The following is a 72,089-nucleotide window of genomic DNA, read 5'->3' as shown; positions in this document are numbered from 1 at the left end:
AATTGAGCAGCTGCTCAGCGGAGGCACTGTGTGCAGTGCTCTGGGAACTTCAGAGGGGAGAACGGCCTGAGGCCTGCTCTGGGAGGGCCTCACAGCATGCTTGGGGATACCCCATGCATTAGACTGTGAGGGGAATTCTGGCTGAAGGCTGCCTCCACAATTACGCCACCTCAAGATTCACAGTTGGAGTATCAAGAGTCTGGTATGGAAGTGCTTTTACAAAATAGCTCTCCCAGGCATCCTGTGGACATTGACAGGCATATGATAGAACAAAGCTGTGGGCCGGCTGGAACCCCACAGCGGCTCAGGCCCCAGCCCATGTTCAATGGCCATGGGTGGGCCTCCCAGGATTCTGGGACCATGTCATAGGCCTCAGGACGAGGGACTCTGGGGCTGAACCCCCTTCAGGTGTGCCTTCTGGAGTTTCCCTGACTCTTGCTGCGGGCAGACAGGCCTCCAGCTCTTTGCCATCTGGAGCTCCTGGCCTGCCACCCTCGGAAGCTCAGGCAGAGGGAGCAGAGAGTGACTGCCCCTCGGTGGGTCTGCTGTTCCCAGAGCACCAGCAAGCCAGAGGCTCCCTCTTCATGGAGCTGAAGCAGGCAAGGCTGGCTGGGTGCAGGGCCCTGGATTCCGACCCAGGCTCTGACGGCCTACTGACAGTCCGGGGCATGTCACTTAACGCCCCAGGCCTCTGTCTGCGCATCCGTACAAGGAGGGGCTGAGAAGTATTTTACAAAGCATGTTTACATTCACTAAAATGGCAGCTTTTGTTCGGTCTGTTTACTGATGAGGGACAGAAGCTCAGGGGGCCTCAGTGACTGACCCTGGGCCACAGCGCTGGGCACTACCTAAGGGCACATAAGGGCTGGTAGCTAAGTGGTTTCTCAAGAGTCCAGTGTTGGGTCCTGCCCCGTGGCCAAGTGGTTAAGTTCGCGCGCTCTGCTTCGGCGGCTTAGGGTTTCACTGGTATGGATCCAGGGACATGGGACATAGCACCGCTTGTTAGGCCATGCTGAGACGGTGTCCCACATGCCACAGCTAGAAGGACCTACAACTAGAATATACAGCTATGTACTGGGGGGCTTTGGGGAGAAGAATTAAAAAAGATTGGCAACAAGTGTTAGCTCAGGTGCCAGTCTTTAAAAAAAAAGAGTCCAGTGTTCAACCTCAGGGCAACCCCAGCCCCACCCTGGCCTCTGGGACCAAGGAAGGGAGCGGCCTTGAATAATGTCTAAGGGACCAATTCTGAGGCCTGAGGACATCTTGTTTGACTCAGGTTGGCCTCTCTTGCTTCTAGAAGGCTCAAGGGTTCTTTGGGTGGGAGGATGAGGAGCCAGGCTCACTGTGTCATAATTTCATCACGCCCTTTTTGATAGTTAATCAGCTAATTATTGTGGGAGAGGCAGAACCAGAGGAGAAATGCCAGCTCTAGGCTGGAACCAGCACGTAAACCATGAGTAACTCTCATTAACTCTGATAACAGGCCTACTCTGCTGGGAGCAGCGGGTAGTGAGCTGGGCTCCCAGGAGGCCCTCAATTCCCAGGGTAACTGAGCACTGGCCATTTTCCAGAGTGAGGAGGCAGGAGAACAGACCTGAGTGTCCTCCACAGTGGCAGCCCCCACCTCACAAGAGCTGTGGTGGTGCCTACAAGGTTAGGTGGTTTTAGATGCCCATCCTTTCCCAGCCTGGGCTGAAGGAAGACCCTGCCTGCTTCCTGCTTCTCTCTGGAAGAAAGTGCTGCCCTGTACTCCTGGCTTCTCCTGGCTCTGGGGTACTTCCTCATGGACTCTTTAGAGGCAAAACACTCCATCTTCTAGCTTCTTTGGGTGACTAGCAGAGCTGCTGGTGGTCACCAAGATTCCGTAAGACTGAGTCAAGAACTCAGTTGCTTCTTTAGTATTTAAGAAATACTTATCTTAAAGGTGGAAATGATCACATCAATGTTTTGAGACATATTAGTCTGTGCCCACACTCCCCCACATCATAGAGAGGAGCCGAAGTTCCCCTCTCCCCACACCCTCTCAGCCACGGCCTTGCTCTGCTGCTGCCTTCCCTCTGCCTGAAGGATAGGTGACCGTATCGTTTATCATCCAACCCACGCAGCTTTGAAGAGTGAAAGGAAATAGTGCTATTCATCACTCTCCTGAGGCAACAGGCACACACCATGGCTGTCCCTGGCAGACTGGGTCACCTTTGCTAAGGAGGACGTCCAAAGTGCTAGTAATACAAACCCATTCTCACTGAGGGGGAGCATTTTCATTCCACAGGTAGGTGACAGAACCCCATTTAACCTAAGCTAAAATGTTAACATTCTGATTACAGGTTTCAAACGTCAGCAGCCAGTTTGGAAATCACCCCCATGGAAGTGGTGGCAAATTCCACTTAAAATTGACCCTGGTCTGGTTAAAGGTCTTGGCTGAAAAATCACCCCAGTCTTTTTGAGACAGATGCGCTTGAGTGTGCTTGCCATTGTATGAACTCTCTAGTCCTTGGGAATCCTAATGGAACTAGCATCACTCTTGGAACATTTTATTTTTTTAAATACTAACCTTTTGTCTCAAGCATAGCAACTACATTTTGGTGCTGTTTCTAGTTTGCAAACTCTTTGCACGTATTTTAACTTACCTGCATCACAACAACCCAGCAAGGAAGCAAGGTGAACCCCTTCATAGATAAAGAGCCCCAGACCCAGGAAGGTTACTGCGCCTGCTCCAGGCCTTACCACCAGCACACAGCTGAATCTGGAAGCCCATCTGGGTGCACCGAGTCCAGACCCAGAGCTCTCTCCACCACACGTCAGCACAGATGGTGGAACCAGAGGCCAGCATTCCTCCTGGCAGCAAAGGGTTGGCTGGGGATATTGGGTAAGGCTTGTAGATAAAATATTGCTAAATGCTCACCATGTTTTATTTTCCCTACTCGATTATAACTCCTTAAGGATAGGGAACTTATTCTTTCCATATTTTCATAATCCTGCGATAGTTTCACATGCTGCTAGAATGTAAGCCCGAAGAGGGCAAGCACTTGCCTCATGTTCACAGCCACGTTCTCTGTGCATCATAGCAAGTGCATCCTAAATATTTATTGAGGGAAATTCTTTTTACTTTGTAGGGGGGACTCCTACAGAGCTTTGGGCAGAGCAAGTGCTCAGTAAATGCTTAAGAATCATACAAAAGTAAACACTGGCTCCTTGTCCAGGAGGGTGACTCTGCAAGGCAGGAGTCCCAGGAAGAAGGCTGCCTCCTGAGACAGATTAGGGAGTCTAGCTATTTGGGAGACAGCTGTGCCCCCATCTGTACGTTCCTTCTACGGAGAGAAAAATTATTTATAACAGCAAATGGCAGGAAAGCAAAGGAGGCAGAGAGCAGCGCTCAGGCTTGGAAACATTTAAGATGCCGTCCTGCAGAGGAGAACAACTGATTTCACACCAGTTCCCAGCTCATAGCCTCCTCTGCTGTGAAATCTACTAGGGAAAGGATGGCAGGTCTTTTTGTATTTGCAGCTGGGTGTGAGAGGGCAAACCCAGGCTGCGAATCAGTCATGATAAAAGGCTGTGCACTGACTTGAGAGTCTGAAGATGTGAGTGTCTGATCTGGGCCAGGCCTGCTGTTAGCTAAATTACCTGAGATATGTCACTTCCCCTCTGGACCTCTCCGTATCCCGTGGCTGTGTCGTCTTGTTTCATCTTGGAGAAAGCGCTAAGCTGGTGGCATTAAGGTGGCCCCACTTGTTTCCTACCCATGGCTGATTTGGGAAAGGAGGGAAGAAAGAAGAACCGGAGCCCCAACCATTCACACCTGAAATGCTTTTCTCCAGAGATGGTGCCCACAGTGCCCCTTCCTGGGGTGCTGCTCTTGAGTAATAAACCCTGGCCCGAGGATAAAGGCTGAGTGTGGCTCTGGTGGCAGCCAGCAAGCCTCCCTCCCATGTCCTGTGATCATCTGTTGACAAGCAAGGAAGTCTTGGACCCCATGTCAGGGAAGCAGCCAGCTCACTCAAGCGGATCTGAGCCTGGGCCAGGCGTGAGGAATCCTAGATATCCTCTGCTTCCACAGGTGACTTCTGGCCTGGTCTGTCGTTTGGACCCCAGGTGTAGGTGAATGAGACCCTAAAAACCATTCAGGGTCAGGAGTTGGTGGATCATGACCCAGGATGGAACCAGGGGCCTGAGCACACCTAGTGAAGCATACCTGATAGAAAGAAGTGGCATTGTTAGGGAAGTGAGATAGGCTTTCCAGGGGTGATGCCTAGGAGAGGAAAGAAGAAGGCTTATCAGAAAGTTCAGGTCAATGACCCCACTCACTCCTTCCTCTCCATCCTGACGCCATGTTGGAAAGTTGGGCTCCATTCATAAAATACCTAAAGTCAAAGGGACCTCAAAGAACATCTAATCCTACCCTTTCTTCTACAAAAGGTGAGAAATGTGGCCTCCTAACACCAAGTGACTTGTTCAAGGACTTGCTGCCAGTCAGGGGCAGAGCTACGAGGAGAACTGGCTCCCCAGACTGGTGCCAGGGTCTCTTCCTTTACCTGACTCAGACCTGACAGGATGTTGTGTAGCCAGTGCTGAACGGAGCTGGAGGACGGCCAAGTCTAGAAGGACAAGAAAAAGCATGTCAGAGGGTATCGGATGAAGTCACAGACACAAACATCAGCATCTTGGAGGATGACAAATGATTGTGGAAAAAAACTGGGATTGGCAAGGAAGGGCAAACTCCAAGAGCTGTTCATACATCAAGGGCACATGAATAACTTGCTCAGGCCCCTCTTGTAGTGCTCATCATGACATAGGATGAATATTTGCTTATGCCAGTGTTTCTCTCGTTAGCCTGTGAGTTCTTTGGGGGCAGGATCTACGTATTGTTTACCTTTGATCCCTGGTACAACCCCTGACTCAGAAAATGTCTGATAAAAGAATGAATGAATGCATGCATGCCTGAGTGAATGTGAGCAGGGCTCAAGGGGCAGGACCTTTGGAGTTCCATCCTCAGCTCTGCCACTTACCAGCTATAAACCCAGGACAAGGAACTGAAAAATGGGAGTAATGACAGAACTCACTTCATAGGGCGATGTGAGGATTCAATAAGATCAGGCAACTGAAGCACTTAATAAATATCAACTATTTTTACGATGACTATTTTCAGGAAGCATAACCAAGGGAGGGGGAGCTGAGCTAGATGATCCTGGAGAATGGCGGAGGGCTCAGCGAGGAGTTTAGGCTTAGGCTCATTGTGTGTCTAGATTTCCCTCATCATCCCCACTTTCCTCTCCCCTCACCACCATAGTTTCTGGAATCCACCTGATCTGTATTTGAGAAGATGTTTATTTGAATCTTCCAGATCTTTATTTAGGAATCTTTAATTGAAGATCGGGGCAACCTCGCCAGTCTCCAGCCTATGCTGTCATATGAATCCTCAATTTAGAGGACGATTTAAGCAACAAGCTCTGCTGCTTTTATGATTCTGCCAAGGTGGCATTTCAGACTCCATGGCACCTGGGAGGAGGAGGTCGTTTGGGGCCTTGGCCTTCTTGAATCAGATCACACAGTGATGATGGGCAGCCACGCCATGTACCTGCTCCCAAGGCCGTCTGGAACAGGGTAACAGGATAGGCCAGTCTCCCATTTCTGCCCACCTCTCCTAAGCTCTGCAGAACCCTAACTAACACACAGGGAAAGCATATACCCTCTTTTGGCCAGGCATAGGGATATGAAAGCAAATCACCAGGCAGAAAATAAGAAAGATAAGTTAGAACTGAATCCTAGAGGGCCTTACACCCCAGGCTATAGGTTTTTAGGTTTTCCCCAGCATCTGATGGGAGAGTTGTTGAGAACCTGATCAAAACTCAGTTTTTGAGAGCTGATTTGGCAGATATGTTCAGGAGAGAATTGGTATGAAGGCATAGGGCTGGGAGGGAATTAAGTAACAGCAAGAAGAGCCACTAGTGGTAGAAGGCAAGTGAGAAGAGGGAGGAAAATCATTCCAGAAGCCTCCCAGAAGACCTCCCCTGATATCTTATTGGCCAGAACCAGGCCACATGGCCATGCCTGGCTGCAAAGGAGGCTGGGAAAGTAAGCATCTGGATGTTCTGTCTGTATCATGGTAGGTGGGATCAACTATAGGGAGGGAGGGATTGGGGAACGGCTGTGGGCTAGGCAGCCAGCAGTGTCTGGTCACAAATAGATGAAGTGACAAGCCTCAGGAGATGAGGGCCAGGGCCATGGAGGTGAGGAGGAAAAGGAGGAAATGAATTCAAGAGACTCTGCAGAGGTAGAATTGGAACAACTTGGTAACTGATGAGATATAAGGGATGAGCGAAAGGGAGGAGTCACAGATCACCCTGGGATTTTGAGCCTGAGTAACTAGGAGAGTGGTGATGTGTGAAAAGAAATAGGGAAGTCAAAGGGAGAAGAAACGCAGGGACAAAGAGGGGATGAACTTTCCGGGGTCACTTTGAGTTTCAGGTGCCTGTGGACCATTCAGATGGAGACATCCAGGTTGGAAACACGGGCCCTGGAGGGGCTCAGGAGAAAGTCCCAATGTCACAATCCATTTGATTAAATGCCAAAAGGTTACAAAGGGAGACTGAGTGAGGGCACACGAGAGGGCTTCCTGGAAGGGGTGAGTTGGAAATGGAGCTTTGAAAAAGGAAATATTGTGGATGCACAGGAGAAAAACAAGGGGGGGGAGGGTCACATGCAATGGGAAGTAGTTTGTGCAAAGCCAGGAGAGGGACAGAAGGCAGACTCTTGGCTGCTGGGGAAAACTAGCATTGCAGAGATGAAGACAAACTGTGCCTGAAGAGGCTTGGCCGAGGTGGGAGGAGACAGGTCACTGCTGCTGGGCTTTAGACACAGAATGAGGAGCATGGATCTCATGAACAACTAAGAGCCAGTGACGACTCTTGAACTAGAGACAGTGACAAAGTGATGTCTGAGAAAAGTCAGTCTTGTGGGTACTCCCAGGGCCTGTTGCCTAATATGAGAAGTTCCCCACTTTGGAGAAATAGAATCTTCTTACATTACTTTGATCTTCAGTGTCTAAAAAGAAAAATTTCCCATATCTGCTCCTATTACTCTTTTGAGGAGGATTAGGGAGATTAATCTACATTGCAGACAAGGAAATTGACTTTCAAAGAAGTTTAAAATAACTTCCTTGATACATGAATGGCCAAATGAGCAAAGGAAAAGATGTTCAACATCATTAGTCATCATGGAAATGCAAATTATAACCACAGTGAGACACCACCACACTCCCTATAACGGCTAAAATTGAAAAGACTGATCATACCAAGGACTGATGAGGATGCTGGGCAACTGGAGCGCTCCTATACTAATGATGGAAGGTGAAATGGTACAATCGCTTTAGAGAAGTTTGGCAGGACTTTTTGGTTTTATTTTTTTAAATAAAATTAAATATACTCTTACCGCGTGACTCTGGAATTCTACTCCTAGGTATTTACCTGAGAGAAATGAAAACATCCATCCACACAAAGACATATAAACATATATTCGTCATACTTTATTCAGAATAGCCCCAAAGTAGGAAAAAACCCAAATGTCTATCAACAGGTGAACAGAGAAAAATTCTGGGGCATATTCACACAAGGAGATACCACTCAGCAATAAAAAGGAGCAAACTACTGAGACGTGCAGCAACATGGATGAATCTTAAAGATATGCTGAGAGAAAGAGCCAGACACTAAAGAGAACATCCTGCATGACTCCTTCTAGACCAAATTCTACAACTGGTAAAACTCATTTACGGTGAGAGAAAGCTGATCAGCGGTTTCCTGGGGTGGTGAGGGAAGGAACTATTTGGGGTTACAGAAATGCTGTTTCTTGATGTAGTGGTATTTGCATGGGTGTGTACACACTTGTCAAAACTCATTGAACTGAACACTTGAAATGAGTGCATTGTTTGTATGTAAGTTCTATCACAATAAAATTGGTTTAAAAAGAGAAAAAATGTAACTTGCTTGCAGTCACCCAGCTCGTCAGTGGAAGAGTTAGAACGCTCCGGGCTGGCAGGGTGGGCTTGGAAGAGGGGCCTGTGGGGTGCAGAAGGCTGTGTGCATCAGCTAAGGATGGATGGGCCCTAAGCAAGGACATCAGAAGCCAAATCAGCTACTGGAGAGCAGAAACAGAAACCAGCCAGAGAGTAACAGCTCAGAGCAGCACGTGGGCTGTGGAGCAAGTAGGGGAAGAGAGGGAGGTGGGAGGGGGCAGGGCTGTGGGCGGTGAGTGAAGGCCTCTGCCAAAGAGCGCCACAGAGGGCATTAGACTTCAAGGGGCACCCCAAATGGGGCAGTTGCTTCTCTTTTTGGAGACTGGATCCAAACTGCTGCCCAGTTTCCTGCAAGAGGAAAGACCAAGGTCCCTGTGACCTGGATTTTTATAACAAGCTCAATGGGCTGAGGGAGAAGTATCACATTCACCCAGGGAGGTGGGGTGAGCCAGCGATGCCCCCTCTCTGGCCCAGCCCACACAGGCTTGCTTGACTTCACTGGGTTCTGGGAGGGCAGCTGGCACTGGGGTGTCTTCATTTTCTCCCCATAAAAGGGACCTACCCTAGAGGACCTCATCCTAAAAGCTAAGCTAGTTAGTTCAGTGTTTTAAGAAAGTAAAACAACAGCTTTATACTCCTTTGTGTTTCTAAGTGTCATAATTTTTACAGAGGGGTCAGTGTGCCCTCCCTTAAGATATACAGTTAATATACAGACAGATCTTTTTCCATTGAAATGGACTTTAATAATCCCAACCTTATTAACTTTGCTGCCAGGGCTCTGCCCTCCAGGGGAAGGTGGAACAGGGTGCCAGCAGTCTGTGACACGTGTATTTGGATGATTTCTTTTTAATGTATATTTACTAGCAAGTTGCTTGATCTCTCTGGGTCTCTGTTTCTGTGAACTGACGGCATTGGGCTGAATCGAATCCTAGATGTTCTCTAAAGGTCCTCTGACACTGACTCTCATCTCAACTCCCCTCATTTGCTTTCAGTGCTATGATGCGATAGCAAAGTGCCGGTGATCTGGTGATCTTATTGGCTGGTAACCATGCACTCATTAGCCACCAGTAGTGTGCAATTCAACATATTAGGGATGTCCTGGGGAGAAAAATCAATAGCATGGTTCCTTCCCTTGAGGGCCTTATTCTCTACTTAAGACACAACATTCTTGGGCAAATACTTAAGAATAATTACAAAGGAGAAAAATATGGATTAACAAATATACATCCAAGATCTTTGAAAACAAAGATCTTTGCCACTGCACACGAATGTGAGAGGTGCTGTTCTTATTGAGAGAAGAGGACTATGCATGTTTGGGATTTCAGCACGTAAGTGGTTGGGCTACTTCACATATAATGTAGGAACACTGGCCCCAGACAGGGCCTTGATATAGAAAGGCATTATTTTTTAACTTCATTATCCTTCAAAGAAATTTTAGATAGATTCATTATTAATTCAGTTGACTGTGATAACATTGAAGGCAAGGTTTAGAGAAATGAACACCTGGATACGACCACCACCTTAATCACCAGCACAGAGTTGTCATGAAGGTTGGCGCCTCCCCTGTAAATCATCCCACCTGCTGCTCTGAGAGGCGCAGGCTCAGGGCTTTGTGAGCTCTGCCAGGGGTCAGAGCCTCACGGCCCAGGACTGTGAGTCTATATCCTGGAAGGTCATGCATATCACTCTCAGTCATTGGGGGGAAACCTGGGGTTAACTTTTCCAAGTTACCTGTTCTCAGCAGCTGCTTCCGTGGACAGGGCTGAAGCTAAGGAGTGGGAAAAGGTACCTGAAAGCACAGTACACTTTTCCTTACCCTTTATTCTTCTATTTTCTTCTTTGACCTCAATCCAAGCAACCACTACTTTTACAACCACATCTGGTACAAAACGTGCAGTTACAAAAATCTCAGCTTCCACCAGAAACATCTATCACACGAGTTGGTACAGAAATAAAAAAACCTATTTAAAGATCAGGACATGGCAAGGACATATATGGGCTCCTACTGAAAACTTTATGTTCAATTGATTTGTTACTCAGTTTGAATTTCTTTTCCATATTTTTCTCCTTACAAAAATGCCATGAAAACATAGTTACCTTATTTAAAGAAATAAAATAAAAGTGGTATTTATTTAAAATTGTGATTTAACTAACTTTTCTTTTAATTTCTTACTTCATTTGTCATTACACACAGCACTGAAAATGTAAGCTTTCTGCTTATATACAAGTTTTTCCTTTATAGTAAATTTTTAAAAATTTTAAACAGAAGGGCTAACTTTTTTGCAGGAACTGAGACAGAAGGGTTAATTCTTTTTTTCAAGATGAAAATTGCTTCATTTTCTTTTAAGATTTCAAAAAGAAGTGTGTGCTCACTGTAAGAAAAGTACACACAAACACACATGCACACATACACATACATGTTCTCGACGCTGGCGCATAGCTCCTTACCTGGGAGCTTTAACAAAATCCTGAAGCCTTGGCCTCATCCCCAGAGATTCTGATTTAATTGGTCTGGGCTGTGGCCTGGGCAGTAATATTGACCTCAAACTCCCCCCGTGATTTAAATGTACAGCCAGGGCTGAGAACCACTGTGCTGCAGAAAGGCTCAGAGACGAGAGTGCGCATTCCCACTACTCCCACCGCCCAGGGATGACTACTTCTGATTTTCAGTGACATCAGCAGAGGAGTTGTTTGTGTGGGCTGCAGGGACCAGGTCAAGGAGTGAGAACACTGGGAGTCTCTCCCTGTCAAGGAGCATCAACTGGGTGCGCCCAGTGCTATCAGAAGAGACCATCACTCCGTAGTCTTGCCTCAGGAATGAGGTGTTTAAGATGCATGTGATGTTGCTTGTCCCTACCACCCAGGAGCCCAAAGAGGCTGGAAGAGCAAACATTGAGGCACCATGTAAAGTCTGTAAGACACAACTCCAGGAGAACCAAAACGGAGGATGTGATAGTGGTGGTAGATGAGAGAGATGGGAAATTCCACAACGACTCCAGGGCACGGGGGCATCTTCCTCAGCTCACCCAACCCCCAGCAAAGAAGGCTGGGCTTAACCCAGAATTTCTCCTGAACAAAGAACTCTTGACTTGACTTGACTAAAAACTTGACTCAAAACAGGAATAGGGGGTTGGAAAAACAGTAATCTAGCAACTTGGAGAGAAGGACAACCATGAGAGGAAGAAGTGGGGCAAAATTTGAGGTGGATTCTAGGAGAGGAAGAATGCAAGAAATTCCTTGTGCCTCTGTATTTCTCACACTGCCTGGAGATAGTCAACTGTTCAAGAAGATTGGTCCCCTCAATTTTTTCGATGAGTACGGCGGTATGCGTTCTCTGGAGTAGAGTGCTAATGACCTAGAGACACAGACTTCATCTTGTTGGAGCCACACAGAGAGAAAAAAAAATACTTTGAATCATTTAACACAGTCATTCAGCACACAACCAAACTTCCTGAGAATCTCCTTTAAATGGTTCTGTTCTTTCCCCCACAGTCCCTTGCCTATTCTCACCATCATCCCCAGAAATTCAGCCCTGGCCTTCAGTTTACAAAGCCAGCTCAATCATGGAATTAGCCAGCCCTACCCATCTTTGAAAGCAGATCTGTGATTATATATTATAATCAGTGTGCCCTTGAAATTTCACACCCACACACATACCCAGCAGGTATTCACCTCACAAAGCATGTTTCTTTCTAGACAGGATGTGGCAAACATTGTCGGTGCCTATCTGGCCATCTTTCCCCAGACTTCCTGGCCAAAAGAAATGTCCCCAGGCCCTGGCAATCAATTGTGATTGGTCCAAGTCAGTGGCTCTCAAAGTGTTTTTTAAGACTTTATTTTTTTAGAGCAGTCTTCGGTTCAAAGCAAAAGTGAGGGGAAGGTACAGAGATTTCCCATATACCCAGTGCCCCACACATGCATATGCTTCTATTGTCAACATCCTCCACCAGAATGGTACACTTGTTAACAAGGATGAACCTACATCAACACATCATAATCACCCAAAATCCATAGTTTACTTTAGGGCTCGCTCTTGGTGTTGTACATTCTGTGGGTTTGGACAAATGTATGATGACATGTATCCATAATTATAGTATCATACAGAGTATTTTCACTGCCCTAAAAATCCTCTGTGCTCCGTCTGTTCATCCCTTCCTCCTCCCTAGGCCCTGGAAACCACTAATCCGTTCTCTGTCTCTATAGTTTTGCTTTTTCTAGAATGTCATATAGTTGGAATCACAGCGTATGTAGGCTTTCCAGTTTAGCTTCTTTCACTTAGTAATATGCATTAAGTTTCCTCTATGTCTTTTCATGTCTTGGTATTGCATTTCTTTTCAGCACTGAATAATATTCCATTGTCTGGCTCTACCACAGTTTATTTATCTATTCACCTACTGAAGGTCATCTTGGTTGTTCCCAAGTTTGGGCAATTATGAATAAAGCTGCTGTAAACACTACGTGCAGGTTTTTGTGTGGATCAACTTTTTCAAAAAAATGACAATTTTTATCCCCCTAAGGATCCATTTTAGACATTTTTTTCCTAATTGCCTCCTCCCATGAAATTTTAATACCACAGCTATACTGTATACATGTTTATATACTGTATGTATATCTGTGCTTTACACATAAAAAGAGTAAGATTTTTTGCTCCCTAGAACTAATGTTCATCCCCTTGAGTGTGATACCAGCCCCATTGAGAATGTATGATCTGTATCAACAAAGCAATTGCTTTTGCCAACAACTGGTCTGGGATGGGCATCTGATCCAGTCCTGGCCAATGAAACAGGACAGAATTCTGTTTGGGAAAGACTTTCCTCCCTGATCAAGGAGAGATGTGAAGAGAAATGACCTTTAGCCCCTGCGTGCTTCCAATTCTGGTCTCTCATGTGAGCATTTGCCACTTGGAACTTCGGCCACCATGTTGTAACTATGAGAGTGGTAGAGAGAAAGGACAGAAAAAGCCCAGGCCCTGCTGAAATCGTTGAGTTGCTGAATGATCATAACACTGCCTGCTTCCAGGCTTCTTGTTAAAGGTGATAGTAAAGGTCTACAAGGCTTTAAGCCACTATCAGCAGGATATTCTAGGACTTGCAGCCTAAAAACTCCTAACTGATAAGTGGGATTTCCGTTGCTAAGAAAGAAGCTTACTCTCCTGATAGTACATTTTATGGAGGCAGGCTTGAGCAAGAAAGGCAGACAGGAGGTTAGTTTGGGGGGTGATGAGGATCAAGGCTGCCCCAGGGAGAGAAGCCCAAGGCGTCCTGCCCTGCATACTCTGGGAAGCATAGGACGTCCTGTCCTGAGTTGACCTGATTCGTATCCAAAGTTGTAGGACCACCTGATAACCAGACCCCACCTGCACTGATACCATTTTAACAACTTTTTTTACGTAATCTTTCCTTTGTCTTGTAAAGAAATAACTCACATGCCTATGCCTGATAAATTTAGCCCTGCCCTCAAGCCACTGCAGCTCTTCCCTGTCCATGGGTCCTGTCCCCATGCCTGCAGCTCTTCACTGCCTGTGAATCCTGACCCTGTGCCTGCAGCACTTCACTGCCCATGGGTCCTGTCCCCATGCTATTCTCTGAATAAAGGAGCACTACTACCAGACCTTGAGAGTCCAAGAAATTTTTCTTTCGACTCCTTGACTCACAGAGCCTGCGTCATTTCTTCTGGTGGCCTGTACGGGGATCTTGCTTCATTGACTTGTGAGCTGAAGTTCTGGTAAGTGCCCTTTTCTTTCTTGTGCCTTCCTCTTTTTCAAGGATGGATCTAAATTCATTTCTCCATCAGGAACCTTCTCAGACAGTTGTATGAATCCACATTTGCTGCCCATGGCTACTCTATGGGGCAAATCATGGCATTCAGCCCGAAGAGAATCAGTATCTTAAGCCTGAGGGTGATGAATGAATTAATCCATTCCTTCCTAATCCTATCTCTAATATATAAATTTTACATGGGCACGGATCGACCACTTAAGTCATTAGGATGGTCGCCACTCTCCAAGATTCCTGTGGCAGGTTTCTTTCCCTAAGCTGGATTAGAATCCTTCCCTATTGCTCCTGACCACACTCCAAACCACAGGAAAGTCCCAATCGGGACTCCAATTCCAGGAAAGTACCAAATTTTAATCTTTGGTTGAGTATGGGATCCCCTTCTTGGGAGAACGGCTCCAGGATGCCATTGGGTAGAATGTCCCCCAGACTGGTGGAAAATTCTTCACTGTTTTTCTCTATTCTTTCATCTCTGGGACCATTCACCAGGCACCTATTACTGTCAGCCATAATAGGGAAGATATACAAGGGATGCAGTGCCTGGACACACCCCCATCATCCCATGCTATAGGAACCCCACAGGAGGAACAACAGGTAGGATGATGCCCTAGGTTCAGGGGGGATTTTCAAGGTAATGGACCTTTTTCTTTCATCTCTCTTAAAGTTACAGTGGTCATTTTGGTCTCCTTTTGAGCTTTGCAACCAAGAAAAAAAGAAATCTTTAAAGAGTCAAAGGCCCTACCCCGGGAGCCCTCACTCTGGTTTCTGGGTCTGATCACCCCAGTGACCCCAAGTAGGGTGCCCTCTTTTGGCAGTTGACTCGTTGAGTATTTTAGGCACCTACTGAGTCAGTTATAAGGATGGGAGACCTGTGATTTATTCTGTGAACTGTTCTGCTGGTTTTGTGTGCCTTGGCACAGGAACTGTTGTGTGACCCTTATCTTGATAACCCTCTAGAAGAGGCCATGAGGGCGAGGCCTGATCTCTTCTTTTCCTTTGTCTATTTTGTTCATCACCTCCTCTGTTGTCACCAAGTCAAGGTTAAGTTCAGGCTGGACCTGAGCAAAACCTGGACCTTCTGTAAAATCGAAAACTTAAAACTTTTGCAAGGGACTTAACTCTCAATCCTGGCACTGGGAGCCCCAGCCAGCTCCAGGCCTTTGCCTCCTTCTTCCCTGGCTCAACTTGTGCTGGCTCAGGGACTAAGTGCCTGGGCTGAGTGGGACTTGACTAAATCTTATAACTATGTTGATGCCCGCAGTCAACTCTGCACCCTTCTTTGGGCCCATTGATAGTTGGACATGAGTTTTACTGCCATGGGGAATGCCCCAAGCATCCCTGGAGACTCACTCCTTGGATGCATTTTAACTAATGGGAAACACTTTCAATTGGATGGAGACTCCATCTTGGAGAAAACTTGAGGGGTTTCTCTGTGCCTTTGTGATGTAGTTGGACAAGTAGATCAACCAATAATGTCATTTGAGTTACAACCCAGTTTCTGGGAAATCAAAAGCAATTGTCCTTGGAAAATCCTTGTAAGGCTGGAAAAGCAGTTCTAGAGGCAGTTCAGCTTCCACCCATTTCCCTTATCTCAAAGAGATTTCAAATCCTCTGAGGACTATCTAGCCCATCACTAATTCCTAAGACTGAGTGGAAAAAAAGGTAAAAGGAAAAAACGGCCATAAGAGCACCCTCACCAAAAATCTAGCATCTTGAGTGTCTTCTCCACAAATATTAGTAAAAAGGCTCAGAACAAAATTTGGATTCATAACTGGTAACTTTTGTATTACTGTACCTGATTCATGACAGTAATTTTTAAAACAGTAGGTGTGGAGACTCTGTGTATGTGTGTCTATATGTATGTTATATACGTGTGATATTTTACTTCTGGATGGTATGCCCAAAATCGAGAGCTCTGTTTAATTGGCTTAAAGTAAACACTTACATAAATTCTAAATGTAGTAGAAATTAAACCAATGTCTTTCAAGTTAATGTGACATGAATTAACCTTTGGTAAATGAAAGCTTGTTTAAGATTGTTGGTTTGATTGAAATAGGCATTGCCTTAGGGCTATCGATATTTGGATATGATGCAGGCATGTAGCCTGGGTTTACTAGTCAAAAAAGTTCGTGTTGTCTGTTAGAAATTTGTCAGAAAAATAATAGCTTTAAATGATAGCTAATTTTGTCTAATGTCTCATGAAGTTTTTGTGGGTAGTCTGAACATAATTGTTGGAAACAAATGATTTAAACCAATAAAAATGGGTAAGAGTTTGTGGGTATAATAATTATGTTTTATGGTCTGTATACTTGGGGAAAAAACAGCTTCCAAATTCTTTTTGGTAACTTAAAACTTTAGAGTTTTGCCAAGTTAAGTTAAATGATAAAAATCTGTTGCATATCTGGGTCATTTTTGGATAGGATGGAACACTGAAACATTAATGTTAAATGTATCTTAAGTTGTCTCCTTTGGGCTTCTTACTGCAGAGAGGCTAAAGGATGTTTGGGTCTGTTAGTAAACATACCTGTGTTTTATTACTGTGAAGCAGCATGTTTCCTATGAAAAGTGTTGAGAATGTTGATATAAAAGACAGTTCACAGTTGATTAGTTTTTTAGTTTTCACTAGGGTCTGTAAGTGTTTAAAAACTGTAGTTAATATATGTAATTAAAGCTACTGGAAATTAATAAGGAAAATGGCTCTGTATTCAAGGAAAGTAGTGTATGTTTACAGTGAAGAGGGTATAAAGAATGTAAGTATTTCTGTTTGTTGGATTAAGAAAGATAAATTTGTTCTAAAGTACTAGAAGGGAAGAATGAGAGCATGGGACAAATTCCGAATGTAAAAAGAAAATTTTAGAAGGTTTGTGAAAGAGAAGGTCTCAGAGAGTTTTATGCCTGGTCAAGTTGGCTAAGATTAAAGTAAATCCAGTTAAGTAAATGAGTTTTAATGTTAAAAATAAGCTGGTGCAAAAGTTCAAATTTGGTTTTCTCTCAAAAGATAATTTCGTTGAACTTTTGGCCTGCTCTAAGTCTACCTAAAAGACAGAAAATCTATGTTTTGCTAAAATGATTTCCTATGTTCAGAAAGAAAGAGATCTCGCTTAAGATTTTTTGACTGTTTTAACTGCTCTTGACTGTTTCTCTTGTCATTTTGAATATATACCTGAGGGTTGTTTCCTAGTGAGACTTGTTTCCTATTTGAACAAGGGTTTTAAAACCTATTGATATTTTTGACAAGCTTCTCCCTCAAAAGAATATTCAAGTCCTGAATAAAGCCTTTCTTTTGACCTGGAAGAAGAAAGAGTGTTTCTCTGAGGATTTTCAGAGGACCCCTGAGACTTCTCAAAGAAATTCATGCTCTCTTCCTAAGGGAGGAAAATACTAAACTAATTAGGCTTATTTTGTCTATTAAACTACATGCTAAGCATTGTCAAATAAGTGATGATAAACTTTCTTAGGTGGTATTATGTGGGTGAATGATATTGCTATAAATGTTTTAAAATTATATAACATTCCTAAAATTCTGATCTGTCCTGGTTATCAACCATAATTCTAGTTATTATCTTGATGTCACAGCCAAGCTTCTTTGTCAATTTCCTTTTTGAATATTCTGTCATTTGCAGATAGTTGCTGTTTTACTCTGATGCTTCATGGTTTTGCAAATATATTTTGTCTTCAGAGAAATTCGTGGAAAGGATTCTGACACAGGATTCTAGAATACAGCTTTCTGATAAACTTTCACATGGTAGAACCGAATTGGGTAAGAAATTATGGAATTCTAACAGAGAAACTTGGCCTCATAAACCTGCCTAACAGAAGACTAAGATCAAGAATTGATTATACAGGACTGTATGAACTGGTGAGGATGATTATAATTTTTTATAACTTTTATTTGAAATATTGTTGAATTTTTGATGTTTTGTTTTGTGTTCTCAGATTTAAGGAAATCTTTTCTCTTTTCTCTTATGCTAACTATGACTTACAGCAATTTCGTGAAATTATACCTTTGTGAGCAGAACTGAAACATTTATCTTTTTCTCCCTACCTGATCCCTCCAGAATTTGGAAACTCTTTGAGTGAGTATGGTTATTTCATGGCAATATAGTTATTTGCGTAAGTTCAATAAGAATCTGCTCTCCTTATATATATATATATATATATATATATATATATTTTTTTTTTTTTTTGAGGAAAATCAGCCCTAAGCTAACCACCACCAATCCTCCTCTTTTGGCTGAGGAAGACCAGCCCTGAGCTAACATCCATGCTCATCTTCCTCCACTTTATACATGGGATGCCTACCACAGCATGGCCTTTTGCCAAGTGGTGCCATGTCTGCACCCAGGATCTGAACTGGAGAACCCCGGGCCGCCGAGAAGCAGAATGTTCAAACTTAACCACTGCGCCACCGGGCCATCCCTGAATCTGCTCTCCTTATAGCAGGGCACATTGGGAAACGTTGGTTTTATTGCTGAGGCTTTGGCTGGAATGTCATATTTGAGAGAAACATACAGTCTCAGATATGACAATACTGCCTTTGAGGAATAAGGTTGACTTTCTGGAACAAAGCCACTTGGAAATGTTGGCCTGGTACCTTGTTTACAGAGATTCCAGCAATCTTACCTGGTAAGTAAGGACGCTCACTTCTCCTGGCAGGTGCAAGAAACCTTGAAATATTTGGGGGGACCTCGAAAAGAGCGGAATCCACCCAAATCTGTAGGTATTGCAGGCAAGATTTGATGGCAAGTCTTTGGCTTGGCTTTCCTGGCCTCGAGAGGCTTTATAGTCCAATTTGAGGTTCCTCATAAAAAATTCCAGCAAAGCAGATTTAAAAGAGCCTATATAAGCAATTGCTATTCTTGCTGCACTTATGTAAATAGTTGGACCAAGTTTTATTGAAGCTACACTTATTTTGCAAACCAGTTGATCTTAACTTGGCTATCTTTTGTAAAAATGAGGGAGATTTTAGAGAGAAAAATTATGTTTCAGTAGAAGCTATATTACACATTCATGGATATTAGATTCTAGCTCTTCTCCTCTAAAAGATTTATCTATTACTAATGATAATGTCTCCTTGTGGCCATTCGTCTCTGATACCTGGGAGCTCCCTGGCTACAATCAAACTTTTTCCTTCAATTCTACTGCCCAAATACTAACTAAGTTTGCCTTGTCACAGGTGCATCATAAACAACAAGTTCCAAAGGTAAAGTCCCCAGCTTATTGATACACACAGGATGGACTATATCAAATTTGGGACAAATATATTTGGCTCACTCCTACCAGTGGTCAACTCAGTCAAAAGGCCACTCTATGTTGGGAACAAACCAATCACACTTGTGATACGTGGCCTAATAGCACCCAACCTATGGGACAAATTCCCCATTCCATGTGTTCTGATAGCATAGCCTTAAAAAATATTGATTGGTTTGGGACTGACTGGGATAAATGGCCCAGCATACATCGGTTAGCTCCTAACAGCACTCAATGTTTATGCGGCTCCAGCTTTATGGCCTTGGCTGCTGCCTGGATGGATTGGATGGTGCACCCTAGGCTTCCTCTGGATGCAAGGTAGAACTACATTTACTTTATCTCCTCCTGCTAACCTACCCAACCTACAACAACGCTGGATCCATTCTGTCTTCCACTGGTATGATCACCTTGCCTCAATTTTTCTTCCCCAGTTAGGACTCAGAAGTGTCATCTGGCACATGGAAGCCCTAAACAAATTTACCGTGAAGGCATTAAACAATACACAACACAGCCTTTTGCTGCTCAATTTAGAAGTATCCCAAATGTGTAGAGATGGCCTTCCAAAACTGAATGGCACTGGATGTCTTGATGGCAGCGCACGGGGGCACTTGTGCCATTATAAAAACCAAATGTTGTGTCTATATTCCTGACTACCATCAAAATATCTCTGGCTTCCTCTTTGATATGAGCCACCAAATTAAATCCATTTCTGACCCTACCCTATCCCTAAATGATTGGTTGGACTCCTGGTCAGGTCCAGGTCTCTGGATTACTATCAAAGCTTTTTTCTTTGAGTTAATCATATTGTTTGTATTTCTTATTATAATTTGTTGTCTATTTCATTGTTTGTCTTCCACATGTCAAACGAAGTTTCGTCTCCTGGACCACTTCTCGTCAAATGATTCTCTCGTCTCCAGAGGATCTGTATACCTTGTCAGCCTTGGACTCTGCAGGCACAACCTTCGGTCCACTGAACTTCCTTCCTGTACCCCTATGGCCCCATTTAGGGACAGCTCTACGATCTTGTACAGCTGGAGGTAGTTACAGAAGACTGACCGTAGTCCATACCCCCAAAAGATTTCGAGGCCAAATGGGTTCAAGGGGGATTTTACGATGAGGATCAAGGCTGCCCCAGGGAGAAAAGCCTAAGGCGTCCTGCCCTGCATACTGATCTAGCTCATCCTCCCGGAAGCACAGGACGTCCTGACCTGAGTCGACCTGATTCGTATCCAAAGTTATAGGACCACCTGCTAACCAGACCCCACGTGAGCTGATACCATTTTAATGACTTTTTTTACGTAATCTTTCCTTTGTCTTGTAAAGAAATAACTCACATGCCTATGCCTTGTAAATTTAGCCCTGCCCTCAAGCCACTGCAGCTCTTCACCGCCCATGAGTCCTATCCCCGTGCTAATCCATGCTATTCTCTGAATCAAGGAGCACCACTACAAGAACTTGAGAGTCCAAGAAATCTTTCTTTTGACGATGACTCGCTGAGCCTGCATTGGGGGGGTCACAAGCATTTGGACATTAATAAGGGATGTGGTTCAGGCATCTCAGAAGATGGCGCCAGGGGAAGCTGTGCTGAAAAGTCAGTCACTGCAGCAACATGCAAGTACTCCTTCAGGCCAATGGCCCACAGGAAAGTTCTAGAATTTGTTTGAACGCTTGTTTCATATAAAATAAATGAGGGACAATGATAGCTGTTTTCAAGCGCACAGTGTTTTTCTGAGAATGCTTTCCCAAAAGTGCTTTTCTTCTCTCTTTCTGCATTTCTCAGGCAGTGAATCAGGCCTGGAGGCTGTGCACTTTGGCAGCAGAACCCTCCTCGCCATGGAACTCTCCTGACCCTGCTTCTCTCTGGCCCGTCAGTTGTCCAGTGTGGAGAGGGGCCTGCAACCCCAGATGTGAGAGGATGAGGTGCACTGGCAGGTCCTTCTGTGTGTCTGCCACCAGTCTTGTAGCTGGGTCTTCCACCAGAAGCCCAGTCCCAGTCCTGAACTTGTGGAGCAGGCATTCTGAGACCCACAGAGCAGGAGAGCTGCAGCAGCCCTGGAGAGCAGGCAGCAATTCCCACCATATTTGCAGGATGAGCAGATTGGAGGCCCACAGAGGTGAACACAAGGAGTTAGGGGTCCAGGCCAAGCGCTCACTTCCCGAGGGGTTAAGGATTACTCAGGTGACAGAGCAAGATGTTGGTAGTCCTGGAGCAGGGCCCTCGTTTCCTGACCCCCGGCCCAGTGGCCTTTCTCAGCACGCTGGGGCTGGCACTTATTTGTCCTCACCCTTATTTGTGCTGTGCTAGGATGTCTTGAACTGTCATTTAACTATTCACCTATGTATAGCTTATCTTCTCAACTAAATTACAAGCTTCTCAAACACTGGGATCTTGGCATGCCTGTCTTGGGATCCTTCGTGGTACATGTAGCACACGTTGCACGCTACAGTACACACCCCAGGCACCTAACAATCAGTCCACATGATTTCATGGTGCACATAGCACATGTAGCAACTACATTATGCAACCTGGACAACTAATAATCAGTCCACGTGGTTTCTGAGCAGCTGATGTAGTGAAGAGACCAGACGTAATGTCATGGGCTAGTGAGATGTTTGGGGAACTTTTGCACCTTGTTCTGTATTTCATGTGATGGTCAGTCAGGTGTGGCCACAAGAGGACACAAAGGAGAGGCTCAGGAAAAAACAAACTTTATTGTGCTCACAGGTCCTAGAGACAGAAGGCATGGCACAGGATCACATGGGAAAGACACCGGGGTGATCAGGAGACAGAAGACAGGAGTGAAGAGAAGGTTTAGGCCAAGGTCTTTATTGGGGTTTCCGCAGGAAAGGCAAGGCAGGGCAGGGTGAATGGCTCAGGACTGACTAGTTTGAACAATTTCAGTGGGCTTTGGGTTATAGGGTGGTCTCTGGTTGCTCAGAACCTGGCTCTGGGATGATTGAGGCAGAGGAATCTCGCCCTCTGGAGTGGACAGGCAGATAGAGGAGGGGCGGCTCCGGATTGGTTAGCCTGCACAACAGATGCATGTGCCTGGCTGAGTCCTTTGCTGTCTCTAAGAACTGGCTAGTCCCGGGAGGAGAATTCTCTCCCCTGCCAGAAAGGTTTTTTAAGACGTCAAAACATAATAATGTATAGAAAAAGTATACAAAGTATTTATTTCTATGTAGACACATATATTTATGTTTGTATGTATATATATACACAATACTCATCTCCTTCTGGAAGGGCTGCTCCTAGATCAACCCAGATCAATAAGTGGGAATGTACACAATATCCCCAGAACCTCCGTCCCCTACCTCTTATCCGTGGGTTGGAAGTGATGCTGTGCATTTATATAAATATCAGAATCATACGGTTCCAGGGCTAGAAAGTGCTCTCTATATTCTGGCTTATATTCAAATCTCCTCTTGTAAATACTTCTTTTGAAGCAATCTCTCATTTAGCCAGAGGAGAAGTTGAGGAAGAGGGAGCGTCTCAAGATGCTGCCTCCAGTCTGAGTGGAGAGCTGCCACTCTGGAACTGCCCCAGGGCATCCCCACCATCAGTCCCTCTTCTAAGCTGCTCCTCCTCAGGCTTCTGTCTGCCTGGCTGCTGTGATGGGCGCTGTGCAAAACAAGAGACCTGTATGGTTTCTGCTTTCTGGACACAAGCAACGCAAGACAGGCCACGATGATGAGATGGAGTGAAGGGACACATTTGGAAACAATGAAAATATGAAATACTTGGTGCCAGCATTCAGTGCGCTGGGAAGAGAGGAGGAGGAGCGGCCCAAGCAATGGTAGTCTGGAAAGGGACTTGGACCCACGTCCTGGCTCTGCCGCTGATGAACCGAGCAGCTTTAGGAAAGTCTCTTCTGTTCCATTTTCTCATCTTCAAATTATGTTATTGGAAAAGGAGATCTTGAGGTCCATTTTCTAGTTTTCCCTTGAGACTATCTGAATTTGGAGAAAGGAATGGAGAGCATGAGGCACTAGCAATACTAGTAATGGTAACAATAATAATGGGCAACATGCATTGAACATCTGCTACAAACCCGGGCACTGTTCTATGTGCTGTACGTGTTCATTTAATCTCACAGCGACACTACTATGTAGGTAATGTTATCTATCCCATTTTACAGATGCGGAAGCTGAGACGCAGAAAAATAAAACCCTCAAAGTTATACACCTAATTGGTGATGCGGCCAGGATCTGAGCCCAGACAGTCTGACTGTGCCATCGGGAATGCTGGCTCTGCTGTCCCAGGCTCTATGGAGAAGCTGGGGTGCTGTTCCATCCAGTATCTCCCTGGGGAGTGGAGGCCCTGCTCCTGGGTACCCAAGGCTAGGGAACAGCTCAATGCCAGCAACAGCAGAAAGAGGTGGGGAAGGGAAAGAGGAGGAGGCTGGCCGCTCTTCTGTTTAGGGCACACACATACCTTGCCGATTAGCAACGATGGGAAAGGAAACACACACTGAGGGCCCTTGACAGCTTAATGGGGTTTTAGAAAAATACACATCTATATTTTTAAACTTTTTTTTCCATTCGAACATTTTTAGCTTCAAGTTCCGAACTGAAATAGCAACTGTCTTAGATAACTCTTCATCCTTAGGCTCCCACGTTTGGAAAAGGTCTTGGCCCAGCCTGGGGAACTGAGGGCGAGAGAGGGAGAGAGAGAGAGAGGGCGGGGGAGAGTGAGGGAGAGAGAACAACCTCAGCACAGTGCCTGACACATGGATGGTAGATGCTTAATCAGTACTGTGTGGACGGACGGAAGAAGGGATATGATGGGAAAAAGAGAAACGTGTTTATCCATGAGATTCTCCAGAGAATTAAGAGTAGACCCTTCTGCAGAGATGTACTCACTCTTGCTGAGGACCAAACCCAGGGTCACAACTAAAGTACTGACAGGCCACCAGGGTCTGGTCTCTTAGAAGCTGTCTAAGCTAAGTCTGGAGAAAGAAGGGCACTCACAATTCAGTTCCCACCTACCAGCTCCATCTCCGGTCACTTCTCACATCTTCTGACTGCTCTCAACCACTCACACCTTTCCCAAACTCACTGTGGCTGATTCCATAGTTTGGTTTGATCAACACCTGTCCAATATCCTTCTGCTTGACCTTCCTCTCTACAGAGGGTGGAGAGAGAAATACTCAAATTCCCACCCTCTCTTGCAGGTAAGTTGCCAGGTTATACCATTCTGGCTGGTTCAAGGTGGGCAGAAGTCCTGGAGGAAGTCTTCCCACCAACATAAATGGACAAAGCTTTGTCCATCGTTTCCCTCTTCTTCCTGCCTGGAACTCTGAAGCAATGTTTAGAGTGGCAGCAACCATTTTATGATGAACAGGACAAAAGCCTTGAGCTAAGGATGCTAGAGCAGGAGGACAGAAGGAGTCGGTCCCCAAAATCCTCATTAAACTGCCACACCAGCCCTGTGCTCTCTCCCTCTGGTCTTCCTGTTATATGAGAAAAATGAACCCCTTACTTGTTTAAGCCACTGGGTTCAGGTTTTCTGCTGCTCCCTGCCAAACTCCATTTTAACTGACACACAGGTCATGCATTTTAGGTCTTCATGTGGTTCCTCCTGCCTGAAACAGCCTTGCCTGTCTTTTCTTCTAGTGAACTCTTATTCTCCATTCATTTTAAGTCTCTGCAGACTTCCCTGAGCCCCTCCCTACCCCTCCAGGCTCCTCTTTCTTTTCTACGCCCATATTACCTGTACAGGCCATTTCTCTTAAATGCCACTCCCCACTCCACCCCATCCCAGAATATTTCATTTCTTCCTATCTTGGGAGTTCCATCCACCTTGTTGAAAGAAACACTCTGGTCCCCCAGTCTTGAACAAACGTTGCTTTGCTCTTGCTTCTCCTGTGTGTTACCAATTCTCTCTAAGCTTGTACTCTGACCAGCTGTTTTTTGTTTCCCTCCTACAGGAATATGGTGAAAAGAAAATGGGTTGAAAAGGCTGGGATCATGTCTGATCTCTACCGCTTACTACCTGTGCACCTGTGGGCACCCATCTCTGAACTGCTGGACTGTCATCTGTAACATGAGAAGAATCATCTCTATTTACAGAGTTGTGGGGAATATTAAGGGTGGTGATGTATTCGAAGTCTGTGGCACAGAATAGGCACTGGATAAATATTAGTTCCCTTGCCATTCTGATGGCCTTCCTCCCTCCCTCTCTCCTTTCCTCCTTTCCTTCCTCTCTTCCCTCCTTCTTTTCCTCCCTTCTTTCCTTACTATCTCCCTTCCTCCCTCCCTCCCTCTCTTGAGCACATTCTAGGCACTGGACTAGTTGAAGAGACACAAAGTTGAACGAAGCATGATTCTCCCCCTTCCTTCACTCTTCAAGGTGATCCACCCCAGGCTTCAATCCTTAGTCATTTTTTCGATTCCAATACTTTGTTTCTCTAAAATATCATCCACTTTCACAACTTCAAGCTTCAACTCAGAGTGAATCAATCACTCCTAGATTTACAAATCTAGGGCTAACTTTTCTCCTCAATGTCAGGCCCCATCCCCAGCTCCCTGGAGACATCTCCCCCTGGAGATCCTAAGTCAGCTGCATTCTTCTTTCTTCTGAAGCAGGAAACACTTGATAAACATATTTATCTGTGCAAGATCCCTGAGGGGTAGTAAGGAACAGGTGTCATGAATATCACCACCCTCGTCAAATAATGACAGCTATTAGGCCGCAAGATGTTCTCTCTTTCTTAACAAAATTGACCTAAATTAGTAAGGTGTCTGCTTGTGATGCTGTGTATGAACCACTTCAGTGGAGTCTCCTGTCTATTCTGCAAACCTTGGCTCCCAGCGAGAAGGAAGACAGAAACAAGGAAGAGCTGAGCCTGAGTCTGCGGCCTTAGCACCTGTTGGGGAATTCTAGGCTGCACCCTGCACGACCTCCATCCTTCTGCGCAGAGGGGGCACATTTGTCCCTTCCCTTAGGGGTAAGCCTTAGGCATTGGAAGTCCTCAGAAGCACCTCCCCCATATCTCTACTTAGATCCTTTTCTAAATGCCTGGTTTGCTCCACATTGGTCCCAGTTGTCTGCGACAATAACCCTGGAGTCCCCACAAAGCACTTGGTGGAGGCTTTCTGTGGGAGACCCCACCCTCCCATCCCCTTATCCCCACCCCTTACCCCCGGCCATTCTTCTTGGATGACAGGACTGCGTGCCACCAGTCAGCTCCCTCAGCTGACCCACCACAGAAGGACAGAGGGCAGAAGGGCAGAGGGCAGAAAATAACTCATGAGAACCAAAAACAAAACCCCACTGGAACCGCAAATGGGAACGACTTAGGGGAAAGGGGCCTGGGAGGCTTGGGCTATTAATGAAGCCGTGTGCGCCCCAGCCCTCTTCTCCCAGGGAGCAGGCCAGGCAGCTCGTGGCCAGGTGTGTTTCCCCTTGGGAAGGCCCCAGTGTACCAGATAAAATGTGCCCAGGCCCCACTCACTCTGCAAGCCCCTCCTGACACACATGCATACACGATACACAGGCACACTTCTGCATGCACGCACACGACCTTTGTGTCTATCAGGTCTTCCAGGCACCGCCTTACCTTTAACCCCTTGTTGGTCCCAGGAAGGAAAGAAGGCACAAGAACAAAGTGTCTTGCACGAGGGCTCTGAGACTCCTGAGGACTTGGCCAGAGGTGGCTCTGTCTTCGCATTTACCCTCTATGACCCTGGGAGGGTTGAACCACCAGGACTTGAGCTATAATCCCATCAGGGACAGATAGACAGGCACATACACTTGTGCACTGATTGGTGGGAAAGAAAATCCCTAGAACTGTCCTTCAGCAGAGTTGTTTGCTGTCTTCAGCTTCAGTAATTTTGGTAGCCAGTGGATTTATAATGTTCACTCCTTGCTCGCATTTTCCAACACTCTCTCTTCTTCACTGCCCCTCCCCCATGTCCTGCCCCAGAATCATGGAGAACCCCAGGGGATGCTCTGGAATGGGCTGTGCCAGAAGAGCTAGGCCTTCCCAGCTCACATCTTGGAAAACAGCATGTGAACCAATTAGCACCTCTCAGCCGTGCAGACGTGTAGACGCTCTGAGTCACAGACTTATAATCGGGGTTCTGAGGGTGAGATGGGACAACACCGGCCTTCCTGCCGAGCCCCCTGCCTTCAGGCAGACAAGGTGCCAAGCCCGTTGCATAGATGAGCCTACTGATACAGCAAAAGCCTCCACCTGGGGCAGGCCTAAGTTGGTCTGCACATCTGCTGGGTCCACTTGCTTCCTGAGAGTCACAGCCTTGGGCTTTGTCCTGACTCTTCACCTCCTTGTACCCAATGAACCAACCTAGAGGAGGGGATAGAGGCCTGGCATCCCAACCATCCCATGATTCCAACAACATTTAGCTAGGTCAGGGAGCCCAGAGTAAGCCACTCTCAATTAGATTCAGGAAGAGCATATTTTTATTAGCATAGCCAGGAGATTACGCTCCATCCAAACCACCCTATGCAGTGTGAGAGGCAGTGTGGCATAGTGGGAACAGTGCTAGACTGACCTGGGTATGAGTTTCTGCTCTGCCCCTTGCAAGAGGGATCAGTTGACCTTGGGCGACATGCATCACATCTTGGAGCCTCTGTTTCCTGATCTACATAATGGGAGTGATAATGACTGTTCATATGTTTGTTGTGCAAGTTCTTTGAAAACTCCTAAGTGTTATGCAGATATTATCGTTAAATTCTATGTGCCTCTGGCAGCCAAATAGAAAATGGTAGCAACCACTCTGCTTTGCACATCGTAGATGTCTGTTTTTCTCACCACTGGATCCACTAGCACAGCTCTTAGCACACAGTAGGCATAGAAAAGTATTTGTTAAACGAATGAACAATAAGCTCATATCAACCTATTATTTCAATAGCCAAATGCTTTCAACGTGGCCCCTTTTCATTTTAAATCTGATGATTATCTTAATGTGGGTTGGGCTTCTGTGACCTGGAGTGTAGGAAGGTTTTAGCTTTGGTTTAGGGCTGGGTATTTAGATCAGAAATATCAGACTGGGCCACTTGGTACAGGGTGAGTTCAAGCTATCTGTGTTGTGAGCACCGCTGTGTGTTGGTGGGGGCACCTCTCATGTCCTTTCACAGCCGACAACAGTACAGAAGCACAGTGGACAGGTTGGTCGCAAGTCCTCGGTGGTGGGCGGGGCCACAGTAATAATGCACATTTAGTAGGTGCCGGGAGCACTACATCCATTGTCTCCTTCAATGTGCACACGTCCCCTTTGGAGTGGGTGCTCTTTTGCTCTTCATATTACAGGCAAGGTCACTGAGCCTCAGAGGGGTTAAGTCACTTTCTGAAGGTCACCCAGCTATTAAATGGAGGAGCCAGGATTTGGAGTCCAGGCTGTGACTTTAAAGCACTTGCTCTTTAACTGCTCACTCTGAGCCAACACTGAAGAACCAAAGAACCAGACACAGAGTCACAGACTGCCAGCACTGGATGGGTCCAGCCCAGACACCTCGTTCTGTGCATTTGTCCAGACCATTCACAGATTAGTGGCCACACAGGGCCTACAGCCCAAGCTTCTATCTTTAAAACCTGCTCTCTATGAGGCCCTCCCCATTCCTTCTCCATTCTGGCTGTCTGTAGCTAGATTCTTGCCACTCACCATTCCCTCTGCCCCAACGTCCTTCCCAAGCCAAGAAAAGTAATTTAGAAGGGCCTGAGATTCAACATGGTCCCCAGCACACCATCACTTCTGCTGGAGGCTGAACAGATGATTCACTCACACCACAGGGACCTGCAACATTAGTCATTTAATAAATGGGTTGCCATGGAGGATGGTAAAAACTCTTCATCTTGAAAGCTTTAAAATTTCGATAGATTGCATCCCTTGGGGACAGCTGAGACCAAAGCTGAGGGGACAAACTAGGTCCAGCATTCTTCACCTCATCGGACCCCATGTTCTCCTTTGATAACAAATATTTTATAATACCCCCTACATTATCCTGAAATGAAATTCATAAAAAATATAAACTACTTGCACGCATAGTTTCAAAAATTCAATTCAATGCCTTAATAATATCAAAAATGAGAAATAAAAGGATATGTATATATGCATATATGTATTCAATTACATATTCAATGTGTAAATACCCAAGCACCATTACACCAAAAGACGTAATGAGAGAAGTTTGGATCTCCACATAGAGTGAGGGTGAAACAACAGCTACACATGTGGAGTGACATCCATGTGTTGTTTTCTTGGTGACACTAACACCAGGAGCAGAGTTGCCATCCAGGATGTGATTTTTCCAAAACAGTGAACAACTCTTAGTAAAGTGCTGATTGAAATCAAGTACAATTTTCCCTCCGTGTTCACAGTGGTTATGTTTCTGGAATATTCAATACATATTAAAACCACTCAAAAATACTTTGTATTTATATGTAATATGGAGTTAGAAGTTCAAGGCTCAGAAAACCAGGGTTTTCAATATATGACTGTCTGGAGAAACATTGGACAGACAGGTGGGATAGAGAACAGGTCTTCATTGTACAGGACTGTCCCTTGCATCGCAGGACATCTAGCATCCTTGGCCCCCACTAGCAAACAAAAGTGGCCCACAATTTCTCAAAACACTCCTGGGAGTTGGTATTGCCCCTTTCAGAACCGCTGGGCTACATAGCCTTTCAGCTTCCCTGCTTCCAGCCCCTGCATCAGCAAACACCTATGGAGAGTCCATGAAAACAAGGCTTTGGGCTGGGCAAAGGGGCCGTTGTGAGGTCGGAGGAGGCGGGGATTCAGAGAGGGATAAAACACTGTCCCGGCCCTACCTGTGCTGGGGGATGGGCGAGGGGGAGAAATCATGTAGGTCCTGCCTGACTCAGCATGCTGGGGATGAGAACTGTGAGTTTTACTCACCTTTTTAACCTAGCACAGGTCCTGGACCAGGGGGCTCTAAAGAGTCCTTGTCGTACGTCGGGTGAAGGAAAGGCAGTGGGTTGGAGGCTGCAGAGGCTGCAGCTCTGTTTGTATCATGTCGCAAAAATGACTGAAATGAAAAGTGGTTTTGGAGGGAAATATTCTCTCAGTGATCACTATTGACCAAGAACACACTACAGCCTAAGTCCCAAGAGTGAAAGGGATGCCAGAAATGACCTCGGAGACTGGAAGAGCCAAGGGGTCAAGGAAAACAGGAGGGGCTTTAAGAAACCCCCCTCCCCCAACACACACACCCACCCACCCACACACACACACACACACACACCTGCAGAGGGCAGCTTCCTTCATCTCCTAAGGGGTACACTCCTCAATCCACACCAGATTGTCCTCCAGGGCAGCTGTCCTCCTGCCATTTACAAATTGGGGGCCAAAGCCACTCCCATTCCAGCCAAGAAGCACCTTCCATGCCTCCCAAGGGTCAGTGACTATCCTCGGGCTTGCCCAGCCATGAACTTCAGGTAGAGGCTGTTCTGGCCAGAAGAAGGAGGAAGCATTGCCTGGATCATCTGCTGGGCCCAGCGAGCCCTGCTTGGGGCACCAGCAGAGCAGGAGGCAACATGTATGTTTGAAAAGACTTTTTTTTAAGCATTAAAGTAATTATCAGGGGAAGCAATCAAAACACCGCTGCACCTTCTCACATTCTCTTATGATTTAGTTCTGGCTTTATTTTAGAACTACATACGTGAGGGGGGTGAGGGGTGCTGTGGTTAATGCTTCAGCCTTTGGAGCCAGACTGGCTGCCTCTTATTCACTGTGTGACTGCGGGCAAGTTACCACCTCTTCGTGATTCAGTTGCTCCCTCTGTAAAATGGGATGATGATTCTAGTACTTACCTCATAAGATCATTAAGAGGATTAAAAAGTCAGCACACAGAAAGCATATGGGACAGTACTAAGCATGTTGTAAGTACTGTGTAAGTATTCGCTATTGTTAGTAGTAGCAGCATTACTATTAGTGTCACTAAACGTCTTATTCTGCTCCAGGAGAGAAGACGGGGGCAAGGGCATGGCTGTGTGCTCCCAGACCTGCAAAGGTCAACAGCTCTTGAGTTTCTGAATTCTGTGTGTTGGGAGGGTTGAGAAGAAAAAAAGGGGGTTTATAGGCGGGAGGAATTTAAGAACACTGGTTTATACCAGGTGCCCGCTCTCCCTCTTGTAGGCAGGGCCTTGATCTTGGAAACTGAGGGTGTAGAAATGGTCTGTAGGCTAGGAAAAGGGACTAGAGGAATCTCGTTCCTGGGAAGGGAGGGAAGTCACTGAAGATATAAGGAAGGTCCTTCATGCCAGTGGCTTGGCTGCCTGCGGTTGGCATCCTGTGGTTAGTGTGTGTGCGTATATGTGCATGTGTGTGCACACACACTCATGGCCCTGTCAGAGGGTTCCTGAGCTGATAGACTTCAGCAACAGGGGCGACTGAGCTGTCTAACCCTTTGGTTTTAAGGAACAAATGTTAACCTTGGGCCTGCCCAGATTGTGATAAATTTGCTCTTCATAACTTGCTGGTCCCATTCAGGAATCCCCTGGAGAATTGGATCATTTATTCCACAGGTCAGGAGGCCCAACCTTGTGCCAGGCACCACACAGAGAAACTAAGATGTTGTCGGGTATTGAGATCCTACTCTGCGCCAGGCCCCATTCTGAGCCCATTATATGTAACTCATTTGTATAACTCATTATGTATAACTCATTTAATCTTCATTATCTTCTTGTGAGGCAACTATCACTATTTTTATCATTCTAGGGGAGGAAATTGAGGCACAGTCCTTTAACAACTCACCCAAATATACACAGCTCATGACAGAGCTGGAATTTGGACCCAGGAAATCTGGCGCCAGAGTCCAGAGTTCATGGTCTCAATCTTCAGTCTCTGCTGCATGGCTTTGACCCTCTGGGCACTTGTGAGCTGGTGGGGGAGGGGTGAACCATTAACTAAGTAACTCGAGAGCCACAGCCGGAGTCCAACAATGAAGCAGGAGATCACAAAGGAAACAACCAGTTCCACATCCAGGTCTCTGCTCTTTGTAGCTCCAACAGAGAAGGTTCTTTTTGTTTCTCCTAGTGCTTCTTCTAGACTCCTGCCCCATCTAGGGTTTTACCTTTGCCATTTCCTGCTGGAGGAAAAAGGGGAGGGTATAATAATCACCTCCACTGCAAAGAGGACTCCCCCCACCCACAGACTCCATGGTAACAACCCTGCCCTCCTTCTGCTGGGTCTGGGTGATCAGGGAGGAGGGAAAGACCCAGGCCCTGGTGTGGTTGCTTTTTGAAGTTCAGGCACTTGTTGTTTTCTAGAACCGGCAATGACAAGTGTGGAGTCACCTGTCCATTTAGCCCTATATGGTAAAGAAGAGGGCATCATGGGTGGTGGGTACCATATGGACCCGTCTCATCTGCCACTGTGTTTGCTCTTGGGACCTGAGCTTAGCAAAGAGGTAAATCACAAGATAGAAGTGCCAAGAACTAGCTTCAAAAAGCCCAGCCTTAAACACAAGTGAGTCTGCCCCTGTGGGAATGAATTCCCGGTCTTCGACAAGATCACTGGCGCAGGCACCACCAAGGAAAATTGCCTTGGTGGACTTTGTGTCCTATTGGCTTTGATTTCAAACTGCCCCAAGCAAGCCCCCAAGACTTTGGAGCACCCCACCTGCTTTCTGGATTTCCATCCTGCCCAGACACTCTACTCCAACTGTATCAGTGAGAGTTTTGGCTGCAGGCAACAGAAGCTAACCCTGCTTAACTTAACAGGGAAAACCATTTATTGGAAGGTACTGGATCACTCAGAATCAACAGGAAGGCTGAAGAACAGGGAAGAGGCAGGAACCAAAGACAGCAAAGGTTCAGCCAAGGCCATTACGGGAGCAGTCAGCCAGGGATGCTGCTGCAGCCGCCACTGCTACTGGACCCGCTGCTGCCCTGCAGGAGCCTGTCACCACCAGACACTGAGCAACCTCTCAACTCTCAACTTCAACACCACTGCCATGAATAACTCCTGACGGACCTTTGAGCCTTTGTGTGGTCTCTCTAGATTCCAACTCCCAGGCAGATGCCTGGATTGGCCACACTTAAGTCCCTGCTGATATTCTAGAGGTCAGGGGTGAGGAAAGGGGCTCTCTATCCCGACTCAGCTTTCATCGCTGGAAAGGCCTTGCTGCTCACCTGTTTTGTTATTTCCCCCAGAAATAAAAAGGGGTAGGGAGAGGCAAATGTAGGGAAAAACCTGCCCTACTGCAGATTCCTCTGACGGGGAGACATAATATCTTTGTTGGCTGGAGAGAGGTAGCCCACGGCTCTCCCACGGTTTCTCTATCACATCAGAGAATGGATTCCCACTTTCGCTAAGCTGATTTAAGGATAGTCTTGTCATTTGTAGCCAAAAGAATCCTGACTCTTATTTCTACCTCCCTGCCTGTGGTTCTCAACCAGGGATGGCATAGCCCCCAGGGGACGTTTGGAAGTGTGTGGGTGTTTGTTCGCCCTTTAGTGAGTGTTGGCTAAGGATATTGAGCATCCTGAAAGGCGCAGCACGGTTAAACACAGGAAGAATCACCCTTGCCCAAGTGCCAATAGTGCTGCTGTTGGGAAACACGGCACCTGCACCAACAGTGACCAACATCACAGATCAACCTCTTCAGCTCACTCTTCCCACTGAGCTTGGCTGTGGCTTCATTATTCTCGACACAGTGCAGAGCTGTTACCAATTCATCACAGTGGGCAAAACCACACATTTGCCATCCCTGATTGTAGAGCAACTCCTTTTTCATAGCTAAGGAAACTGAGACAAGAAGAGAAAGCATAATTTACCCAAGGTCACACGGCTCAGTCTAGAATCAGTTCTCTGGCCCCAGAGAGGGCTCTTTCCACAACACTCTGCTGCCCTTGCTGTTTTCATTGAGGCAGCCTTGGAAAGTCCAGAATTGCTTTGAAGTGTTTCCAGGAACCTCCCTGAGAGCTTCCTGGTGATGGCTCACAGGCTCAGGGCAGGGCCCTGGGCACCAGAGTGCCACCTGCAGTTGCCAATGGTAAGAGGCTCTTTGCGGAAGGGGCTGAACTTTGTGGGCAGAGCTGGCACCTAGCAAAAGGAATAAACATTCAGAGAGCGGGAGTCTCACCCAGGGGAAGGTGAGGGCTGAGGGTAATTTCCTGAGACTTGGAGCAGTTGCTTCAATCAGATAATCACACAGGAACTAATTAGCACCTTCCTTCCAAGCACAGCCCTCTCAGGGCAGGAGGATGCTCAGTGGAGAAGAGAAACCCATTAATTACTTTATCAAGAAGCACTGATAAGCACCCAAAAAGGTATTTCTCTAAGGCACCAAGCTCTCCAAGCTAATTAAAGAGGGCTTCAGGGTGAAGGGATGTGTGTCTCACGCCAGACAGCGGAGCACTCACTTTGATCCTGAACCTCCGCTGTGGTCCCCAGACTAAGAGCAGCTAGGGGCTTCCAGCCCCCATGGGAGCCTCCACCCTTACAGCTCAGCAACCCGAAGCCTGGGGTCATTGGGAATCAGGAGTCTGCGGCTTCAGCGCCAGCTCAGCCTTACTGCGGGGTGAGGGGTCCTGACGGAGGCAGTCTGGTCTATTTCCCAAGACTCCACACACATGGCACCACTAGGATTTGATGCGATGTGTGCATCCCCTCACTGGGATTATCATCGTGCCCATCTTGTGGGGAGGAAAGCGACGCTCAGAAAGCATACAGTGTCTATTCAGGGACCTCTCAGGTAAGGAGAGGCAGAAGCCCAACATGAACCCAGATCTCTAGCCCAAACTCCTGTGCTATTTGCACCATGCTATGACATTATTCTGAGGAATGTCAAGCATCGCTTTCATCCAGGCAGACTGGGTTCCAGTCCTGACCTCCTTTCTTCCTTAGCTCTCGGGGCCAATTCCTTCATTTCCCTGAGCCTCGGTTTCCTCGTCAGTGAAATGGGGCTAACAAGACCTATTGAAATGGTTTCAAGGAGGAGCATACGGCACAAGATGGCACACATAGATCACCTAGAATAGTGCCTGGTAGCCATTATTTTAAGTCTCAAATGCACTGGTTTTCAAACTGGTTTTTAGCTGCAGAAATTTTGGTTCATATGTAATCTTACAAAGATGCCCAATGTGTAGACAGCTAAAAGTGGGACTTAGGAGGGAGGGTGGTGGGCAGCTCAGCCCCTCTCCACACTGCAGACACTCTCCCAAACGCCCAGAATTCCTCAGAGCACAGCTGTATAATCCAGATCTAAGAGAAGCAAGACACCCTGAGATCTCAAGGCCTGTGAATAAATGCCCCACATTAACACAAATGGTGTCCTTTGATCCCACAGAGGACATTAATGACCCACCATCAATGGCGCGTGCATTGGGGCTTTTCTCCCAGAAGACCTAATGGGTTTACACGAGCCCCTCTTGACTCATTTCCAGATGGCCACCTGGCTAGGGAAGGGGGGCAATATAATCAGCATAAAGGGGACCAAACCCATGACCTTGGCATCCTTTGCTCTACTCTCACCTCCTAAGCTAGGCAGCCAATTGTCCATTAAGGCAATAGTAACATTTTGCATAGACACATTTGCTTCAGGCCTCCGAGGAAAGGAAAAAATGACAATAATAATAGTACTGCTCCACAGGATAATTATTAAATGGCCTGGAGAGGGTCCTCAGGACATATCCAGAAATAAGAGCCAGGTGGAGAAATACTGAAGCTTGGATCCCAGAAGGTAAAATATTACAACACACCCTGATTCCTCAGAAGACATGTAGAGGAAAGCCCATTGTCCTCACAGCTCCTGAACACGGAGCTTTGCCCTGGCAGGGGTTAAATGCTGGGTCATTTCTTCTGTTTACTAAAGCTGGCCCAGAACCACTAGCCATATTGGCCTTTTGGGAGGACGGGGTTGAGGGGATGGGAAAGGGGCATTTGTTGTGGATTCTTCCTTCTGTGAGTTTATTTGTAATTATTACAGGGGCCATTATAACCCACGGATATTTGATCTTCTGCCTCTGCCACATTGGCTGCTCAAAATTAAACTAGTATCAACTGAATGCCCACCAGTCTGCTACGTGTCTGGTACTTGCTGGGCACACCCAGGTGTTACTTCATTTAATCTTCAAAACGGCCCAGCAATTCAGGGACTCTTGTCTCAATTTATGGATGTGAAACTGAGGCTCAAAGAGGCTTGGGGCCTTAGCTGTGGCCTTGCAGCTATTGGGTGGCCGGCGTTCAAGCCCAGGTCCATCTGAGTTGTCCAATGTTCTTTCAAGCCTTCTCTGTGAAAGTTTTCCAGAGAAATCCTACCTGTGTCCAGCCATTCTAGATACTGTGCAGAAAAACAGCCTAGAAGATTCAGCCTAGAGAGACGTAATGAGAGAGTGGCAAGATGTGAGTTCTAGTGGGTTCTAATTTTAACCAGCTGTCTCCCTCCTCTAGCTCTCGGTGTTGTCATCTGTGGAGCAGAGGGAGGGGCCCTCTAAGCCACTTCCTGCTCTGCCTCTCCATCCATGCCTGCCCGTGCACATCCGAAGGGAGTTGTGCTTGCTTCTGTGTCTCAGTCTCATGTGCTGACATGTCCGTGGGCTCTTCCTGCCCGAGCTTGGCCTGTCCCCAGGGAGGGACTCCAGGCCTGCTTCCTCAATCCCCCTGAGCTGTTGCTCCTCACCTGGGTTCCCAGCTCCGTGAAGCCTGTCCAACCTGTTCTCTGGGGAAGTTAGGAAGGAAGCAAGACCCTGGAAGGTGGCACAGCCCCCTGGTGGCTGCAGAGGAGCCCACTGCAAGTGCCACAGCCGAGGACTTGCTCCAGGCAGCCCTCTGGAGTAGATGCTCCCCAGTGGAGCAACTCTGGGCTGTTTTAACAAAAATGTAAGTTACGCTGCCCTGTGCTCAATGTTTATTTTCTGATGTGTATGGAATAGCATGGAAATTGTAGAGTTGTTAAAAAAAATTAAACACACAATGAGGTGGTGTCACAATTCCCCAGATGGGGGAGAATTGTTAGGAACTCCAGCATTGTCACTCTCAACACTCTACTGTTCTCTGGAAGTGTCATTTGCCACCAAGCTGTGAGCAGCAGCAGAATTACCAGCTTGGTGTCCAGACCAGGGCGGTGGTGAGGAGGTGGGAACCACTCCCAAGGGGTCAAGTCTATTCCACCAGCTTATTAGCAAGAAGCCCTTGGAGGTGCTGGGGTACAACACAAACAAAACAGCTGAGGCCCTTGTCCTCATGGAGCTTAGCGTCATAAGGGGAGGAAAGGGAAAATAAACAGGTGAAGAAATAAATACATGATCTCAAATTGAGAAAGTGCTGGAAAGGTAAGAAGCAGAGTGGCAGGATAGAGAATAAAGGGCTGTGTGGTGGGTGGAGGGGAAAGGCTTTTTTTAAAGCAAAGTTGTCAATCAAGGAAACTCCACTTGAGTCAAAAGTCAAGGAACCCGCTGGGCTAAAAGTAAAGAGCCCAAGGCAAGGTCAAAGGAACCTAAAACAGGGGTCAGCTGGCTGGTTCTGTAAAGAGCCAGTGAGTAAACATGTGAGGCTTCGTGGCCCATAAATCTCTGTATTGCAGGTGTGCCAGCAAAAGTTTATTTACAAAATAGGGGCTGGTGCCGTGGCCGAGTGGTTAAGTTTGCGCGCTCTGCTGTAGGCGGCCCAGTGTTTCATTGGTTCAAATCCTGGCGCGGACATGGCACTGTTCATCAAACCACGCTGAGGCAGTGTCCCACATGCCACAACTAGAAGGACCCACAACGAAGAATATACAACTATGTACCTGGGGGCTTTGGGGAGAAAAAGGAAAAAAATAAAATCTTTAAAAAAAAAAAAGTTTATTTACAAAATAGAAGCAGGCGTAGTTCGTGTCCTAAAACAAGAAGGCCCCTGGCGTGTGTCAGGACAGAGTGGGGCTGATCGACAGGGAGCCAGGAGGGCAGGGACTCAGGTGAGGAAGAGCCGACAGACAAGAGTAAGGAGGGCCTTGAAGATCAAGACAAGGAATTTGGGTTTGAGTCTAAACACACTGAAAGACATGGCAAGGTTTTAAAGCAGCAAAGAGACATGATTTGCTTTGTACACTTTTAAAAGAATATTCTGGCTCCTGCGTGGAGAAAGAATTGGAGAGAGGAAGCAGGAAGACCCACTTATAACCTACCGTGATAGCCGAGGGAGAGAGCTGACGTCCTGGCCTTCGGGTGGAGACGAAGGGACATGGGTGATTCTGAGATGGATTTGGAGGTAGAGCCGACAGGTCTTGCTGAAGGAGCCATGTGGGGCTGGAGGAGGGAGGCCTCAGGTATAGCACCCAGGTTTCTGGCTGGAGCAAGTGGCTGAATTTACTAAGCTGTAGAAAACAGAAATGAAGGGTCTGGGTCAGGGGACAGATTTGGGGATGGAAATCGAGGGTTTAGTCTCAGACATGCTAGACTTGAGGTGCTTGTGAGACGTCCAAGGGGAGAAGACCAGTAGCAAGTATGAGTCAGGATCTCAGTTCCACTTGGTCCCATCTGCCCCTGGGCTTGGCCCTTGCCTGAGTCCTAGCTGGACCAGTCCCAAACGTAGGATGACCTCCCTGTAGTCATAGAGCTTCACTGTCACTGCCATTGCCCCATCTGACACTGCTGGCTAACCCTCCAGGGATAAGCGTCAGTCTTCATCAAGACTTCCATGACACCTGCCATGTCAGGGGCCTCAGCAGCTCCAGAGCCCAGGTCCAACCCACCTGGACCTCTAGAGTCTACAACTTCCTTGCTGCTGCCCAGTGACATAATCAGAAAGTGCAAAAGACAACGCCACAAGGGGCAAACTTTGACCAATGTGAGATGGGAGATGGGAAGGAAGTGGAAGATAAACAGCTCACCTTGGCCCTCTAGCAACTCTTCCAAGATGCGCTGGTTCCACAGGGCCTCTCTGTGCCTCTTGTAATCAAGCAACCAAATGCAGACTTTCTTGTAAAGCTGTGGCATGCTCCACAACACCCACCTTGTGTTTGCTTCCTTCCTTTCCTGCCTCAGTCCCCTTTTTCCCTCAGTCCTGCTTCCCTGGAATTATATCCTCCAATGAAACTTTAGCCCCTGAGCCTCAAATTCTGTTTTGCAGGGGACTGGGCTAACAAGAGGAGTTTAGACACTAAATATGATAAGCATCATTTATTTATTTCACAGACATTTAAAAGCACCAGTTATATGCCAAGTATTGTTCTAAGTGTCTTACAGATATTAACTCATTTTATCTTCCTAACTATCCTTTGAGAAATGTATTGTATTATCCCCAGTTTACAGATGGGGAAGCTGCGGCTGAGTTTAAGCAGCTATATAGATGAGCGCCATCCAATAGAAACACAGTACAAGTGACATACGTAGTCCTAAATTTTCTAGTAACCACATTAAAAAAGTAGCAAGAAATAGGTGAAATTAAATTTAATAGTACATTTTATTAACAACCTTAATATATCCAAAATATTATCAATTTCAACTTGTAATCATATTTAAAATTTTAATGGAATATTTTACATTCTGTCTTTCCTCTTAAGTCCTTGAACTCCTGTGTGTATTTTACACTCAGAGCACATCTCAGTTTGCACTAGCCACATTTCAAGTGCTTAACAGCTACTTAGGTAAGCAGCTACTCTACTGGACAGTGCAGACATAGATGGTATGTTGTCTTGGGACTGAATGAGAATGCAGAGAAAGAAGAAAAGAATGGCCTCAAAACTTGGCTGGCATCCCTTAAGCTGAAAAAAAATATGAATAAAGACAATCTTTTCTCAATAAGAGGACAGAACACAGTTAAGCGGATAGACATTTCTACATTCTTCTTAATTCTTCAATACTTACTGCTGCAATCTGTCAAGTGCTGACCAAAAAAACAGTGAACATGTAGCCAATAAATGTGATGGGAAACAGCTTAGAAAATAGGTGTTTATGATTAGTTTGACTGTATTTTGCACATATGTGCTAATGCTTGAGGTTTTTATACTGCACACAAATAAAATGGGAGTATTTTCTACTGTTAAAATTGTCCTCCTCTTTTGTGTGGTTGAAATAAACTTTCAATTGAATTCAGTTTCAGTGTTACTTGCCGAATCTTTGCTGAGTGCTAGGCATGTGCTGAGTGTTGGACTCTAAGAGTGGACAAGACGGAAAAGGTCTCCACTCTCAGGGAGCCTACAGTCTGGTAGGAGAGAAACACCAGTCATTAGGACACAATGACAAAGCAGTATGATGGCTGTTAGGAAAGGGAAGGGTGGAGCCCTGGGAGAGCAGGTGGGAAGGACACCTGACCTGGAATTGGAGGTGGGGGAAGGTGGCAGGGAAGAAGCGGTGCCAGACTAGGACCCAAAAGATGAGTAGGAGTTAATTAAGTGAAGAGTGGGTGAAGGTGTCCAGTGGAGACTGGATGTGCTGCAGGCAGAAGCAAAGCCTGTGCAAAGGCCAGATGAAGAGAGCACAGCACATTCAAAGACCTGAAATAAATTCAGGGTGACTGGATCATAATACAAGGTGGGGCGCGGCAAGAGGTGAGGCCACGGAGTTGAACAGGAGTGAGGGAGGGACGGAAGCTTTCATCGTTTAGATCAGAGTTTCTCAGAGTGTGGTTCCACTGAGTGCATGAGATTCACTGGAGAGGCTTCTTCAAAATAGGAACTTCTGGGCTCTTTCTAGGGCTGGGTGGGGTTTGGGAATCACTATGCTATTTACTTCTATAATTGTTTGAAATCTTCCATAATAAAATGTTTTTTAAAAATGAATTTCCCTGGCATCCGTTCACTCAACAACATTAGCTGAATACCTCATACGCGATTGGAGATGGTGGTTCACGCTGGATTGGGATCTCCTCAGAGTGGAGGGACAAAAGCAGGAACAAAGGTTTCTTTGGACATAGCTTAGAGTCATCTCACACAGGGGTCAACGTTAAGATCTCTTTCTAGTTGACTTTGTTTGTTTTAAATGATAAGGAGTATAAAGTGAAGTTGCCAAACCTGAGGAGGCCAGTAGCTCCTCTGAACAATGAACTGTGAAACCAACCAAGGAAAATTGCAGGAAATTTTCACAAAGCTGTGGAGGGAAAAACAAACATCAGATGAAACTCAGTGCACTCACAGTTAGGGTTGGTGGACCTGGAGGAAAGAGTCCCGCGAAACTTATGCTGATGAGCTCTGAGCCATAGTGACAACCTAGGAAGAAGATCCAGGAGGTGTCACAGGCTGTTGCTGTAGAATTGGCTCCCAAAGGCAGTGAGCCCATTTCAGAATGTTATTAAGTAAACTGCTGGCAACCCAAAAGAAGCCAGACTTCAGACAAGCTGGAAGGATGCAAGCTGCCCCATATCTTTAATTCCAAGTGGCCATCAGTTGCAAGACATACCATTAATTTAATAATAGATTTGGGAGACAAACTCTACCCTTTCAAATGTACACCATGAAAATAATACACATCATAATTTCGTCTATCCTAAATAGTGAAAAATGGGTCCTCTGAGAATCCATGTTATTTATTGAGAGCCTGCTTTGGATCACAATTTCTTTTAAACTCATTTTATTCTAATAACAATCCTTTGTGGAAACCCACAGATTTGGTAACTTGCCTAGGGTTACCTGACTCAAGTAAGTGACAAAACTGGGTTTCACATTTGAACTCAGTTGTCCTCTAACTGAGATACACCGGACATTCCAGAGGGTAATGGAGCAAAAATAGTAACCAGGAAACCACTTTCCAGATCTTCCACTTCCATAGGCCCTCTTTCCTAAAATGGAATTATCTGAGAAAAAGACTGAATTCCCACACTAGGACTCTCCCCATTTTGCAAAAGAAGGGGGACCCAACACAGGCACCAATTTCCTGGACGGTTCCATACCCAAGGGCCTGCTGGGCTCCTGGACTGGTGGTGGGAACAATAACAATTTTCACTTAGTGACTTTGTTCTTCTTTCCTTGTACTTTCATCAAAGAATGCACACTCTTGAAGGAGAGCCCTGTGAGAGCAAGAGAAAAAGTATTCAATGCTAAAAATGGCTCTCTCCATTTATTTAAATGTGCTCAATAAAACACTTCGAAGCACAAAAAATAATACATTGGGACAAAAATCTGTGGAGGAAGTAGGAATAATAATACACATTCAAGGAGATTAAAGGATGTAAAATTTCTGAACGTGAAATGAGCTTTTCACACATTTTTAAATGGATCATAGTGGGTATCAAATCACAGATGTTATATTTCATTGGGTGAATTTAAAAGTGGGATGTAACAGTTAGTTTTAAATGTTAATATTTACAATATGCCAGAAATCACACTTTTTGTAGCTGTTTAAACTTGAACAATTTTTAGACCATTTTTAAAACGTGCTGGAGGCAGGGAGTGGTTGGTTTGAGGAAATTATGTTGGGGTACACACACAAACAAGTAAAGTGAAAGACTGCTGCTCCTGCCTATCTGATGAAATTCTGTGCTTTTCTTCACTTCTCTAAACTGCCTCCCAGGACCTTCTCAGTACTTGGGTAGTAATGGCGTCAAGAGCAGTGAAGATTGGGGGGTGGGGGAAATGGGGGGATGGCAAAGTTTTCAGTTACAATGACTTCTGGGGATCTAACCTACAGCATGGTGACTGTAGTTGATAATACAGTATTGTATACTTGAAAGTTGCTAACAGTAGATCTTAAATGTTCTTGCTACCAAAAAAATGGTAAAAAAAAAAAAAAAAGAGGCAATGAAGAAATAAGCAACTTTTTCTTCTGAACTCTAGGAAGTGGGTGGGAAACTAACCTATACTGATTGAGTACCTACCACGGGCCAAGCCCTATTACAGGCGTTGTATCCGTTGGTCTTTATCGCTCATGGTGGGCACCATTATCCCTATTTTACTAATGAGGAATCAGAGGCTCAGAGTGGTAAATGAGATGCTAATATGATTTACAGCTGCCTTGTGCCTTACAGCTGGTAAGCACTAGAGCCAGGATGCAGCCCAGCTCTGTCTTAAGCCAGAGCCAGAGTTTCTCCATTACACCATGCTGCCATCCATTGAAATCAGGGAAGAATTTGGGTCCACGTTGGTTGTTTTCATTCTCTGATCAAAACGACTTAGACCACAAGGCCCTGCTCAGTTCTTTCCTCCAATCCTCATAACATTCCCCAAGGCCAGGGTCAAGGCCTCCGCTCTAGCCTTGGGGCAGAAGGCGGGAGTGTCATTTGGCTGGATTCCAAGAAAGCTTGGCCAAGCCCTCCTCGCCTCCTCCCACTTCCCTCTATGTCCAGGCTCCACAGTGAGCCCGTCCCAGACTCCCACTCCCCCAGAGCCACAGTGATCAAAGGAAGGGAGGAAAACACGCTGGAACCCCTTGGACCTGCTGCTGAATGGGGATTTTGGTCGGATGTTGAGTTTACCTGGAATGCCCCGGTGCTATTTTGGGAAGACAGACATCCTATGGAAACAATGAAGTGGAAAAGAAAACAACTAAAGCAAAATCCAGAGCCCAGTTTCTGCTAACCCAGCTCCACACAGCCTGGGCAGACCGTGGAAGCCCGTCAGGCGTGCAAAGGGCTGAGACTGCGTGTGTCCGGTTTACCAGCAGAGAATGTGAGATGTAGAAAAAGGGTCCCTTTGACATTTCCAACAAGTCAGTGACGAAATGGAAAGATCCTGGGAACAGTCTGCAGGTAAGAGGGGAGCATCCCCTGGCCTGAGTTGGAGGTTCTGCTCCATCATTTATTAGCTGGCTGACCTTAGGCAAGAAGCCTCATCTAGAAGTTGAAGAGACTCCTAGGAATTGCCCTGAGGTTTCTGTGAGAAGGCAAATTAAATGCCAGAACCATAACATGTTTTGTTACTGGTAGAATGCTGACAAATACCAGCTATTCCTGCGTGAGCTCCAAGGGGACTAGTTAGTATTGGGTAAACAGATTGTCCTTAAAATTTCTCAAAGGAATAAGGAACACGTACATACCCTGCATGCAGCTTCTCTAGGAACCGGGAGAAGAAGCGTTTTCCGTGGTATTCTCTTTTCCACCAGGGTTGGGGGAAACTCCTTTCTGACATGGGTCTGAGTTTGTGCACGGCTGGAACAAACAGGAATATATGTAATGTAAATGAAGGGTTTAGATATCCTGATGTTTCAGGTGAAAATTTTCAACTACTGGCTTGTGTGCCAATCCTTTTGGAGAGAAGTTAAAAGAGAAAAGCAACTTTTAAATGAGATTGGGAGCTAAAATGGAAAAGACAGACAGTAACAAGTGTTGGTGAAGATGTGGAGAAATTAGGACCGTCATACACTGCTGGTGGGAATGGAAAATGTACATGCAGCCACTTTGGAAAACAATTTGGCAGTTTCTCAAAATGCTGAACATGAAGTTACCATGTGACCCAGCAATTTCACTCCTAGGTATCTACCGAAGAAAATGGAAATGTGTGATCACAGAAAAACCTTCCGTGAATGTCCATAGCAGCATTATTTCCAATAGTTAAAATGTGGGACCAACCCACACGTCCATCAACTGATGAACACATAAACAAAAGTGGTATATCCAGTAGAATACTACTCAGCAGAAAAAGGAAGTACTGTGTGTGCTACAACAGGGATGAACCTTGAAAACATTACGCTCAGTGAAAAAAGCCCAGCACAAAAGGCCAGTCACACACTGTATGATTCCATTTATGTCAGATGTCAGAATAAGCAAATCCATAGAGACAGAATGTAGATTAGTGGTTTCCAGGGGCTCCAGGGAAGGGGGAATGGGGAATGACTAGTAATAGTTGCAGGATTTCCTTTTGGGGTGATGAAAATGTTTTAGAATTAGATAATGGTGGTGGTTGCACAGCTCTGAATAGTCTAAAACCACTGAATTGTACACTAAAAGGTGAATTTTATGGTAGGTAAATTATATCTCAATAAAGCTCTTCAGAGAGAAAGGGAGAGATTGGGAGATCTCAAAGTCAGGATGTGAAAAGTAATAAAATTTGCTTTAAAGGAACAGGAGAAATAAAAGATAGCTTAAATTGATGAGAATTATAAACTGTAGGGAGAAGTTATCTGAAAAAATATTTTACAAATTGAAATCAGTCACTGGGGAGAATTTGTTTAGGGAAAACCAGGGGAAGAGAAAAATAAATTCCACAGAGCCGGGAGGGACTGAGAAGGGAGACCATATCCCTTATCAGCTCTCCAGGCATGGTTTGATTTTGGTTTGTAGCTTGGGATCTTCCCATGCATAATACTATATAGTATTTTGGTTCCAAATGGCCCCTGCAAGACACAATTTATTTATTATGAATTTACTAAGAATCTGTCTTATGCAATGCACCATGCTGTGGGGAATGAAGAGCTGAATCAAACATGGGTCCCAAAGGGCTGCCTCTGGCTGTCCTGGAGTCCACCCACGGCTGAGCCCACCTTTTCCTGTAACATCTGGGTCACCTGCTTAACTCTCCCACCCCACTTGCAGTTAGATTTCTAGACTCTCCTTTTTCCTCCCTGCCCAATCCCTAGGAATTCTGCAGTTACATTTCTCTCGATCCAATTTATTATTTCAGTGAATTCTTGATCAACACCCTCATAGGTCTGTCCCCTGTGGCTGCCGCCAGCTCTCCATGTGGCTTCACCCCCACATGACGTGTCCCTCTCCCTGAGTTCCCCAAAGAAGCATTGACACAAGACGATTGGTGTAAGCAGTTTTTACCAGTTGACAGACTATTGGTGTAACCAACTTTTCCCCATTGGTAGAGATAGAGGGGATGACAGTAGAGCAGAGGAAAGGGAGGAACTTACAACAGGGGAGAGACCACCACTATACAAAGTTTCCTTTGTCAATACTGCTTCAGGGACCTTCTAATCAGCCAGCCATTCCAGTCCTCATGGCTCCACCCACTGCTGCTGTTTGTCTTGACAGAGAGCGGTCTCTCCTCTCCCCTCGTCTCCCCTCTTCTAGACTCTGCCACCCCTCAAGAGGAAAGACCCATACCTCCTTCCTTTTGTGCTTCCAAGGATCCTTCACTAATTTTTCTTCCCGTATTATATGGATCAATTTAACCCTCCCTTTTTCCAGTTCTCTCCCATCCAGCCATACAAGCTGTGCCTAGTTTGAGGGGTGAGAGAAAATGGGAGAGAGGGTGGCTTTCCAAATGGACCTTTGTTTTCCAGAGCAGTTCTGACTGTGGCCAGCTGGCACAAGCACCAATTTCCAGCCACTAACCACAGTACCCGTTCTCAAAGGTGCAGGAGCCAGACAAGTAAATACACCCAGGCTGCTGACTGCGGGCAAAGCTTGGCACCTAGGCCAGCCTCAAATTCCCAGCTGGCTCCTTTGTGTCATGGGAGGTAGGTACCACTAGACAGATCCTTGCCAGTGATCTAGACGGCAGGAGAGAGTCTTCCTTGGTCTATTAGTTTCCTAGGGCTGCCATAAATTACTACAAACTGGGTGGCTTCAAACAACAGAAATCTTTCCTCCACAGTTCTAGAGGCTAGAAGTCCAAAATCAAGGTGTCTGAAGGGCCTTGCACCCTTCAAAGACTCTGAAAGAGGATCCTTTCTTGCCTCTTCCAGCTTCCGAAGGCTCCCGGCATTCCTCGGCTTGTGGTGGCATAACTCCAATTTCTCTCTCTGTCTTCACGTGCGCTTCCTCTCCGTGTGTCTCTGTGTCTCAGTCTTCCTCTCTTTTCTTTTATGAGGACACTGTCGTTGGATTTAGGGCCCACTCTTTAGATCCTTAACTTAATTAAACCTGCAAAGACCCTATTTCCAAATAAGGTCACATTCATAGGTGCCAGAAGTTAGGACTTGGGCATATCCTTCTGGGGGACTCAATTCAACCCACTACCCTTGGCCCTGGGCTGCTTTAAAATTCTGGCTTATTGGCTTTGTGGCCTTAAAAATGCTGGAGAGGAAGGTTACAGAGGCAAGCAAAGTGGAAGGATTGCAGGTCCAGCAGTCAAGGCCATGGCAAAACAATGAACTGCACAAGCAGGAAAGTCTTCTCTCTGGAGTGCCTTGCTCCCAGCTGCCCCATTTCTCACTCCTTCCCTCTTTGCAGCATCCCAGACTCCTCTCCTCCAGATGAAAAAAAATGAGCCATCTTCCTAAAACAGCCTGCGGAGCTAGCTAGAGAACATGCAGAACCTGTAAGCCCAGGAGCTCAGCTGTCCCATCCTGGAAACAGACATCTGTCTGCGCCTTCGTCTACAGAGCCCTGGCCCTCGCCTCTCGCTGTGGTGGGTGGAATATGGCAGCTTGACCCTACACAGTCCTCCTATTACTCAGCTGTGGGTGAGCACAGGTTGCTGGGATGGAGTAGGTAAAAGTTATAAACCAGAAGCTTAGGGTGTTTGAGGTGTTTTCCCAATACCTGTTCCCAGGTCCATAGAACTGAACAAACGCCCAATTCCAAGGAGGGAGGAAGAGGTTGTGGCTAAAGGGGAGGCTCTGGAGTCAGGCTGCCTGGGCTTGAATACCACCACTATCTTCTTGCTGCTGTGCAACCTTGGCCAGGGGAGAGGGCTAAACCTCTCTGAGCCTCAGTCCTCTCATCTGTAAAAAGGGGCTAGTAAATGGACCTGCTTCACACAGTTGTGAGGCTTGAATGAGGCGATGCATGTAAACCTAGTGCCTGGCACAGCGTAGGTGCTCAATAAACATGAGCTGCTATAATTAAAGGGAAAATGATCATAATGGTGTTGATTTGAAAAATAGTAAAAGACCTTCATTGCCCTGTTCAATGAGGCACTCCCAGAAGCCAAGTTTTAAAGGTTTAAAAAGAGGTTGGTATTTTGAATCATGTCGGCTCTGCAGCAACAGAAGTGCTGACAAGTCACCACGCTCCCTCTGCCTCTTGGTTCACAGAGCACCGCTCTCTCGTCTGCGTTCCAGTCGAGAGATAAACAGAATGGACTCGGAGGTGGACATTGTTCTCCAACAGGCCTGACTGCAGCCCAGCTGGGGTGAGCATTTCCTTCCCAGCATTCCAAGAGGCGACAGTCCCGAAGGATAATTAAAAATCAGCTCACAGTGGCAACCGAGAACAAGGCACTAAGCTCCCGAGTGTGGAGCAGACAGGGTGGCCCAGGTTAGGAATTTAGCACCCTCACATTTGCACCCTGTACAGGACCATCGTCAGGTTGGGAGCTGTCATCTTTGAATGGTGTTTGTGCATCTGGATGACTGGTTGGCGACCGGGGGTCGGACAGGCTCTCCCAAGTCCATTCTCAGGAGTCTGGAGGAATGGTGGACAACTTGCACTTCACATCATTTTACCCTGCAACTCCATGGAGGTTCCAGAGAGTCTTGGTTTTAATGGTTTCTCACATGGGCCTGTGACATTGGTGGTATAGTCACCGTCTTCTATCACTGGAAAAACTGAGGGTCAGAGAAACAAAGCATGTGGCACAGTGTGGCAGGGATCCAGCGGGCCAGAGCCTCCCAGATATGTGCAACTGTGTATGGTCAGCCTGACACACCTCACCACACACCAGGCTCTGTGATAGATGGTGGGATGACTCAGGTCTGGGCCAGAGGTCAGGAACGAGGATGTGACATATTCCCATCCCTGGGCCCCTCCAGGGGTGAGCTTCCCGAGCAGACCACGGCGGCTGCTCGTGGGGGAGCTGCTGTGCCAACCTGCACCAGGGTCAGAAGATGACCAGCGAGGTGCCTGGGTATGGTCAAGGTGAAGTTTGCCTTCTCATCTGCCTTTTATTTATTTCATTCTTTTATGCAGTCACTTTTCTTTCTTTCTTTCTTTCTTTCTCTCTCTCTGTCTTTCTTTCTTTCTTTCTCTCTCTCCCTCTCTTTCTTTCTTTCTTTCTTTCTTCTTTCTTTTCTTTCCTTCTTTCCTTCCTTCCTTCCTTCCTTCCTTCCTTCCTTCCTTCCTTCCTTCCTTTCTTTCTTTTTTTTAGGAAGATTAGCCCTGAGCTAACATCCATGGCCAATCCTCCTCTTTTTTTTGCTAAGGAAGCTTGGCCCTGAACTAACTGCATGCCCATCCCCCTCTACTTTATATGTGGGATGCCTGCAAGAGCATGGCTTGATGAGTGGTGCCACGTCTGCACCTGAGATCCAAACCAGTGAACCCCAGGCCGCTGAAGCAGAGTGTGCAAACTTTGCTGCGCCACTGGGCTGGCCCCTTCTTCTGCCTTTTAAATGTTATTCTTTCCAGTTACTGCCCCTAACAAGGGGTATCCCATGGACGGCCCAGCTAGAGTGAACCCTGCCCAGCACTCTGTTCTCTGCATTCACCAACTCTCTCCCCTCTGCCCTGACTCATGTCCACATGGTCAGAACAGAAGCTGCCATGTTTGCACAATGTGGCACTGCCTCTAATGGTCACATTTGATGGGGCCAGATGTAGAACTTGACCCAAGGCAGGATCAAGTGGAGAAAGAACTTATTCTCTCCAAGTGTTGCAATAACAGGTACAACTTGGAAGATGTGGGCCCTCCCTTTCTGCCATGTAGTCTGGGAAAGGAGGAAGTTGATAGTGAGAAAAAAGTCAAATCATCCTGAACTTTAACTCCATCTCCAGTACTTACTAGTTGTGTGCATTTGGACAAATTACTTAACCTCTCTGAGCTTGAGAAAGAAGAATACCAATACCTATCACACAGGGTTGCTGAGAGGCTTAAAATGAGATGACGCATATCAGGGGCCAAACACTGGGAGGTGATCGATAAATGGTGATCCTCCTTCCTTCGTCCTTCTTTAGCTTCCAAGATGCAGCAAGATCAGGGGCAGCCAGGGTGATGGGGTCCTAATCCACTGTCTACACACAAGCAGGGAGCTTAATTGATCCCAAATATAGGCCTTGCTAGCTCACAAAGGATTATTTTTTTTTACCATGTGAACATATTTATATGAAGGTTTTCACACGAGTGTGGAAACACATTGAGGAACAGGAAGGTGAATACAATGAGAGTTAAAGACTCACGGTAGCTGCTTGTGACACACAAGATCTATGACAGTCGGTAGGGCCCATGCCCGGGATAATTGATGGGATAATGTGAGCACTAGTGCCTCGCTGGTCAATGAGGACCCCTGCGGACAGGATCAGGAAGGACTTGTGTTACTTCTGCCAGAGTGGGTTGTACTGTTACTAGACTGGTTTGTCTGTAATCACTGGAGGAGAGCTGTTGTCTCTCAGCTCCTCTGATACCCTGAAAGCAAGAGAACTTACTAGAATGTGCTGGAGAAGAGAGGCCATGCAATGTCCCATGAACAGAGATAGCAGTGCCAACATGCTGGGAAGAAAGAGGTCTGAGCTGTCAGCAGTGCAAGTAACGTGAGGGCAGGCGAAGAGGTGGTACCACCCACAGATGGAGCAGGCAGATATTGTAATGATGTCCAGATGTACATATTGTTAACCAGTACAGATTTTGCTCCTATGGCTTGGTCTAGCACTACATGTTTTATTTGCATAGTCTAATTTAATCCTCAAACAGTCCTCTGGAGCAGGTACCACTTTATTTAGAGATGAGAAAACTAATGTTCAGGGAGGTAGACTTGTTCAAGCTCACACTGCCGCTAAGTGGTGAGGCCAAGGCCCTAACCCAGGTCTCTATGAGTTCAGAGTCCCTGAGTCACCATTTCTGCACTGCTTCTAATCTTGAAGCTGAAAAAGCCTTAGGAATCAGCCCTCTGGGACTCGATATGTGGTCGGGGGACCAGTAGTATCGGCATCAGCTGGCAGCTTGTTAGACGAATAGAATCTCCAGCAGGCCCCAGACCTGCTGAATGAGATTCTGTATTTCAACAAGAGCCCTGGTGTTTTCTATGTACCTTCACGTTTGAGAAGCCCTCTCCGGATGAGACCACTATTTCTCATGTTTTTCTCCAGTCACTAGGGCTCCAGGATGTTAACAGGAATGAAAAGTTTTCATGATCAAATGAGTTTAGGAGAAAGTGAGTTGAATGAAGCCAAACTGGCCTCTCTGTTACTGGCCGTGTGGCTGCCTTGACCAGGAGGATGTGTAGATTAGGATGTGCTCCAGGGGGTTGAGGGAAAGGGTTTACAGAATCCCTCAAACTTATTGGAACTTTGAGACCTTTTTTTTTTGAGAAGCAGTTTGCAAAACTGGTATGCCAAATAATTCACTTTTAAGAATGACTGATTTAGACCAACTGCCTTAAAGCACAGCTGTGTAAATGAGGCTGAGGAAGTCATCGATTTGCCCAAGGTGGCAGTCAGCTGGAACTGCAGGTGGCAGGCTTGCAATCTTTGCAAAGCATGCTCTTTCTGAGGTACCGGGCTGGGAAGCCCAAGGATTTAACTCCAATCATGACCATTTGCTGCCTCTGCTCTTTTTTCCAGCTATGAGGAAGGAACTGTGCTCTGTGATCATGCCGGACAGAAGGAGGACAGAGTCAAATGGGCTAACATGTGTCTGTGCTCCTCTTGAGAGGCAAACCACAGGCCCAAATCACAGCACTAACAAGTGGCAAAGCAAAGGAAGGAATGCAGGTGCAGCTGGTTCCAGCGCTCAGGGCTCCTTCCTTCCCTGGATGCGGAGAATATTCTAGCCTTCCTCGCCAAAACAGGCAGAGCAGAGCCAAGAGATTTTGCAAAGACTGAATCATGAAGAAGGAACCAGGCCTCCCCTGGATGAGCCTTGGAAAGCCCAACCACAGGGTCACAAAAAACAGTGAGTCAAAACCCAACCCTTGGGAGAAAAAAAGGGCAGTGTGTGTGTGTGTTGGGGGTGGTGGTCAGGAGAGCTCTTCTAGCACCTAGAAGGCAGCAGAGGTTGAGGAGGTGCCTACCACCTGGTCGAGGTGCTTAGATGCTAAGAGACTTTTCTGGAACTCAAGGAGGTAAATTCTTTAGCTTCTGCCAGAGGTTGAGTGGCTGCATAGGGCAAGCCCGTTTCCTTGTTTCAGAGCAGGTCCTGCATGTGAGCATCTCAGGGCTCAGTGAGAAAGAGTAAGGTCATGGAGGCAACCCTGTAATCAGCCCAAAAGTGGGTTCATATCTTCTGGGTGCTTCTCCCTGACTTCTCTCTGGACCTTCTCCTTGTTTCTCTTATTTGGACATTCAGGACTCTTCAGTGTGATCCTTTGAACTCAGACCTTATAGTGACAGAGTGAATGAGTGTCATTACATTGAGTCACAGTTGCTGGAGAGAGCTTTGTCGGAGGAAGTAGGAAAGAAAACAGAGAACACGTGCTACTGAGGGCCCAGCACTGAGGGTGGCACTGTGCACGTGTTGTCTCATCTCATCCTCCTAACAGTCCCGCGAGGCAAGCACTCTTTTTCTCCTCATTTTACAGGTGAGGAAACAGAGGCACAGAGAGGTTAAGCAGTCTGCCTGAGGTCACCAAGTGAGAGAACTGAGAACTGTGAACCCACAGCTTTTGGAGTCTTATACCTCTAGGTGGGAGAATTTTCAGTCTGGGACATGACTGAGGGAGTGGAAATAAAGCGGAGGTTAGCAGTGTCCTTACTCCCACGAGGACAGGCCAGGAGCTCTGGCCCTGCCACATTCAGGCCCCTGGGACCCACAGCACTGCAGCAGAACCAGAGAAGGTGAGACACTCTGACCACATCCCACAAGGATTAAATCTGAATCTCCAGGTGCAGCCCAGGAATCAGCTTGTTAGAGCCTCTCTGGTGATTCCAATGCACAGTCAAGGTTGAGAAGCAACCTCCCCGCTGTATAGATGGGGACACTGAGCCCAGGGAGGGGAATTAGATTTCCCCAGGCTGTGCAACCCATACCACCACTAAGGACTCCATCCAGGGTCTTCTAATTCTCCATCAGCCAGGACTTGCTTGCAGGACCACCTCTCCCACTGACTAGCTGTGTAGCCTTGAGTGGGTCATTTAACTTCACGATGAAAGACTTTATTTAAACTCTTAAGATGGCACAAGTGCTCAAGAAACACCAGTGTTCTCCCTGCCCAGCCCCCACCTCAAATTCAGCCCACTATCTACTATATAACAATGGACAGAGAAAATTGTGAGCAAGGATGGAATTGAGAATCTGACTGTTCTTGAGCCTTAAGGACAGGACTTGGAGTACCCCAGAAGTGTTGCCTGCCCAGAGGAGTCCTGGGGAAGGACCCAGATGCCAAACCAATGACCTGTGAGAGGTGACTGGGGGAGGGGGTGAGAAGGAGCGCACAGGGATGAGATTGCTGCTGCGGAGCTGGAAAGGCAGCCCAGAGTGGGTCAATCCCGTCCTACCAGGAAATGCAGGTAGTGCCACCAGGTGGAGAGTGATGCTTTGTCTTAAGAGCCCTGGCAAGGCGCTCTTAAGATAGCGACAGCTGAAAGGCAAGTGAGGGCATGTGCTCCCCCACCCGCACACGCCTGTGCTGTATAAATAAACGATTGATTACAACTCTAATATAAATATCCCACACTGTTAACAGTGTTTATTTCCAGCACAGTGGAATGATGGTGAACTTTCACTTTCCTGGTCGTCTGTTTCTTTGATATTTAGCTTTTTCATAACAACCATTGCACTACTTTTGTCATAAAAAATAATGAATTTTTAAATGCTGATATAAATATTTGCAGAACACCAGGTACCTATGCTTTCAAATGGCCTTTCAGAGAAAGTCAGTCATTTGGAGAAAGATTTTCAAAGTATTGCGACACAGGTGCAATTTGGTGCCCTCTCCCTTGTCTTAGCTGTTTTAAATGACAGCTTCCTCAGTCCTGGGGCTGCCCTTCACACTCCCAATGGAAGCATTTTAGGCCTACTCAGCTCTTCTGTCCTTACTATTACTCTGCCATCAAAAAGAAAAAGAAAAAGAAAAAACCCTGCCTTTCTCCCCCGCCATGGCCAGGTGCTCTGTCTCTACAGTCACATCGGAGACACACATCTTTCATGCCTCGTTCCTCAACAGCAAGAACACACCTGCCTCCAGCTTGTAGGATTAATTACCCCCTAACAAATAATAACTCCCAGTGCAGGAGGAGTAGAGGCAAGAGGCTCTAAAAATGTGATTGTGCGAGAGAAACCTTGCTGTTTTGTACCAGAAAGTGGCCGCAAGCATGGCTGCCCCCGGGTGTGACATACTGAGGAGACAGCAATGGGGAGCACTTCAAAATGAGAAACTTTCTGGAAAGTACAGCAAAGGTGGCCCAGGTATGCAGGGTTCAGCTTCTGGGGCAGTCTCCCAGCTTCTTGGTGGTGCCCTCCGGATCCTGCTGCTTTGCCCCGTCTGACGCACCCGGGAGTGGAAATGCTGAGCAGAACACCGTGGAACTACAACACGTTAGTGGAGGGGCAATCGTGGGGACACTCGGCCAGCTGTCCATTTGGTGAGCATATGCCCCGGACGCCAGAAGATGTGTGTCTGCCTGACTCATGAGTGAGTGTGAGTCTAGTGCTCAAAGTACACATTTTCCACACAACATGGTCCCTAAATGCAAGACAGCCACCTCGTTGCATTTGTTCACCTAAAGTCACAACATCTGTTCTCATGCTGATGGCAACACCAGCTGGTGGGACTAAATGAGAGAGTTTGTCAGAGTCTCCAACATGGTACCTTCTGGAAGGGGAGTCAAGGTGATTTTGATCATGGACAATCTTTCCTCATGTGCTGACTTTAGAGAATAACTCCATATAAGATGTGACTCCCCATAAGTGTAGGATCCTAGCTCCTGCTTCAATTGCTGCCAATATTCCTTTGTTCTCCTTCCATGCAGCTCCAGACCCTTGTCCCCAGGTTTTGATGCCACCCCCAGGCCTTTGCCTGGGATGGAAAGTCACCTGCTCCGTCACAGGGGATACCCGGAATATCTGGGTTGGATCACAGGCCAGCAGAATTTGCGGAGGTTCATCTCATCCCATAACAACCAAAAGGACTTGAGAGCTTGATATTTAATGGAAAAGCCATCACCATTCTCATGGAACTCAGCTGAAAGGATGTATGCTCATGGGTGCCAGGCCCTTTATAGTCACAAGAATCTGAACTATGAAGACACTGGATGGGGCACAAGGCCCTGGGCTCGGAGACAGATGAAGTGTTTCTCTGGAAGAGAATCTTGGCCTCTTGCAGACCTGGGAAGTGCCAGGGCTTAGCTCCTGAGTGAAGATCGCTGGTGCTGACAGCTGGGAGTCAGGGCTCTGGGGCCACTCATTGTGCAGGAGCCAGTGGTCCTGGTGCAGGAGGAGCCCTTCCAAAGGTGGGGGCGTTGGATCCTACAGACACAGGCTGGCCCCTCTGGGGGCTCCTGTGGTGTCAGAGCCATTTCCCAAGCACCTGCCACGGTTATCAGCTCAGGCTGAGTGCTTCTGGAGTGGTGGAGAGAGGGCGGAGGGAGAGAAGCAGCCATGGGCTTCCTCCCAGGCAGCTCAGCAGCCTGGAGGAATCAAGGGACACTGTGCATTCCCTCTGGAGTTGTCTCCAGCCTGCTCTGGTTTGGAACACACATGTGGGGTCCGGAAGGCTGAGTTTCCAATCCCACTCCCACTAGGTACCAGTCGAGTGCTGTGGACAAGTCCCTTGACTCTTCTGAGCCTCAGCCTTCTCACCTGTAAAGTGGGGATAAGAAGACTATCCTCGCAAGGTTGTTACAGGGCTATATGAGAAAAGCGAGAAAGGGACAAAGGTGTGTCATAGAGCATGAGTCTGCTAGGACACATGGGTCACATGGTGGTGGGGACAGGGAAGGACAGGTGGGGATCCTAGACAATGAAAAAGTTCTTGCATCCTCAATGACGTCTTCCGTTTGTTTCGTTTCTGATGAAGGCTTTGAGGAAAGGAGAGGAGCTCCCTGGGAGGAGAGGAAGGGGCCTGGAACACAGGGTGGGGAGGGGAGGAGACCAGGATGAACAAGGACCCCTCCTTCTGGGTAGCCACAGGGTCCGCCTTCATATTTTTAATGTCCCACCTGTCAGGTAAAGACTCCTATTAATGAAAACAACCTGTTTCTCTATTTGCAAAATGAAGAGATTGGACGGGCTGAACTTCAAGCTCCGTCCAAGTGCAATCTGGCATCTCTAGATACCCTGAGCCTAAAAAGCCACCCCACACGTGCACACGCACACACGCACACACGTACACACACACATGCATACACAGTCGCTCACACTGACACACACATTTGTTCCTAGGGTTCTAGTCAGAATAAGTTGATGTTAGGAGATAGCCAGGGGCTTGTGTTCCAGGCTCAGGCACATCTTAGCTGCTGCTGTTAGGCCTTCCCCAGGGCGACAGAAGGACACAGACACAGGGCCACCCTCTGGTCTGATCTCTCTGCCTTATGCCAGTGGTGAGGTGGATTGTTGGGCCAAGGAGAATGCAAGAAAGAAGAGGAGGATGGGGATCCGCCCTGGGGTAGGCCAGGAGGCAGGGGTGTAGGGCCTTGGCTTTACCACACCCCTAGAAGCGCCCTAGAGAGGGCAAAACACGGGGCTCAGCTGGGAAGGCCCTAGAAGACCAGTCAGTGCCTGGGTCAAGACTTTATGCTTGGGTAAACCACGGGGACCGGGGAGTGATATTTACAATCATCTTCCCGTTGCTTTCCTGACCCCGGACCAAGCAGGTGGCTCCTGAGAGCAGCAACATTCAATCATTAAGCGATTCACTCATTCACCTAACAACCGTTTCTGAAGCAGACCTATACCCTGCTGTGGGGGAGCTCAGAGCTTATATCCCCCAGTGTTTCCTGCGCTGCAGATTTCCCAACAGGACGAAGGAGGCCTTCTGGAATCTGAACATGGTGTGGGTAGGCCTCAGCATAGCAAAATCCAGTGGAGAACAGTTTGCAGCCTCTGGGTTTTGAGCCTCCTCCCAAACCTTGCAGTGGAGAAGTTCTCCTTTGCCTCATGCCCCCACTCTGTGTCTCCACCATGTGCCTCTCAAGCTGGTGCCAGGCTGGATCAGAGTGCCCCAGCCTCGTGTGTCACCCACACACCCCAGCAGCCAAACCACAACTCTGACCTAGACGGATGCTTCAACACAGGTGTTAGCAGACCCACTGGAGGGACATAAAGGAAGTGATTAATTCTGGTTTGGGGAATCGAGGAAAGTTTCATGAAGGAGGGAAGAGATGAACTAGGCCTGAGAGATGGCTAGAATATTGACAGAAGGCTGAAGGAATGTTGTCAGCAAAGGCTTGGAGGCAAGAACAAAGGAAGGCTGAAGACATTTTCATAATTACCCCAAATGGCTCTCTGACTCAGAGCCAATCACTTTCCTGTACACAGTTCAAGGGATGTGAGTTTTGTTTTTGTTTTTTTCCGTAAAGATTGGCACCTGGACTAACAACTCTCGCCAATCTTCTTTTTTTTTTCTGCTTTTTCTCCCAAATCCCCCCAGTACATAGTTGTATATTTTAGTTGTGGGTCCTACTAGTTGTGGCATGTGGGACGTTGCCTCAGCGTGGCCGGACGAGCAGTGCCATGTCTGCACCCAGGATCCGAACCAGCAAAATCCTAGGCCGCTGAAGCGGAGTGCACGAACTTAACCACTTGGCCACGGGGCTGGCCCCGGACTTGAGTTTTGGAATTCAAAATATCTGGCCGTGTACTAGACATGGGACCTTAGGTAAATCACTTAACCCCTCTGAACTTCCATTTTCTCATGTGTAAAGTGAGGATCTTACTACCTACAGTATCCATCTCACAGGGCTGTCTGAGCTTTGAATACATTATCATGTAAAGGAACTCACCAGTGCCTACTTAGCACATGGTAGGCAGCACACACTGTGTCTCCCCCTGCTCCTTTTCCTTCCTTCTTTTGGCCTCTATTTCACCCTCCCTAAAACGACAAGAAGCGACTCTGCCCCTAGCCCAAGGCCATTCTCAGGAGGCTGGTGGATCCCTGAGATACCCCACTTCCTCAGAAGGCTGGTGGATCCCTGAGATACCCCACTTCCTCAGAAGCAGACAGCACAGAGGCGGAAGCAGGCCATGGGCTAGGTTGCCATCAACTGGACACGTGCCTTTCCCAGTGGAAGGTGACTTTGGACTCTGTCAGGAGGGAAAGCTTTGGTGGAGAGCTAAGGACAGAGCTGAGAACCAACAGGGAGAAGGAGGGTGGCGGGAGGGACAAGTTGTTTTTCATTTGCAGGACTTTCAGCTCCAGCCAAATAGCATCTTTAAATACTATTGACATGACAAAGCCGCTTCTTGGCTTAGGCTTGAATTTTTCCTGTTCCTTTTTTAAATCCAAAATTGAAGAATCTATCTCCTTTAGAACTGTGCCTGTCAGCCCAGTCCTTTCTGCCCATGAGGGTCCACCTCCAAGTAGCCCAGTTTGCCAAGGTCAAGAGGTGATTACCTTTGGCTCCAGCCATGCACACTTGTGGGGAGGAAATTGAATGCTGCAGAAGGCCAGGCATGGGGGTTTCTTCTGGTGGAAAGTGAGCCTCTAGACACCCTTCCCAGTTTCCCTCTTAAACTCCTGTTCTCCTTCACAATCCTGTGTGTGTGTGCACACGTGCCTGTGTGCTGTGTGTCTGCTGTAGGACCACTATCTTAACAGGAAAGCATTTCCACATCTGTCTGCAGCTAGGACTGCAAGAATCAAGTGAAATGGACAAATTAGGCAATTATGCCAGTTGTTCAGGTTTTAAAATATTTCCGCCTAAAATAACCAGATAATTGAGGTTGAAGTGGGTGGTCCATTCTGCTTGAATCACCCATAAATTACCTCAATTTTCCCGTTCACTTTGTGTGTATAAGACTTAGCGTTAGTATCATCCAGATCAAAGAACACAGATATTAAATAAAGCACATAATAAAAGACAGAGGTTCCAGCCCAGTCTCTCCACAGGTGGCACGTTTAGTCATTTATTCAACAAATACTTTTCAAGCAACAAATATTTATTGTGCCAGACACCGTGCTAGGTGTTGGGGATACAACCAAGAGTAAGCAAACATGGTCCTTGCCCAGATGGAGCGTATATTTTGGTAAGGGAAAAAGACAAAAATAGGTAAAGGAATAAATATAATGATTGGAAATTGTAGTAAAGATCAGAATGAGTCAAAACTATTTCTATGCTTATTGTAAGCAATTTTTGGTCACTGTCCACAAGAATAATTAACTCCAGTGTGTGATGGCAGACTGCCTGTGATCACACCTGCTTACTGGTCTCATGACGGCTGCTAGCCCCTCCCAGGTCAATGGGTCTCCTCAAGACTATACTAAATTAACAGGTTTGCAGGGAAAACCATCGACCCTGGCGTGAGCAGTGGTGAGCTGATGGCCTCTAACGACTGAATGACCTTGAGAAGTCACTTTAGTCTCCTTTTTCTAATCTACAAAATGGGCATCATACCTACCCTACCAAACCACAGGGTTCTTGTGAGGATCAAGGAGATGGTGGGTGGAAGTGCTCTGCAAACTGTAAAACTCTAGATAAAGGAAATGGTGTTGATAAACTTTCTCCACGAAGAAGCTTAGTCAATCTGAGAGGGAAGGGAAGGGCAGGGGTAAGGAGCGGAGGGGAAGAGAACGGAGGGGAAGAGTGGTAAGGATTGCACTGCCATTGTCATATTTAACATCCACAACAGGCCCATGAGACAGTATCATCCTCATCTACAGATGAGGAAACTGAGGCATGGAGAGATTAAGGAAGCCACACTACTAATCCGTGGGGAGCTGGGGTTTGATCTGTCCTCTCCAAAGCTCACCTCTACCATAAAGCCATAGCTAGAGCAGTGGAGACAAGACACCAACCTCCCTTGGTTTTGAACTTGACACTGAGTCCCAAATTGGGCCTGCCCTGGAAATGCCACGGGTGATTCTTTTTAAAAGAAGAATGTGACAAGACCACACAACTTCAAGGAATCAAGGAGATTATTGGCCAACCCTCTGTTTATGGATGAAAGAAACAAAGGCTCTATAAAGTGTAGGTGACTTGCCCAAAGCCACATAAGTCATTAGTGACAGCAACAGAGAAAAGAAAAAAGGAAGGATAGATTTATTAATGTTTTTCAAACTGTTGGTGCTACTTACTGGTGGGTCATTAATTTCCTTAGTGGGTCACAGCCAGGAGTTTTAAAAAATGAAATAAAATAGGATAGAAAATAGAGTGCATTGTAGCTAGTAAAGGGAAGTCATGCTTCACAGTACTTTTTGGTTCCATGTTTGTGCTCCTGTGTGTGCAAAGAGCCTGAATGTAAAATGACCATGGGTCGTAGTCAAAAGCCTCTGAAGGTCACCAGACTGGAGAGTGAGCCTGGAGGAGGAAGAGACTCGCGGGACTACAGGAAGTTTGAGCAAAATCCAAGATTTTCTCCTCCGATGCAAGCAAAACAGCTCTAAAATAACCACAGGACCTATTTTTAGCATATGCCAAAATTACCTTTCCTTTGGTCTCTGGCCTTGACCAGGAGGGCTCCTCCACAGCACGCACTGCTCCTGGGGAGCTGACAGGGGCCCAGGAAAGCCGTCATGCAGGAAGGAGGCCAGAGGCCAGCCTCTTTTATAAACCCCATGGCTGTTTCCCTTTCCTCACTTCCTCTGCCTGCCTTGGGGTTAGAGCAGGTCCTTGGAAACAGGGGACAGCATCCTTCACAACAGGATGTAGCAGGGACCACACACTGCTCTCTGAGTCAGGCCACCAGTGAGCCAGGCTCTGGCCTCACTTAGTCACTGCAGGATAACTTAACCCTTCAGCGAACAGGAACAGATGGAGCTGAGGGCCTAGAGGGAGGATATAGGGGATCTTTCCAACCTGTGGCCCTGGGGACAGGCCTTCCACAGCCTCAGAACCCAAGTTCCTGCGCCTGGAGCCCACCCAAAGCTTGGAGTCAGGGAGTAGACAGCATTTTAAGGATTCTTCCTTCTGAGCATGCTCAGGTGTGTGTGTATGGTTGGGGGGAGGTGTGGGTGCAGAAAAAACTAGAATCACCAGTAAACTTATGAGGAAGCACCTGGAACCTCATCCCTGGACCATGGGAGGGGTTGAGGCAGGCCCCCACTGCTAGTTAGCAGAAGCACCAACCTCTATCTTTTAATATATGTGGGGATCAGTATGCATTTGGGTCTGAGGAGTGGAAGTAGAGAGAGGATAAAACTGTTCACGACACCAAGGAAAACTTTCAACCCTGATAACAGATTATAACTAAAGAGCCAACCAAGTGAGAATAGAAAAAATAAAAATTTGGCTGAGTTATATAAAAGGAACACTACAGTCAATTTCAGGACCTGTTCAACATTTAGGTCTAATTTCCATATAGCTCAATAATGATCATGCTTATCATTCAATCGTATGTAACATTGACTTTGCTGTAAGTTTGTTGATTACATTAAGTTCTGCTCATCGGTGATCAACCTTCGTTGAGTACTGCTCCTGATACAGAGCTGCTGTGCTCATAACTTAAAACATCCCTAAGGAGGAACCACTTCCAGGCACTGCCCAATGACAAGCCTCCTTGGAGAGCAGTGTCTGGTCAGGGAAACCGGCCAGCGAGAGGGGAAGCCAAATGCCTGAGTCTGCTGACTCCCAGCCCCTAATCTGCAAGGCAGGCTGTTCATAGTCCCCCTCTCTACATCCTAGATTCTGGTGGGAAGGGTCCTAGGAAAGGGATTCCTGGGAGAGAGACTCAGGGAGGCCCTGAAGCATGGCCAAGCCTGCCTTGCAGCTGGAAGACGCACAAGGAGCCATCTTAAAAGGCCACCGTATCCAATGAGTGAAACACACCTGGCTTCTAATCCCAGGTCTTCTCCTTAAAAACTGTGTTAACCTTGGCCAAGTCAGCTGTTCCAAACTTCGCTTTTCTCATCTCTAAAAAGGAAATGATAATACCGGTCTACCAGACTGTGAGGATTAAATTAGAACAGTGAGCAAAACCTCCTAGCCCAGGGCTGGCAGATTAAACCCAACACTGAGGCTCTCCCTCTTTGTAGGGTTGCCCATTGATTGAGAGTTGACCCTCAGAGCAGGGAGCCCAACTTTTTGTTGCCCTGGCTTCTCAATGTTCAGGGTGGTCTCCTGGCAGCCAGCGGTCCTAACTGGATGAGGTCTAAGACTTCTTTTCCTTCCAGCATGGCTTAGGGGAGCTCTCAGGCCCCAGCAGGCAGAGACTTGCTGCCATGGCTCCAAAGCAATTGTGGCTTGGAAAGAATTTCTGGCATGTGTCATGTCGTTCCCCACAAGCCATGATCTGTGGTGTGTTGGAGAAGTGCTTTGTTCTGGGGCCAAGAGGTCAGTTTGTGGGAGGATCACACGTAAGTCTACGTGCTGGGCAACTCCCCTCATCCCTTGCTCCCCTGCTCCCTGTCCTCAGCACCATCTGCTCCAGATCACCAATCCAGCCAGGAAGACTGGGTGGCTTGTGCCTGAGCTCAGAGAGGCTGCTAATGGGCTGTGGCTGGGGGGCAAGCCGGGGCCTGGTGAGGAGGGGCCATGGGGTGGTCTGCCCACCTGGGGACCAGTACGGCCAGGAGCTGGTTTGGGAAAGGGTGGTGGGAAAAGCTGAAGAACCAGCTCTTCTCAGCTCAGTCACCCAGTTGCACTGGGACCCTGTTCAAGACATGTCCTTTCCTTGGCTCTAGTCTCCTTATTGGTGAACTGAAGGTGTTGGACAAACAATCTCTAAGGCCCCCTCTAACTTTACTATTTTTTGGCTATAAACTCCTAGTTTTCTTACAAGGCCCACCGTTCCGTAAACTGGAGCCACAGTTCAGCGTGTTGAAGTGGATGGGATGGGTACCGGATGGGGAAGCAGGTAGAGAGGCAAGAAGTAAACACAGAGGGTTTGATTTTCCTAGTTGGAAGACTGGGACGTACGATGTAATTTTCTTTATTTTTCTGTGATTGGATTTGTTTTCTATCTCAAGACCCCATTCTGGCTGATGCAGAATAACTAGTGTAGTTACATCCCGGTAAATCTGTCACTTAAGTCATTTTCTCAATCATTTCACACTTGACTCTATTAAATTCAGGATTTTATTCTCATCCCATCCCCAGAGTTGATGCTAAGTGCAGGATCTGCCACATGCATGGAGAGAAGGAGGCTACATTTCTGCTCAATCTGCCCCAAGTCGTCCTTTGACATGTAATGTGTCCCTATCTGGTCCTCAGATGTGCCCCGCACCAAGCTGGTGCACACACCTCATCCTACTCCTGGCCGGATGCTCCACACTGCCACATCCTCTCTGCACCATGCCCTCATTCCTGCCAAAGCCCTGTTTGCAGACCTGTAGCTTCCTCATGGTCACTGTCTCTAGGTGCATTTCCACTCTCTCTGGAAGAGCCATGGGAGAGCTGTGTGTGTGAGGGTGGGGCGTGGGGGGAGGGATGGGGTGCAGGCAGAGATGGTCTATGCCTTGACATGCCACACTACCACTTCTGCTCTGTAGCTCTACAGCACACCATGGTGGCCAAGAGGACTCCCCAAGGATCACCATCTCCCTGGGCTTCCCAGAGAAGTGAGGCACGAGTGCTTACCATGCCCATCCTTAAGGGAGTGGTCTATTGTCTCCCCACCCCAGGACCCAGGAGGCGACTGGGCCCAGGGCTTCATAAAGCCCCAGAGCTGCATCTCACTCTCCAAACTCTCTTCCTCTTCTCCAGCTTAATCCGAGGATGGAGTGTTGGTCTGAGGATGGAGTGTAGGTATGGGGAAGAGTGTTAAAAAAAAAAAAAAGATTTTACATATTTTATATCATATCTTCTTTTCATCTTTCCTGTCTCACACCTGGATTGAGGTCCTGGGCCTCAAAAGCCAAGCACTTGATGTCTTTGCTCTCTAGTTCCTTTGAGATCATGACTCTTTCACTGCCTGAGCAGGAAAGAATCACACAGCCTTAACACTTCACAGACCAAAGTCCCTGGAGACTAAGAGTCAGCCCTGGTCCCAGGCTCCGAAATGCCTTTGACAGTCGTATGGAATTGCTAGTGTCCTAAAAAATATATCAAATAATCAAAAGCCACTAAAGTAAGCACAAGGTACAAACCCTTCACCAGGACTTTCAGGTCTTCCTCCTTATGGCCCACGCAACTTTCTCTTCTTTATCACTCTCCTGATTGCAACTTCATGAGCCTTTGGGAAAATTTCCTTCATCTCTCAGAACCTCAAATTCTTCACCTCTAAAATAGAGTTAATCATTCATTTCTCACTGTGTTATGGTGAGAATTCTAAGAAGTTCTATAAGCAAATAAATTTTAGTAAAATCTTAGCTAGCAGTAAGTTCTAGCGCAGGATCTGGCCTGCGGCAGCTTTAACAGCCTTACTTCCCTCCTCACTCAGTCTCCAGCCAACTGGAGCACAGCCTTGAATTCATGGCTTAGCTCTACTGCAGTGCCTCCCCCTCCACCCTCACCCAGATAAACTTCATCCAATCTCTATCACTAAGGCTCCTCTAAAGTGCTACCTCCTCCAGCAAACCCCCTGAACAGGATGGTGTTCCCCTGGCCCTTCTCATATGATAACTACTTATGCCCAGGACTCCTCTTCCACTTATGATGTTTTAACCTTATTGGGGGCATGAACTTTGTCCTGTTTTATACACCTTGCCCATAACCATTGAAACCAGCCTGATCCACCCATGGACCACGCCGCTGCTGGCTCACCAACCACTACTCAGTGTTCCAGGCAGCTACCCAGGGCCACTCCCTCCCAACCTGCTTTCACCCTGATTCCATTTCCACCTGACTCTTGGATCTGTGATTCTGACCTCAGCCTTACCTCTGCTCTCCAGCTTGGCTTGAACCTTTGGCTCCAAGCTGTCCCTATTCCTGGCCTTGACCCCAAAGATCCCAATCTCTGCCCTGGTATCATATGGCGCTACTGGCCTGTGTAACCAACACCACAATGAACATTCATAATCGTGTGTGTGGGGGGGAGTGAATATAAATTCCAAAATGGCTGAAATGTACCCAAGTAACTATGGCAGAGAAATGAGAAACAACCAGAGCCAACATCTCCTGGGTTGTAGTCATCATTTCCTCCCAGCCAGACTGTGATTGCCCACTTGCTGGGAGAAAAGAAGGTAAGAGTTGTACATCTGGCCCTAACAGGCCCAAAATGAGATACTGGCTCAGCAGTGGTGAGGGGACTGCCTGTATTTTGGGGAGGCAGAGGTCAGGTGAGTCCTCATACCCATCAGGCCTTGACCAGTCCACAGATCTAAAGATTCATGAATAACTCTGTGAAAACTCTCATAGAGGGTTGGTCACTAGGTGTCTGAGCCAATATCTAGAGTGTGAGATTTGCACAGCCTTGACCCGTCCAGGCTTGGGGAAGACCTGTCTTGGATTCCTGAAGCCATGGGATGTGAAGGGAGAAGAGTGCGCTCTCATCATTTTGAATTTAAAGTGGGTAAGATAAAAATGGGGGGTTCCTCCAAAGCAGGACAGGTCATGGAGAGAGCTGCTACAGAGCCTCTCTCCATCTACCTTGTGGGGAAGATGCTTCTTCTCTCCTTCAACACATCTTTATTGGGTCCCTCCCTTGAGAGGCAGGTACTGTGCTCGGCCCTGGAAGTACGGTGATGAAGGAGACAGACAAAGACGCTGCCATCACAGAGCTTGCAAGAGTTACAGACAATGAAAGAAGGACAACAATGGGGCATGATGGATGTTGTCACCTGGAAAGCATATGGGCGTCTAAGAGCACTTGGCAGGGGAGGGGCTGGTTAGAGTGAGGGTTCCTGGGAAGACTTTCTGAGAAAGGTGACTGTTGAGGGGATACTGATGTTTCAAGCCAAGAAAACAGCAGGTACGAATGACCAGTGAGCAGACAGAAGACGTCATTTGCTGGGAACTGAGAGAAGTTGATGACTGGAGCACAGAGGGCAATGGGGTGGAGGAAGATGAGGCTTGAGAGATAGGAGAGTGCCGGGAATAGGTGGACAAGTGCACCTGGACTGATGGAGTCAACTCCTTAGTTCGCATTTCCTCACTCCCTTCTGGTTTCAAACCCTGAGAGGAGTCTCTGACCTGTTCCATGCCTTCTATAGAATTTAGCAAGGGACATTTCATACAGTAAGTGCTCAATCAATACTTGTGGTGTAGCTGACCAAGGATGGGGTAAATGAAAGGTTAGGAGCTCAGTTCTGCATAGAGACCCTTAGCAAACTAAAGTGTGCATTTCCAACCACATGATCTGTAAGTTTATGGCCCTGCAGTTGCAATTTTATAACTAAAACAAAATACTCGTTAAAAACTAATAGGAATGTGTAAAATCAGCACTGGCAAATCTCAATTGGCAGGCAAGAAAACCTGGCTCCTCGAAGCCCGCCTGGCTCCATGGTCAAAACAGACCTTGGGTAGAGATCCAGAGGTGAAAAGTTATTTGCTTCTGGGAGCAAGAAACTGACTCAAAACCAAAGTAACAGGTTTCAGATCTCTACGGCAAAATGACAGTACATGCGTCAGATTGTTCCAGATGGCGGCTTCGCTTATTTCACAGACGCACTCACTGCAATGGGCATCAGCAGAGGAGCCGATCCTAGCCAGAGTTGTTAGGGGAAAAGTGGAGGACACCAGCCTTCTGCTATGATTGGGCCTCAGCCAGGTGGGAGAAGACCAAGGCTTCCCAGAACCCATCCTGTCTGTCCTTCAGAAGCCCACGGACCTCCCAATTCTTATTCCTTCCAGCTGCCCTCTTTAGCCTGGGTCCCACCATTTAGCTGGCCATGCCTTCTCAATCCACATTTGCTGTTACCTCTATAACACATGGGCCATCTCCAAGCCAAACCCTGCTCCTGTACTAAACACCATCGTCGATTGATTTCTTAGAAATTTAGAAATGCCGAATGCAGAAAATCTTATTTTCTGCTGAAACAACATCCTCGGATATTTTCTCTTCTCATCCTGGATCTCCTCTCCAGACCTTACTTCCCAGCCTTCACGCTCTCCATCCCTCCATTGTTTGATTTAGGAGTTGAATGAGTTTTCTAGAAACACATCATAGAAATAAATTCCTCAGAGGCAATGCAATAAATTACCCAAGATATGCATGAGTGATGGAGCCTTTTGGTAGGAGATGTTAAAGAATGCTGATCGCGGAAAAACAAAATTCAAGAGGCCAAGTTTTACAAAGAGCAATTAGTATTAAATAAGAACATGTCAGAGGCACTGGGGCATTGGAAATTGGCCGCCTCTGCCTTCTTTTGTAAGTTGGGTTTACTAAATGGAACATAATGATATGTAACCAAAATACTGGAAGGCCATTTCTTTGCTAAGGGGACCCAGCCAACAAACACAGTGGAAAAACAGGAGGAATACCTTTAACTCTGGGAGCTTTTTTTATTTTTAAGTCTTCCCTGGGTGTTAGAGGGCAGACCATAGAGCCTTGGAAAGTCCCACCGATGGAAAGATTCATTGGGAAAAGTTCTTTGACTCTCCTGAGCTGGGAGCTGATAAGAATGTCAACTTAAGGAAAGAAAACCGCTAATTCTTTGGTTAAGCATTTTATTTGCCAACCTTCTGTCCCACATTAAGAAAGGGACTTTTTACTTTTAATAAAAATGTGCATTGTCATCTAAATTATTGACTGGTTTGTGCCCTCACGGGGCACCTAAAGAGAAAACTATTTGGGGTTACAGAATGGGAAAAATTAGTCACCAGTGATTCACAGAGACTATAAATATGTGGCTATATTGTTCTCTTATTTATGATCCAGCTGGGATGAGCTGTTTGGGAGGAAGCAGGAAGATACACAAATAGTGCCAAAGGAGCACAGAGGCCCTGCTCAGGTTTCGAGGAGAGAGCACGCCCCTCAAAACCTCCCCTTCAGAGCCTCTTTCGGCTCAGTAGCCTGTACTGGCTGCATAGCACCAGCCCCTGGAGGGCTGTCCCAGAACTTCTGCTGGGCTAGGCAGAGAGAAGAGGCCAGCAGCAGCCCTCAGTCCTTCCTGAGGCTGTCTGTGATACACAGGGCGGCACAAGGTTAATGCTCGTATCCTGGTGGGTACTGCTGGCTTTGCCATTTCCCAGTATAAGCAGAGAGGAGGGGACCTGTCAGCTGGAAGAGTTCTACTTCCTGTTCCTCAGAATTCCAGAAACTCATACCCTAAATCCTCCTTACACGCAAACAAGCACATGCATGCAGATATACATGTGTACATACGTCATTCATTTATTCATTGACTAAAGTATATTGAGCCTCTGCATCCTACGTGTGGAGTGCTGGAGAAATGATGGTGTGAAAGACAACCCAGCTCCTGCCCTGGAGGAGCTTTCAGCCCTATGGGGAAGCAGGATATTTGCCCAGTGACTACAGTGGAGACTGATGAGCATAAGGACAGAGACGTTCCTCCAACGCAGAAGCACACAGTAGGTGCATCCAATCCTGTTACATGTCAGGAAAGATGTCCAGAGCAAGGAATATTTAAGCTGACTCGTGTGAGGGAAAGCTCAGGTCCAGGCAGGGCGAACTTCGAGGCGCAGAGCAAAGCAGTTTTGGACAGCATGGAAAGGAGGTGAAGGAAGTGTCGCCTCATTAGTGTGAAGCACTAGGGTACGAATCCATCCAGAAATGCTCAGAAAGAGACGGATAATGGTCCCATGTGAGGAGAGCAAGGCATCAATGGTAACCTTTCCAGGGTCTCATCATAGTGCTCACTGAAGAAGTGGGGAGCACGTGCCCAGTCTGTGGACTCATAGCCTAACTTCTAGATCTGTTGTTTTCTAGACCTTTTCACTTTGTGATGCTCTTGCTGGCCTCTAGGAGTCCCCATTCAGCACTCATGTGATACCAAAATGGGCCAGAGCAGGAAGACTTGCACCCAGGAGTCCAAGCAGATCTAGATGTTGTCCAGCAGGTGGGGATGAATCCAGAAGGTAAGTCTGAGACCAGGAGATCAATGCAATTGAATTGTTGCATTCATCACAACCAATGGCACTCCCTGAAACTGCTTCTTGGGTCCCAAGTCCATACCTCAAGAGGACTGGAGTCAACCTGAACCAGACAGGTAGTGGGTCCAGTTCAGAGTGACACCAGGACTAAGGGCCCCCAAAGCTGAGGCTGAGAACTACTGAATTCAAGTCTTGCTTCTATCGATGAATGTCAGGGGAGCCTCACCTTCAGCTACAGATTGACTTGACTCATCCTGGGACCTTAGAGGACTGTGGAGCAAGGAATAAGGAAGACCATGACACCATGACCTGACACCAGACTCAGTCTTCCTCTTTACCCTAGAGGAGCTCCTAACAGCCAAATCTGGGACAAGCTGAGCAACAAAATAATCAGCATAAATATCCAGAAGAGGGAACAGCTCCTCCATACAGTAGAATTCCAATGAATAAATTTGGAAGGAATGATGGAAATAGACAATCATCTTTAGGCAAATACCACAGTAATAACTATTGCCGGCAAGGACCTTTGATAGATCCTAAAATTAGTGAACATACTATAATAAGAAACATCATTTGCATAGTCTCCTCACAAGATATTTATTAATTACAAGGGGAAAAAATAGCAACTTCGCAGTGGAGAAGCATGGCAGATACCCCTATAAGCAAGTGATCAAAGTTTATATCAGAACTAATGGGACAGCGACATCATGCACCTCTGATGTGATGCACTGAGAAGAGCTCAATATCGTTTCTGTGGTGTTATTGCCAAAAATGCTTACTCTCAATCCAGTCATGGGAAAATATGAGCCAAACTCAACTGAGAGACGGTCTACAGATTAACTGGCCGGCACTCTTAAAAAGTGTTAAGGCCGTGAAAGACTAAGGAACTGTCACAGATTGAAGTGCAGTGTGAGATCCTGAATTGGATCCTGCAACCAGAACAGGACATTGATGGGGCAATTGGTGAAATTTGACTAAGGCATGTAAATTAGTTAATAGTATTGTATCAGTGTCGATTTTCTGGTCTTGATAATAGTACAATGGTTATATAAAATTAGGAAATTGTTACATATGATTATGGGAAGCTGGGTGGAAGACATAAAGGAACTCTACAATTTTGGCAACTTTTTTTGTAAATCTAAAATTATTTCAAGATACGTTTTTTTTTTTTAAAAAAAAGACTTCCATTCTTTAAAAAACGAAAACCTCCCTTAACCCCACATCTCTATCTACTCCTCTGTCTCTTTCCTTCCCTTCTCAGTCAAGTTTCTTGAAAGACTAGTCCACATACATTGTATCTACTTTCTTCCCATTCACTGCTTTTCTCCTTACATTTGGGTCTCTACCCCAATCCCCCACGGAATCTGCATTGGCAGAGACCACCGAGCACGCTGAACTGCTTGATACAGTGAGTATAGCTCGGTGACTACTTCTCTCCCCTGACTGCCTGTCTCTCTGGTCATCATTTTTCTGTTTCTCCTCCATCTCTCGGGTCTCAGGTTTTTTGGTATCAGGCATTCCCCAGGATCCTGATTCTGGGCCTCTCCACTTCTCACTCTACACCCACTTCTCAGAAATTTTCAGCCATCGTCATGATTTTTACCCTACCTCAACACTTATGACTCCATGATCTATATTTCTGATTCAAATCACTCTCACATTCCAGAGACAAGGCTATCAATGGCTTCTCTAGGCCCTTCAGACACAGTATGTTCAATTTCAAACTCATTATCTTTTCCTCCAGACCGGATCCCTCACTTAGCTGACGTACCACCATCCACCCAGTCTCTCAAGCCAGAAACTTGCATCCCTTCCCGTCCCTCACTTTTCACCTCTGACCAGTCCCCAGCGCTTGCTGATTTTATCTCTGGAATACTTCTCCACTCCTCTCATCCTCTGCCACCACCCAAGCCAAGGCTTTCCTCATCTCTGACCAGACTAGAGGAAACAGCCTCCTGCGGTGGTGTTCCTGCACCCGGCTTCACCCCCTAGTGCTTCCTGCACACTGGGCCACAGCCAACCATACTACTGACTTTCTTAAAAGCTTTCACTGGTTCTCAGGATAAAGCTAAAACATCTTGATATGACATTCAAGTTTCTTGAATAATGTCAACCCTGGCGCCCACCTACTTTTCTAGCCCCATCGCCCACTGTTCTTCTCTTAATCTTGATTCCCTAGGGGTATCAAATTGGTCCCCCAACACAACAAGTTGACTGCCCTAAAATAAACTCCCCTAGTCGTTCTATCTTAGCTCTCAGGGTTTTTTCTTCATTACATTTGTCATATCTCTAACAGTCGGGTCTATTATCTGTTCATCCATTTATTATCTGTTTCCTCTACTGAAAGAAAAGATCTATGAAAACAGGAATCCTTTTTTTAAATTGTGTAAAGTATACATAACAAAATTTACCATTTTAACCATTTTTAAATGTACAATTCAATGGCATTAAGTGCATTTACATTTTTGTGCAACCATCATCACTATTCATTTCCAGAACTTTTTCACCATCCCAAAAAGAAACTCTGTATCCAATAAATAATAACTTCCCATTATCACCTCCCCCAGCCCCTGGTAACCCCTATTCTACCTTCTGTCTCTATGAATTTGTCTACTCTAGGTACCTCATATAAGTGGAGTCATACAGTATTTGTCCTTTTGTGTCTGGTTTACCTCACTTAGCACATGTTTTCAAGGTTCATCCATGTTGTAGCATGTACCAGAACTTCATTCCTTTTTATGACTGAAAAATATTCCATTGTAAATAAATGCCACATTTTGTTTATCCATTCATCTGTTGAAGAACACTTGGGTTGTTTCCTCCTTTTGGCTGTTGTGAATACTGCTGCTATAACCATTGTGTGCAAATGAAAACAGGAATCTTGTACATCCTTGCCTATATTATTGCCATTCCCCCTTTCCTTGTTCTTGGAGAAAGTCTTTTTATGGTAAGCACACATTTCACCTTCCCCAGGAAGCCTTTCCTAACAACCCCAACCACACACACAGATACACACACACACACACACACACACACACACACAGAGTTAATCACTCTCTTCCCAGTGCTACCATTGTGATCCATATGCTTTAGGAAAAGGTTTTCATTGCATCTACGCACTATGTTGTAGTTTATTTGGTTGTATGCCTGTCTCCTCTGCTATGCTATGAGTCTCATGGGGACAAGAATGCTGTCCCAGTCATCTCTGTGGCCCCCAAGTGTAGAACGGTGCCTGAGACAGAGTAGATACTTAGTTTTGATGAATGAATGAATGAAAGAATGAATCAATCTCTTGCATCTTCCATAGTCTTTGTTATATATCCAAGCAGGTTAGTTAACACTTTGACTACCCTTTCCTCAGTTGTTTTAATCACCATAGAACTTCTTAACAGAAAAGCAAAAGGGAGAAAGTTTACAGGCCCAGTTCAGAAGGA

At 46.6% G+C, this 72,089-nt stretch overlaps 2 long non-coding RNA genes across 2 annotated transcripts; one reads left to right on the top strand and one right to left on the bottom strand.

The window, feature by feature from the left end:
* Positions 1–21,843: 21,843 nt before the first annotated feature.
* Positions 21,844–26,871, bottom strand: LOC139075637 (uncharacterized). Its single transcript, XR_011526245.1, has 2 exons — positions 26,595–26,871; positions 21,844–22,986 (listed from the first exon to the last, which is right to left on the bottom strand). It is a non-coding gene; the product is annotated as an uncharacterized lncRNA (long non-coding RNA).
* A 16,368-nt stretch (positions 26,872–43,239) lies between these two features.
* Positions 43,240–53,707, top strand: LOC139075800 (uncharacterized). The gene is made up of 5 exons (XR_011526616.1): positions 43,240–43,620; positions 46,990–47,167; positions 47,796–47,893; positions 51,256–51,586; positions 52,212–53,707. It is a non-coding gene; the product is annotated as an uncharacterized lncRNA (long non-coding RNA).
* The last annotated feature ends 18,382 nt before the right edge of the window (positions 53,708–72,089 follow it).

This window comes from Equus przewalskii, chromosome 14 (assembly GCF_037783145.1).
Source record: "Equus przewalskii isolate Varuska chromosome 14, EquPr2, whole genome shotgun sequence".
NCBI classification, from domain to species: domain Eukaryota; kingdom Metazoa; phylum Chordata; class Mammalia; order Perissodactyla; family Equidae; genus Equus; species Equus przewalskii.
The sequence above is the reverse complement of the archived record's forward strand: the minus strand, read 5'-3'. Positions and strand labels throughout refer to the sequence as shown.